Raw genomic sequence first — 62501 nt, 5'->3', positions numbered from 1 at the left:
CGTCGTCCGTCCCGCGTCGTCCGTCCCGCGTCGTCCGTCCCGCGTCGTCCGTCCCGCGTCGTCCGTCCCGCGTCGTCCGTCCCTCGTCGTCCCTCGTCGTCCCGCGTCGTCCCGCGTCGTCCCGCGTCGTCCGTCCCGCGTCGTCCGTCCCTCGTCGTCCGTCCCTCGTCGTCCGTCCCTCGTCGTCCCGCGTCGTCCCTCGTCGTCCCGCGTCGTCCCGCGTCGTCCCGCGTCGTCCTTTCCGCGTCGTCCCGCGTCGTCCGTCCCTCGTCGTCCCTCGTCGTCCCTCGTCGTCCGTCCCGCGTCGTCCGTCCCTCGTCGTCCGTCCCTCATGGTCCCTCGTCGACCCGCGTCGTTCTTCCCGCGTCGTTCTTCCCGCGTCGTCCCTCGTTGTGCCGCGTCGACCCGCGTCGTTCTTCTCGCCGCGTCCCTCGTCGCCCCTCGTCGTCCCGCGTCGACCCGCGTCGTTCTTCCCGCCTCATCCCTCGTCGTCCCTCGTCGACCCTCGTCGACCCGCGTTGTCCATCCCCCGTAGTCCTCCGTTGTTCCCCGGCTCCCGATCTGCATCGTCGGACGGCAAACCGGCGACTGAGTCGAGTACCGTCGCGTCGCCCCTTATATAGCCCCCGATCGTGGAAGATTGACGGAAATTTTCGAACTTTACCAATTGAATTTCTTATTACTTTTCCGCTTTAATAGTCAATAACTTATTAATTTTTTCACCTGTATTATAAGTATACATTGCGGACAATTTGATATTTATAATTTTAATTTGTTATTGACAATCGGTATAATAATATATAAACTTTTTGTAAATCATCGATACATTTTAACATATTTACGTTATGAATTCTTGTAATAACTAGTAATTTATTAATTTTTTCACTTTTGTTACAAATTTACGTTGTGAACAATTTGTTACTAATAATAAATTTGATAATTGATACATGTTTTATGAAGTAGAACTGCATTCGTACCTTCATAACGTGAATTTCCTTGCTACGTATATATATGTAAAAATATTTTTATTTCATTTGTAGTTTTGGTTAAAAATATATATTGCACGAAAGATAAAAACGTTTGAAAATTTATTACTTTCTTAAAAGACAGGTAGCTGTGCATTCGTTGACAACTTTATATTAAAAGGTCATTCGTATCTACGCACCGAATAACGAAAATGTTTCAAATTATATGTGATTTAAGGAAATTTTTTATAATTTTACGATTAGTATAAAACAGTACATGAAAACATATACATGTAACGTGTAACTATTAAAGTGAATATAAATCAAAACTCAGGACTGCATTTACTTTATATCTTTGTAGATTATTTCATTGTAATTTCACTTAATATATTCTAGTAATTTTTTCTTTTACGGTTAATAAAAATTTTATATTGTATACATCAATGATTTCTTATTTCTGTATATTATCCCTCCTTCCTTGCTGCATTAAAGAAGTCATAAAGACACCAAGAAATGAAATTAACATTAGAGTTTCAATTGACATTAGAAAAGGAGTGACAATAAATTATTCTTAGTGTAGTTAAAAGATTTAATGTAGTTTCATATAAAAATATGCACGATCCCAGTTATACAAGAAATGAAGGTCTTTATTTGAACAAAAATTCGCCTGTTACCGAATGAAGATCTTGATAATTCGAAACGTTAATTACAATGCTTCTCATTATCAAGGCAAATGAAACTATTCGTAAAAGAACAGAAGGTATTAAAAAGAAATTTACGAATTTTACAAATTTGAACGAGGATGAACAAAAATTTAAGTGACTTACAGAACAAAAGTATAAAGATTGGTAGAAATTTTATTCCATTAAACAAAAGAAAGAATGTACATTATATTACAATAACAAGATCAATATCTATTGCTGTAGTCAAAATTTTTTACACGTACTGTATGTACAAATTTTTGGCACATCCACAAAATCTCCTTTTTCGCATTTCCTCGTGAAAAAACGCTTCGTTATTCTTGCATGCGGATAAAGTTATAAAAATTTATTCGAGATTTACGTTGTAGGGAACATTTTGTTCATTGGCACGCGACTGAAAACGTCATTGCTGACTTTGGCGAAAATTAGACCGAAAGTTTCCTCATAAGGGCCTTGGAGTTCCTTGAAGATTAGATCAGAATTTTCATTGATGAAACGGTTCATTTGCTCTCCTATAGAAAAAAAAAGGAAGTAGATAAAACGGTAAATAAAACGTTAAAATATAATTATTATGTAACATTAAAATATAATTTGAAGTCAAAATATCGTACGTAGTAATAAAATCATAATTCAACTTTGACGAAGTTTGTTGGCAGATCATTGATTTTTCGAGGTTACATCAGTTTAAATTATAACCTCTTTATTCGTCGATTCTATTAATTCATTCAACGCGTACAACTATAATTTGCAGCATAAAATTAAAGTCGAAACCAGCTTAATTTAAATAACAAGTTATGATATAAAAAAAAATGATATATATAAAATTTAAGTCGACCTGTTATACATAGGTTAACGTAACCACACCTAACGTAGAATTAATCAGAATGTCGTAGATATATATTGTGGTCGACGTAGAATGGCGAAAACAAAGACGTTTGTATTACTACAGAATTTCTATGCAGCCGTGACTAATCTAACGTGAGATCGACGATATTTTACAAACGGGCAATGTTGCACAAACTAAACGTCACGCACGATGCATTATTCTTCTTTCATTCGAAACGATGACCTCGCTAGATAACCAAGATCATATTTCTTTCTTGCGAGTAGAATAACGATCATTCTTATTGAAGCTCGTTCCACAAATAACGATTCTAATGAGTGGATTTCTCGTACAATTTTACGCAAAAAAAAGGAAAAAAGAAACAAGTCACGATGCATTGAGAATGAAAATCGTGCATTAGAATTTTTCTAGAATATTACCATATTTTCTAACTTCGATAAATACGCATTTACCGATAGTTGGTATTATATAGTAATTTTTGATAAATACCTAGGATCTTGTCACCCTCGAAAAGATTGTCGAAGACCAAGTTTACTCGACCAGGGTCGAATTTTACCACATATTTCTTTGTTCTCAAGTAAGTTTCCCCATTCTTCTGGATTTTCTCGCACCTTATTTCGTTGTGCGAATTCAAGTTGTCTAAAATTAGTTGAATAAAATTACCTTTAGCTTATTAAGTTATAAATAAATAGATAAAGTGTAAATATATTCACATAAGGTGATATTTGATCGTCCAGATCCTCTAATAGGCAGAAGTAACACTTTTCCATCGAGTTTGTAATCGGCGACGAAGTCCACTTGAGGAGAGAATGTATCCGATGATATCAAGCACTTATCCCAGTCGATGCTAAAAGGCAATCATTAATATTAATCACACGTGTTTCTCGCACGTTTTCTTTCAATGTTCCAAATGTTTTCTGGCCTCTGATAGCTTTTCATTATTATTCCCCTTTATTATCTATTTCTTTCTTTCTTCCCATAAGAATTTTTATTACAATTTTTAGTATAAAAGATTCTTTTCCATGAAATGAGAAAATTAAATTTATGCTACCATCTATAAATTAAAATAGGGTTTGAGTTATGTTTCAGACAATAGCATATTTTCCTTGCCACTTCATTAAACATCGCGTTATTGTGCCCGCATTCGGCAAATTTTCATAACCCGAATATAACCTAATCGTGAATCAATTAAACGTTTCAACTTACTGGTAACTCTTGACTTTCAGATCCTTTGTAAGACCGTGTATCTTAATATTTTTATATTCCTGTCTCAAAGCGACCGATCCTTGCGATTCACCAATTTTCAAATTGTCCACAGCTAGTGGTTCAATCGGTAAAATCTTGAAGCTCTTTAGACCTACAGAGTAAATGCATCGTTAATATTCCTTACGAATGTTTAGCGAAATTCCTTTCGGTAAAGTACTTTCAAACGGTGTCCAAACCTGCCAAAGAACTAATTATAAGAAATGATTACATGAAAGTTCTTTCTGTTGCAGGTGTGAGCGATAGAAAAAACGTTTTACGTGTTGGAACGACACCTTTTCACTATTTCAAAGATTTCACAACATAGGTTAGAGGCGGAAACAGGAAACGAATATATCGACGGTCGCACGTTAAGAAATCGATCGGCAGTGGTTTGAAGGTGGAACTTTTATCGAGAGCTCGGAAAGCGAAGGGGCGACCAGATGAATCAAGGAGAACCTCTATAAATTGCAAGACATGATTTTATTGGAAAAATTAATTCCAGTTTCGAGGAAACACGTCGGGTATTGCTGCAGTGAAATCAATGGGAAATTGTTCGCTTTAGTTTGTGATCTAATCGAAAATTGTGTTAAAGTGGAAAAGGATAGAGAGGTTAGGATTTGTTTTGATCGATCTCCCTTTGTTGTGGAGAATGTTTTTATTGAGATTTCTTTGATCGAGATGGTAAAGTATGTTTTCTTATATTAAACAAAGAAAATTGGACGAAATGTATTTTCTTTGCGGGTTAAGAAGGAAATAACGATGTCTATTTTATCATACATTCTTTTAAGAAAAGATGGAACTGTTGTAAATTTTTAGAAAAATAAAGAAATAATAGTAAACGATGTCTCGTGTTGAAGTTGTTTTAAATGTTTGTTTAGGTGGAATTAATGGAAGATTACTTGCTGCTACTTGTAATTAATCATGAACAAAGAAGAAAGTAAAGAAACAGATAGAGAAATGATCTTCAATTTGTTAGAAGAATACTTGTGAATACTTGTTGGATTTTTTTTAGAACATGTAAATGTTACAGCATTAGGTATATATGATTATAAAGTGTGAAGAACATATGTTTAGTGACAAAGGTCTCTCTTCTTGACTTAATAACATATTTTAACACATTAAAGAATCTGCAATCTCATAATACTGCATTTTTTACCAAGAAATAGGTAGAGAATTGAGTATAAAATAATGCTATTTAAAATAAATGATAGAAAAATAAATATGTACACATATAACTAATAATTTCTTGAAAAGAATAATGTTTATTAATTATTTTACGACGTTGTAATTTTGCAGGACTAAAAAGACAGAATACAAAAAATGTAGTGGAAATACCAGAAGAAAATGATTGTTTAATAATAAATGCACTACGAATACGGGTTTCTTAATGAAAATTCGCGGCGGAGTAGGGAGATTGGAATCGGTCAGGTGCAATAGTTATATAATCGGGTAAATAATGTCAACTATTCAGCGGTAACTTTATGGCCTCATGGTAATAGTGATAATTCGAGTGGTCAGTCAGGATTTTAGAATGTTCGTCAAGTAATATCTCCACTTACGATTCTTGTTGAAAATGATTTTCAGTGGGTTATATCACCTCGCGAAAAGATTTTTTCTTTTTCTAATACGTTTTATTTACGTAAATTGTTTCTTACGCTGATGATCGAGATTGATTCAACGACATGGAATAATTAATTTCGAATAATAAAATTTATTATATATGTACTATATAATTGAAAACTCTTTTTATTTTTCATGATAATAATTACATAGCAGAAGTAAACGCTTGATACAAGAACATGCATCAATATATTCATTATTCTAAATGTAACAACTGCATTACTTTAACAAAAACATAATAATTTAAACTCGAGAATTTGTAGTCCACATTATTTTCACAATATCTACAAGTTTTACCAATTAAATTTTTTAATTAATACAAGAAAATTTCACTAATAAAATTCTTATGGCCACTGATAGAATTAAATTTAAATATTAAAAACTACAAAACCTGAATAATGTTTGTTTATAAAATTACAACTAAATAATGATAAATTTGAAATTGAAATTAATAAATAATTTGTGCCTTTTTAATGAAAAATATCATTCTCACCTCTAGCCAATGAAACCACGGCATCCTGAGCAGCTTCGGCGATACAATTGTAGTATGCATCATCCGGTAGCGATCTGTCACATGTTCTCCAATTGTTTGCTACAAGCAAAAAAAAAAAAAAAAAAATTAAATTTAAAAAGGAAATGAAATGAAAAAAAATGTCGCATGCAGACATTACGTAAACGATTGCTGCATTGCAGTGGATCCAATAAAGTGCAGCACCAGTTACGAAGCCGAACTGAAGCTTGGAATTGACTTTCTCTTTCAGACCATGCTTCAATGGTCTGTAATGGTTTTTCATCTATCGATTCGCGGAAATCTCACTGTTTTTACGACGTCATCCTTGTTTACTGACGTCACAAATTTTTCCTTCATCGACATTAACCTTAATATCGACGCTTCATTGAATCCATATGCAATTGTATGTACATGCCACATAATTACCATTTAAAAAAAAAAAAATATGTATATTAACAGCAATATGCCCTATTTAAGTAATGTTAGATTCAATTTTGATGCAAATATTTCTAACACGTAGTGTCTCTTTTTGGTATCAGGTGCATGCTGGGAGCAAGTACTCACGTGGAAGCTAGACGAAAAAGGAGGTTTTAAGATGGACATTTAGTAATTTATTTTTAAAGGAAAAGGTGAATGGATCGCCTGATGTATTGTCTTTGTAACTTAAAAGTCTACGATCACGATTAACCACGTACAATTTAACTCATCGATAATGAAGAAGGATCATCAGTAACCAGATGTCGATTGAACAATAAGTATCAAGACTACTTACGCAGATCCATGGCAAAGGCCACAGCCAATATCGTTGCCAGGACGAAAAATCCAGCTGTTGATAATTTGCCCATGTTCAATGTTTTCGACGAGCAGCCCACAAGTGGTCTTTTCTCCGGATGAAAATTTCTTCGTACAGCTGAATGTGAACTGGAAGAAACGGTCATTGATGCAGTCTATTTAAGCAGCAGGATCGCCCCACTACTTGGCCAGCCAGGTACGCGTGCCTCTTCCCGCAAGATTATGCAAAAAAAAGGATCTTTTGAATAATATGTCAGGGCACAGGGACGGTGACACACGGGCTCAAGACGCTGCAGATGATTCACTGCGCTATCATGGAGACGATGATGGAAAATCTTGCATTTAAATCACGGTTTACGTGCCCTCGTTCACGAAATGGGATTCTGGATGTGAATTGTAATTCCTTCTATCCCTCCTCTTATGCATCTCTTTCATGCTCCTTCCTTCACATTCTTTCCTTCATTTTTATTGATGGAGAATTCCAATGTAAACTATCTTTTTTATTTCTCTTCTAAATTATTGTTTTTATTTTTTATTGCCATTTTATATTGATTTATTTTTTATGATATTCTTGCACGTACGTTATTTAAATATCTTAGATATTTTACTTAAGATAGTTTATTTTCTTATTGTTGTTTTCTATAATTTTTTTTTTTTTCTTTTTGGTTTGTTATAGGAACTAGATGTTTAAAGGATGATGTTGATAATGTTTGGAGTAGAGAGATGGAAAGTTGCTTGTTTCTCGGCCGAATGCAGTCAGAGTAGTTGCTATATCCACACGTTGGAAGCGTTTACTCTGAAAGTAAAAGTATTTTGCATATGCACGTTTGTCCCTTGTTTCTTCTGCACTCTCTTTTTTTTGCATTTAGGGGAACAACTGGCTTCATGAGAGCTTTAGTTGGGGACGAGTCCTTTGTGTCCTTTATAGCGCTCTATTGGCTTTATTCATTTACTTGTTGATCTATTTTAACTACCAATATTTGCAATGAATCGATGAATGTTTGTCTAATGTCCAAAGGAGTTACAAAAGAATTATATTTATGATAAATAATATATTAATTAGGATAAATTAATGTAACAACTTTTTATAGGATTTTATGGTAAAATGAATTTGTTATAGTCAAATATCACAATCTTGCATTAAGACTGAAGTACTGTAGATAAGATAATTTATTTTTAAAGTTGTTGAATATTTATATAGGATTTCTAAGGATTTATTTATATCGTTTTTTCATTAAACTTCTATTTATAAAGCATAAATACATTAGGCAGAAGTTAATGCATTTATCTGCATCTAACTTAATAGAAACTTTGCTTTACAAGATGTTATTCCGTGAGTTATACAGAAAATATTATATCACATCCTTTGTAAGGCCGTGTATCATAATATTCTTATATTCCTACCTATGGATTATGTTCCTTTTAGATGTTACTCGTATATTGAAAAAAGAAAAAGTCAGTATAAATTTACTAAAATATTCAAAACACTTGGCTTGTATTTTCGACAAAAGAATTTATTACCTATTGTCAGCAAAATATTATAGAGCCATATGTAACTATACTCTAGTAATGTTTATTATATTTTAGCTCGATGTTCGGCAAAATTTTATGAAAAGCAGTGCCAATATATTGGATGAAAGACAAAATTTTCCCATTCGTCTGCATTTTAAATACGAAACTCGAGTCAAAAGTCTCGCAGATGGCCGAGACGGAATTGTTCGAAGTGAACAGCGGCCATTTAGGAGAACAAAGGGAACAACAAGGGGATTCTGAAAGACTCGTAACGCCATTAACAGTCATCCTGCATGCCTGGCTTCGAATCGGAGGAAAACAACCATAGACGACTATGGGTGTACATATGAAAAGACGTAACATTTGATGATGAGCACAATAGGAAATGTGTTTCTTAAGCATTATGAAAATTGTCCTTTAAAGACAGCTTCAGATCGTGGCTGTAAATTATGTCTGGATGAAAAAAGACCGACTGAAGTCTCGTAAAAGCTCTCTTCATTAGCGAGTTACGTTAAAGAGGAAATATGTGAAGATCGATAACGAAGTGCTTCGTCTGGAAGATGGTATCGTTAAGTAGAAAGTGTTAGGGGTAGAAAGTTATTAATACCGGTTCAAAGTTTAAGAGATTTTAATAGAATTTTGATTTTAATTTCTTCTTAGAACGTATACCTTAATCATTTTAAACATTACTGTTCCATTTCTTAAATACAAATTTAAAATCAAATTGTCCTCTTAAATTATTGTTTTTTCGCCTCAATATCAATTCAAAGTTTAAGAGATTTTGATAGAACTTTAATTTTCCTTTTTCAAGGAATTCGAATTTTAATTTAATTCAAATTACCCTTATATTCCCAAGTTTTAAATCGTTATTTCTTCACTAGAAATCACTCTTCTATTACTTCCACTCCTTCCTTGCATTAATCTTTATTCATATAAAATTATGCTCTTAGTCATCAGTACCAAATTATGTCTGCATTGCCTAAAATTATTTGTTTACTCAGAAATTCTGTTGACAAACAATCCTAGCATCGTTCACAAATTCCAAACAATCTTGTCACTATGCTTGACATGTTCAACTTATTAATTATCTTTTTGTTATTCCCTTTCCTTATACACCAAAAATTTTATTCACGATAAAAAATTTGTGCATTATGAATACTCATCCGATCATTCATAAATTATACTTTTTCATCGTTTAGTATCAACATTTTTCTTTTGACATGATTAATGTCAAAATGATACTCGATGTTACTGATCTAAACACAAGTTGACTGTTTCAGAGCATGAAGGAGATTTAAAGCAGAACGATCAGTCTTGTCTTGTGACCGTCTTGTGATCGTCTTGCAATCACGATCAAATGATCGAGGAACACATTCATACGGCACAACCTTCATATAATGTGAATGGTCGATTACATATGCACATGGCTTTCTCGAAGACGACTAAGGTTACACGTTCATGGTCGTCGAGGGCTGCTTCGTGGTTCACTGATCTCCAAACACGTACAATTTCAAATTATGTCTATTACTGACTTAAAGTTCGAAATTATCATGCCTTTCATACGAGCTAGAAATATAAAAATTTGAAAAAGGCTGAGAATTTTGTTGCCTTGGAAGATCTTCTGGTACAAACCCTGCGTATAAGATGAAGATTGTTATTGATAATTGTAACACTAGTTTTAAATTAATTATAAAACCAGCAGTAGATATGGTACGAATACCAGTGGGAAGGTGATCCTGTTGGACACAAGGTCTAAGGAATATTTAAGAAGTTATTAAACAACTTTGGAAAGCGATATATTTCACATTTCGAAGGTAAGATATTTGTAATTCTACAGAATTACATTATTTTTAAATATCAAATCACGTTTTAAATTAGTCTCACAAAATGGCCCCAGAATGAAGATTATACGTCTTCCACTTCGAGGTCAGTTGAGAATTTTATTTATAATTAGGATCAGGGAGACGTAATTATAAAATATCATGAATAATTATATTATAGAATTAAGAAAGAAATATTTATAATATTTATAATAAAATTATCCTATTATAACATTTATTTCAAATATACGAACCTATCTATTAAGTGATTAGTCTAAAATATGAGGTGATGCAATAAATTTTTTCCTCGCTAATTGAATCAATAAATATCCAATATTTTTGATGGATGTAGATGAAAAAGCTTCGCAATAAATCTTCAGAGTTGAATAATGTGATCAACGTGAACGATCGCTGCTTAGCGAAGATCGATTTTTCCAGCCGAGGATCTTGATTAATTCGTATCAAATCGATTGTTCGAACGTTTTCCAGAATAGATTTTAATCCAGTTCTTCCGTGTCGTGGAACGAATGATAATTTTAAATCAAACGATGAATCTTCGTGTCACGAATATCGACGATACTCGAGAAGGCTTTAACGCAGTTGAACCGCGTTGAAATAAACGAAAAGGAAAAAATGACGGGAAACAGGAATGGCCAAAATACGTCATTAGCTTTTGCAATTAGTAGTAGCTATAAACTCTCAAACGGCGTTTAACACGTTCCACGGGTTATTTAAATAATTGCAGAATCGACAAAGCAGTCCGACAATTGCTCATGGTTGACGAATTTGAAATTTAAATGAAATTTACAATCGTCCGAGACAGGCGAACAGATCCATAACTTTTACGACCGCCATATTTAAATCCCGATTGAATGTGCCTTGATGAATAAATGCAAGTTTTATTACACAGTGATTTCAATGGCAATTAATACAAAAAAATAAAGGTGAAATACGGTAAATTTAATTTATCGTTGCTCGTTGAACATTTGCTACTCTGATTCACTTTATCGTCAATTACATGCGGGAATGACGTGAAAGAAAATTCAGAAGTATTATGTAATAATTATAGGAATTAGAAATCATTATTGGCGAATTTGCGCTGCGAGACGTAATGCCATTTATTTGCTATTCCAATGAGGATAATCGGTTTGCGTTGAGTCAGATATCCTTTGATCTTTCCTAGTTCTTTACATCCGAATAATGACACAATTTACATCTGTTTCAGCCGAATGTTCATGTAAATAATATTTTCAGATGATATCACAATGGTAGTTAATACATCGTTCCAGCTTGGAATGAAGATGTCAAAGTCAAAGGATGTAAGAAGGAAACAAGAGTAACGACAGAAAATTGCTTTATCCATTCGTGACCAATTTACAGGAAAGAAATCTGCGATTTAGAAGCACCGTATGCTTGAACCCAATTAACGAATAACGACGATCGACGTTACCATTACAGTGTACACAGTTTGCGCATTGAGGAGGAAAAAGAAACTGAACAAGAAATTCAAAGTCGAATGGCTAATTTAATGTTTCTGCTTGATAAAAATCTTCATGGACAACCCGAAGGTCGGCCATTTTATTTCACTCGTTCGTTGCTCTCTTTTGCCTTGCCATCGTTCATAGCCCTTAGGCCCCGAACTTTCGTTTAAGTCTAGCGTTCACGTTTATTCTAAAATCATAAATCTCTCGATGCCATCTCTTAATTAATTTCTCACGTTTCAGCGAATGAAAATGAGCGTGGAAACTAGCTACGGCGAAGCTACAGTTATTCACGAAGATACCATCATTAAGGGACATCATCAAAATGGCACCCCAAAGACAAAATTTAAATTCCTGTAGAGTCGGATGCTGGTCGTGTGTGCGTATGTTTGCTCTGATTTTTTGGAGGAAAAGAAAGGAGATGTTTGCGAAAGATTTATAAGGAACGAAAGAGATATTTGGGGTCCTTTGAGATGGAAAAATGGCTTCAATGATACCCACAAGGGCGACGAGTCTCGAGTGCACTTCTCGTTTCATGTTTCGCTGTCGTTTAACGAGATAAAACGATCGTTGAAGTATTCACGATGAGATGAATCACGAGGAAGTAAATACGAACATTCTATCGTCAATTTATGCAACAATGCTGGTTGCTTTTTACAATGGCACCTCTTGAAAAAAAAGAAGGAAAATAAAGGGAAGGAAGCTACGAAGATTCCCAACAGGAAATAACGAATCTCTCTTCTTTTTGGCGAAGTCTTCCGTGCATCAATAGTAGCAAACGTTAAAAATTCGAAATACAGAAATAAACTGGAAAATTTAAGATTTAAGATACAACGATTCGTAGAATATCAAATTTTTTGGACGAGAGCAAATTGGGTTTTAGAATTCGAAGTTTGTATTACGAATAGGTTCGTGAGCACAAATCGACGAATATATTTTCCTTTCGGTCGAAAATTTTTGGGACAAGCAACTCATTATTTCTCAACTTTTCGCCAGTTGGGAAATCGAGAAACCAGTTTCACGAACGTCAGGTATTTCTTCGTTGGAGTTAATTCTTTTCTGGAATCGATATTTAATGAGTCTACCGACTTGCGGAGCTTGACAGGTTCAATGCTCCTTAAACGAATATTTAATTACCATTGCAGATGCTTTCGATTAGTATCTGTCAGCACTCCATTATGTTCTATTATCTATAAGTGTACATTCAAGTGTCCGATTTAATTTCTAATTAATCTCGGACTGGATAAATATTTATAACAACAGCAGTAGTCGGAATAGGTAACACGCAACCGTTTAAATTAATCGCAAAAATTTCTCTAGCAACTTAATTATTCAGTGAAGTAATTTCTTCATTATTTATCAGAATTTTTATTCAAATTATTTGAAATTTAAGTAACGTGTAATACACTTCCTACTCTGAAGTTGAAAAAGAAATTCTGTGAAATTATGAGAGATTACTCAGTTACAGCAATTAAGTTGTTACTGCGATTCTGTAATTACCTTAAGTAGACGCATGCAAATTAATTATATCGTCATTAAAGGAGTCTGTAATTCAAATTGAAACTTGTCGTTTCTAATTCGTCAGATTCTAGACATTTTCTAGCCTTTTTTGTATTTGAGTTCATAAGTAAAATGTTTTTGTTAAAGTTTTTCGATTAATTCACGAAATTAAGAAAAGATCAATTTATATAAAAAAATTTCGTAACATGATGAAAACAGGATGAAGAGCGCGAAAGGTACATGCACCAGTTAGATCTGTCGGCCATGGTCATAACGTGTTCGTAAGAGACCACAATTTTATGACTTCTTTCTCAGACGTCATCTGAATATATAATGGAATAAGAAATGACATTTTTCTTCTCGGATTGTTAACGCAATAGCTGATATATATTGAAATGCCTTGAACAGATTGTTACCTGTCATATAGGCCATTGTATATATATAAATAAATAAAATTTTATTGGTCCACTTTAAAGATTACAGTCACAGTAAAATAATATTACAAATAAATATTTTTACAATTGTACACGATTTAGAATTGTATAATAGAAAACTTCGTCGAACAGTCTTACTTGGTTACATTCAAAAAACTTCACAGTTTCACATCGTTTGCTCAATGGAAATTTGCATTCAGCAAACTTCAACTCGCTAGAGGTCGACGGTTCATCATGGCCGTGGAAAGTGCTGAATTATACGAGACGTACTGCTCGTGAACGAGATCACGTAGCTCACCATGTATATATATATCCTTTTATGCGTTATCCTTTCTTTCTTTCCTCTTGCTTAAATCAGTATATGACTTCCCTAATGTTTCATTCAATTGGGGATAGATTAGTAGAAGTCAAGTCACATCAATAACTATGATTTGCTGCAAAGTACGCTTTTTCGTGATGCTAACATGTTCGGAGACACGTTGTTAAAAATTTTTACAGAGAAAACTTTGTCTCGATTTTACAATTAAAATTTGTATTGTAAAGTGTATAAAAAGATTAAAAAGTTGGAATAAAGTAAACGAAACTGAGTCGTAAAAATTCCTTGTATTAATGCTAAAAAGTACAAAATGTCTAAAATCAAGTTAGTGATCAAAATTTTCATTTACTTTATTCCTCCTTAGACACGTATATTTATTCATTGTAATAAAAAGTTAGTTAGAATTAAGGTAATCGTTTTTGATACTTAAGGGCTAAGCTGTTTAATGGCGGTCTTATTTTTGTAACACCAAGATCAATCGCGTGGCCAGTCAGAGGACACGTTTGACAGCGTTTCTTTTTGTAATTCACGTTGAGATTATTTTTCTCTTGGCGAACAATATATCTAGGGAAATAATGCATCCGTTTTAGTTGTGTAGTTACACAAGGTGGCATTGTTACGACTAGGTCTTTTTTATGAATTCGTTTTGTTGGCTCAGCAAATAGTCTGTCATTTAATAAATATTGTTCTAGAGAGCCAGAAGATTTAGATGATAAGGTATGACTGGATCCATGGGTATCAAAATAGTTTTGCTCGCGAAATTTCTTTAATTCTCTCATTTCTCTATCAAAGACATGTTCTCTGCCAATTTCGTTTTCTAATTTGTTTATACAAACTGAATCTTTATACTTCTCTGAATCCTCTTCCTCTGAAACAGCTTTGGATTGCTGTGGCATATTTTTATGGCAACACTGGCATTCTTTGCTAGATACTGGTTTTTTACTCTTAGTTAATACTTTTGAACTAGATTTAGTCTTTTTAATGTCAGGTACAGATGCTTTAGAAGAAAGGGTTCTTCTAACTACTTTTGGTTTTGAGTGCTTTTTCAAAGATACTTGAATTCCTTTGCTACATTTTTCTACACTTTCATTTCCAGAACTTGAATATTTTTCACTGATTTTTGACTTTGTGAGAGTAGATGTTGCTGAATGATGATTAGCTTCTAACCTTTTATCAACTTTCAACTGATGTATAGAACCAACATCATGTACATTCTTTTTGGCCATCATTTCATGATAACATTGTGATCTGAAACATGTGTCTGGACAGTCACCTGTTGCTGCTTGCAGCAAAGAAACTCTGCTTGTAACATTGCGCAAAAATTGAGATTTGGGTGCATAATCTATCTTTTGAACTCTTCTTAAAGTTTCACAACTAATAGGTGAACTTAAAGTTGACTTTTCAAAATTATCTTCTATTGTTATGGCAGGAAAATTGATATGACTTCTACATTTTTTACAAGGAGAACGTGGTCTATGTTGTGTTCTTGTTGATTTATGTTGTGCTTTTCTAATTTCAGTATTACAGTAACATTCTTTCACTGGTTTTCTGTAAATGTTTTCCAAAGAAGACTGATTTTCAAAATGCTTTTTGGAAGATGTTAATATCTTCTTTGCTGTTGATGTATTAGACATTGATGCAGATGTCTGATTAGGACTGTTACAAAAACAATCTGAACGCAAGGCTCCACCAACTCCAGATGAATCATTTCGTAATTTCCATGACTTGTTATCCTTCTTTATTAATGAATGTGGTAAATTTATTTTACCATGATTTCTAGAATTTTCTTTTAATATCCTAGATATAAAAATCAAAATATGTAAGTTTATAAAGTGCTGTTATATGAAATATAATATTAAATACTTACAAATTTTGGGAATTAAACTTTTTAAATTCGTCTTTCACTTTTTTAGAATTCTTATCTATTTGTGCTAATAAAAGTTTGCTTCGTTTACGTAAATTATCTATCCGTTCGTTTAAGCTGTCACCCATAAGATCACATGTTTACCTATTAATTAAATGAAAATTTTATGTCTTGAGATATAAAGAAGTTTTACTTAAAATACAAATAAAATACATATTATTCTTTAAGGTTTATTTTATATTTAATAATGAATTTTGTTTGTAATATTTTCAAGTGCAAACTATTAAATAATGGTAAATTAAGAAAATTAATTTCTATTATTGACGTTGCTTGACTACGTACACCTGTGTTCTGTTTAAACCATTAACTATTTTTCTTTAAATCAACTTTCCTAAATCATTAATACATAAACTTCCAACTATAAAATATCACAACAAAATGTTTATTTTTATTTTATCATTTGAAGTCTGCCAAGCGTCTACTGTAAACAGAAAGACGTAGTTCAGGCTTACCATGATAATAAAAATCATTTTTTTCTTCAAAAATTTTTTTAAGATTAAATAAATATAATTTATTGATAAGTTTTAACTTTTTAAATGATACAAATTTTATTAAACTATGCAAGAAAGAGTATGTCTTAAATATATTTTCAAAGAATTACTTCCATTTTTCTTACGAATACAATGAAATTTTGAAAATAGTACTTTAATACAGCCATGTTGGAGCGACGCGTAGGACGCGGCGTACGTTACAATGTACCGTCGCTCGAGAAGTATTTTTTAATTTAATTAGCCGTCTCGTGTTTTCCGTCGATGTTTCGTCTCGATATTAGTTTACTTTTCCACGCGCCGTGAGAAATATGAAACTAAAAACGTAGTTACGATTAATTTGCTCGTTCGTTACGCGTGCATTATATTATAGGTTATAAACGCTCGCATGTTTTAATTACAAACGCGCGTACCTTTTACGTCTACTTGCGGCAAAATGGATTTTTCCGGGAATAATACGATTCAAGGTTCTCTTCCGCAATTTTCGGAATTAACATCTCGATCGAACGTAGTTTCGACGTCAAAATTTACTAGTGGCGATAATACTCAAGTAGAGCAAACGACTGTTTATACAACCGCTGTTGGATCAAATCAGACGAAACAAAGTTTGCTGGTAAGATTTACTACTACGTTATATTTGTTTCGGATATACTTTATTTATTTAATTGTTTATATTCTTTCAGGTGAATACGACTAACAAGTACACAGGGCCAATATTAGCATGGCCAGATCCAAACACATTGATGCAGCTTTGTGAGAAGCAAGGCATTCAGACTATTAACATTCCTAATTACAATCAAAATAGCCCAATACTCAGTGTTCAGTCAAATAGTTTACCAGTAAGAATTATACCTAATATGTATTTGCCATCAACCTCGCAGTCAGAGAACATAAAACCAGAGTTAGAAACAAGGACTGAGAATGAGAAACAAATGTCTACAATGGTATGGAATTTTTCTTCTAGTAAACTATATATCTATTGAGAAATTTACATAGTTTTATGTAACAAAAAGTTGATATTCCAGCAAGATTCACACGTTCAACTTCAACAACAAAGTGCCATGGCAGAGTATTTTCAAAAGTTGCAAGCTACAACTCTACCATTAACTTTACAACAATTGATTAAACTGCAGACAGAGCAGGTGAAAAAAGAAAAGACTGAAGAGGAAAAAGTGGAGCACGCACAGAACAACATTCTTAACATTCCTAGTGTTCCAGTATTCAGAAATACTCAATTACAGAATGGAAACAATACTTTCATGAATACGGATCAATTGTTAGTGTCCATAAATCCAAATGATCTAAATGTTCAAATAGAAAATCCACAAGAAAATGAGAATACAGTACAGACTGTTAAAGTTGAGCAACAAATACAAACAGATTCGCCAAAGACCGAGAAAAAAATGAAATTCCGAGCGAAAACCGGCGAGATAAAAATTAGCGTCGCTCTGGATGGTTCAACGCTTTACTGCTGTCCAGAATGCAATTTAGCGTTCCCGGATAAGACGGAAATTGAACAACATATACAAGCTCACATACAGGTACGTATTACTCTCTTCTCTAATATGTTCTAATATGTTCAATTTTGAAAATAAATATATTAAACTGATATAAACTTCATCTTACAGGAACGCAAGTATCAATGCAAAGAGTGTGGCGCTATGTTGAAACGAAAGGAGCATCTCGATCAACACATGCGTGGTCATTCAGATGAGAGGCCATTTAAATGTCCAGTGTGCCAAAAAGCGTTCAAAAGAAACGAACACTTGACAAGGCATTACGTTATTCATTCTGGCGATAAGAATTTTTCGTGTTCGGTATGTCAGAAAGCCTTCTCTAGGAAGGATCACTTAAACAAACATACTCAAACGCATCTAGGAATTAGAAGGAATAGGACAAAGAAAGATTCATTTTTCGTGGAGCAAAAAGAATCTTTCGAAAAGGCTCCCGAGGTTCCTGCAATGCCTAAACAAGAAGTGAGTTTCGTGTTGAAAGATGGAGGCTTCATGAAGCAAGAGCCTAATTTCCTGCAGTACATCCAGAATCTCCAGAAGGATCAGAATCTGATCCACACATTCTCCTCGTTCAAGGAGCAAGCGATGAAGGAGGCGAACGTGCTGCAGCAGCAGGCAGTGAACATGAACGAGATTCTGCCTCAGAATACAAGGTACTTAATGCCGTCTTAGTCGTAAATAAGCTCGTCTAAATCCAAAGCAATAAAGGCTGTTCACGTGGGAGCGTCGGGGTTAGCACAAAATAGAAAATTGATTAGGCGTACGTTAGGAATTGGAACGTATTGTAGAATTAAAATTAAAATCATTGGAGAAGGAAGGTAGCACTAGGAGACTGAGGTGCAATTTACAAATGAATTTCCATTAATGATGGATAAATAAATTTTCATGATAACCGGCGGTGATCGAGTCATTAAACATCCATTAATTTCTGAAGGAACTTGAAACTTGAAGCTATTTTTTTTTCTATTTTATAGAAGAATGTTGTTAGTGTTCAATGAGCAGTACCTTATATTTTTAGCGAGCATACTATGAACCATAGTTAAATTCCATTATTTGCATGAAATAGTAATATCTAACAACGGTCCGCCAGCCTGAGTGAGTCTAATAATAAGATAAATGAAAATGAAAAGTATCAACATGCTAACTTGAAACGAAAAGGGCAACTTGTGTAAGAGTACATCATCTGTCTTATTTAAACTAACTTTAAAGGAAATAGTTTGTTTACGGATTCTAGTCTACGATCACGAAAGAAAGCCGACTGTAGGTCACTGAACTCGAGTTTCTCATTGTGGCTCTCAATGAAAGATTCTGTTTCCTTCTTTTTCTCCACAAGTTCGAGTTCCGTGTGCATGTTTGTCACTTAGAATGGGGTATGTTTAGACGATAATAAGTAATCAGTAGTGTTGAAGGACACAATGCCAATCTGCCGTTACGATAAATTCAGAGCGAGTACCAGTAGCAAGTAATAGCATACTGCCAATAAATATGGTTATGAAAATTTGTAGAATAATTCTGTATATAAGTGCTAACAAATTTTACCTGATGGAGATTCAGTAGGTACGTTGTTTCAAACTTGATCTCTGATTCGTCCGTGTTCATCATTAATGAGTACATGTAGTATGTATTTTAAGTAAGCATTCATCTTCATTAACTATAATTCATATTCTTTTTTTTCCTCTCCATTTTAATTTTATCATGCACGAATTGGACAGACATATTTTTTATACGTATAATTTTTTAAATATTTTCAATGAGAGATATTTTTATTATACTATTCCTTTTACTTTTTTTTTCTCTCTCTCTTTTACGTGATATTTTTAAGGCAAAAGCAATAGGAATTTTTGCATTGAAAAGTGGAACTATATTTTTTTACAAATCTTTTCAGTAATGTAGTCTGTACTGTTATGACTGTGTATTATTTCGTGTAACAGTTTAAGAAGTGATATTAGAGGAAAGATTACTTTGCTCAATGTTTCAAGGTGACTCGAAGGTCTTTTGTTTGTGTACCAAAGAATAATCGTTTGCATAGCACTCTCGAACGAAAATTATATTATTATTTCAGTAACAACTTTTGATAGACCTTTTATGTTTTTTTTTATTTTAGATTCGGAGAAGTTCCCATTACTTTTGACTCACTCGTGACTCACTTTTACTGAGACTCACACCATTATGCGTGAAAGCGTAAACCATACTGTTCATTTCGTCTAAATAAATTTCCAAAATCGATTTTACATCGCACCGCGCGTTTCTTATATTTAATCTGGCAGTTCTTAAGTATGAAATAAAAACGGTAAAAATTGCTCAAAAATCCATCGTGAATTTGAAACGGTGGATTGTCAAAAAATTTGAACGAGTGAACATTTGCGAAGCCATCCTTTTTCTATTGCCGATGAAAAAGAGGAGAAAAATTTCCATGACAATTTCTTTCTCTTTTAATTTTCCTTCTTTTTTCTTCGTTATTTGCTGAAGAGTCTCGAGCATATTTTGACAGCGATTTTTTGACAATCTGCCGGACTTCTACCGTGGAATAATGCTTCTAAATGCTACCACGTGCTGTAGATTTTGGAACTTGTGATTAGATTTAATTATGACTAACACCTTTGGAATGTCTGCTAGACGTACACGAGATTAGAGTGGATAACTGCGGATGGCACTAAAGATAAGACTCATACCGCGTTATAATAGAACCAAAGACTTTTGAATATTCGTGAGAATAGCAGTATTTTGTCTCTTCCTCCTGAACTTCTTTCAACTTCCTGCCTCTCTTGACCCCGGTGCAGTGGCAATCGAATGGTCCCCTAAGCTCTGCTGGATTTCTACCTGCTAAAATGATTCGTAAGAAAACTGATCCACTGAGAAACCTGTCCATAGAATTGCACCACTGACCTGGGTTAAGGAAGCAGCGCTGATCTTTCCAGTAAAGTTTAATTAAGTAGTATGTAAGGTATCCATGTTCACGCTTGTGGCCATTTCCGTGGGCATGATACGCAAGACGATAAACAATGATGAAGTATTTTAACAATAGACACGCATTTGCAACAAGGTGTTACTCGACGAGCGATTGTTATGTATAATACAATGATTGCCAAAAAAAGAAAAAAGAAAAAAACAAAAATAAGAAAGAAATAATAAGAAGAAGAATGGATAAGAGGTAACACATGTATTTTTCAGACCAAGATATTTTTGAATAAAATAAGTGTAAAGAAAACCATCGTTCACTCGTACTGTCTGTATACATATCTACCACAGTTGATTCCCGATTATTCACTTCTTTTCGATTAAATATGCTCCTTATTGTATAGTGCGTTCGGGTAAAGAAGGCATAACGTGTTTATATTCTCAGAGCTAGCTGATTAATTCCGCTGTCACCCTCATCATCATAGGCAGTGACTGCTATATCTGAAGATGGTTGCACATTGGTCACCGTTTTCAGTAAATAGCGACCACTGCCTGTGATTAAAGCAGTATCAGCGGGGTTAATCAGTCAGTCAGTGAGGATGTAAACACGCTGTGCCTTCTTTCCTCGAACGCACAATACGCATTTAAAATTATTTAAATGGTCTTCCTTTTGCCAACTTGTTCCCTGTTCATTCTAAATTTTGTACGTAATTATTCATACCTTAATTAAAGTACTTATCCGTATTTTTATTGGATTGATCATAGTGATTGGTTATAATGGAGTCATCTGTATTCCACTTCCTTGCTTGTTTACCCTTATTTTATTTTCTTATCTAATACATAAAAAAGTATCCAAATATAGTAGAAAAGCCATTTGCCATAATCATTTAACACGTATTGCAGTGTGATTGGTATTAACAATTCTGGACAGCTTGGAGTACACGCCATAAGTGATCCCCAGGAGCGATCCGATCCAATCGACAAGATGGCGGCTGAGGGTGACCGGAAACTGGAAGGTGGTCCTCGGTGTAATGATCTCCACGTCTCGATCCTTGTCAACTTCCACCTCGTCTTCCAGTTCCAACGGTTCCAAAGGCTCCAAACGCTCTAAGGGCTGAACATCGTTCACCCAGTCATCCTGTACCTTTAAATAGGTTCCCTTGGGTTGCGACTTCTTCGACGCTTCCCTGTCCACCAAGCTCTGCTGCATTCGATTGGACCAGATCAGTTTAAGCGCCTCCACGTCTGGGTCGGGCTTGTCCTTGGCCAAAATTTTCTCCACGTTGCTCGTGTTCTCCGGCTTTCGAAACACGAAGTTGTACGTGGCTCGCAATTTTCCCAGCAGCCTGTCCAGAGGCTTCGCCTCGCTGCTGGCCTCTTCTGGAGGATTGCTCGTTTCTTCTGGGATTGGGAACAGCTTCGTGGTCTGTGGCTTCGATTGCACTCTCGACATGGAGAGCTGAAATATATATCCGATGCTATATTTTGTAGTAATAATGATAGTAATAATAATAATAGATGTATATAATATGTATTACACAATGTTTTGGGTACACACATTGCTTGTATGTATAATACGTATGTTATTATTATTATTATTAATATTTGTGTTTATATTAGCGTGTATTGGTATTTATTGTACATACGAGTATGTACCAAGCTTGGTATTTATGGGTACTGGAGAAATTCGTGGGTGATTCTACGTGTTTGTAATGTGACTCTATGTTGTATTTTATTTATAATTTCTTCGTGTAGTCGTAATTCTTTGATGCGTTTCTTCAATGTGTTTAGGGCTATTGTTGTTGCACATATGATAATTGGATATTATTATATGTATTCTTATTATCACTATTAATAGACAGATTTTTATATTTCTTTTTTTCTTTTATATTATGGGAGAAACTGAAATATAAATATACATGTCGGTAATTATGAATGTGGGCGAACTTTAAAGTCTAATTTTATGTTGTATAAATTTACATTAAAGCGGTGTAAAATTATTTTTGCAAAGTAGCAGAAAATCCAGTTAGATTAATAATTTTTCAGTTCATCTAAACAGAGAATTTGTAATACTACGAAATTGAGTATTTTCTTAAGAGTAGGTATATATATATATTTTTTTTTTGAGTTTTGGAAGATTGACAAAATTTAGTATACTTATATGGTATTCACAGAAGTATAATTATAATAGATTATTAAAAGCCGAAGCTCGGGGGAATTTTTTCAAGGGATTATTGGCGAAGTTAGGGAACTTTTGAAAATTGCCGATAACGTCCGAAAGTTTGGAAAATTTCAACTCGACGAAGTTCCTCGGAGGGATTACACAGACTGCCGAGTAAAAATATAAATAAGAACTTCGTCGTGACGCAAGTAAGGAAGACGCGGTGATTAAACGAAGGGTGGGCTGCAACAGTTTGTCACCCCCTCGTTTTTCCCTTTGAACTCCTTCCACCACTTTCGTTACTTTAATCGAGCGCACCGTCCGGAAATTAAATCCTTGTCGAAATCAGCGGAACAATTACAGGTCTCTTCGATGAAACGAAACCTTCGGACTTGGTAACTTCCAAAACGAAAAAAAGAGAAAATCCCGGTCTCTTTCATCCCTGCAACATTCCACCCTTTGAATTTCACGCTCGATTAAATCCAACAAATTCCAATTCGTTTGCTCTAATTTCAAATTAATTCTACACGAATATTACTCTTCTCGTTTTTCCTTTTTTAACAAATTTCTACTCACGCAAACAAGGCAAAATCCGAAGAGTAGAATCTTCATGGTGTTCTGAAGCGGATCACTGGTTCCCTTTCGACGATTCCTTTCGTCGAAGGCGAGGCAACGACTGAAGGACCATTGATTTCAAAATCCATTTATACCAGCGTGCAATGCAGCGGCGTAGCGTCTCGATGCGTCTAATTCGATCGTACCAGCGACCCTATTGTCTTCTGTCCGCGCCTCTGCCTCCGGGACAAACCATTGACACTGTGTTGCCCAACGGAGATCGCTATTCGACGCACGTATCTCCGCTTCGCGGGCACTGCCAGCTCATATTGTTCGAGCAATAAACAATATCGTGCCGCGGGTCAAGGCTTGGATTGGAAAAATTTGCGGTGTCTTCTTGGTGATGAATGGTATTGAAAGGTGAAGCGTTGAACAGTTAAGAGTAACTAGGTTCGGGATTTATGTGGATTTGAATTTTAATAATGATTGTGTTTGATTGGAGAATGTTTGAGATCGGTTGACCTGAATTAAGATTGTGTTGTAATTTGGTTTAGCGTGTGTGTGTATTTTGTGATTGAAAATCACTGTGTGTTTCGAATACTAAAGTGTGGACTTGGATATACTTAGGTTTAAATTTTATATGAATTTGAATTTTAATAATGAATGTATTTGGTTGGGGGATATATGTAGAGATTGGTTGACCTGAATTAGGATTATGTTGTAATTTAGTTTAGTGTGTGTGTGTATTTTGTGATTGAAAATCACCGTGTGTTTCGAATACTAGAATGTGGACTTGGATATACTTAGGTTTAAATTTTATATGAATTTGAATTTTTTTTATATTGGTTGTATTTGATTGGAGAACATTGTCTGAGATTGGTTGGCCTGAATTAGGATTGTGTTGCAATTTAATTTAGAGTGTATATATATTTTGTGATTGAAAATCACTGTGTTTCGAATATTAGAATGTGGATTTGCATATACTTAGGTTTAAAATTTATATGAATTTGAGTTTTAATAATGGTTGTATTTGGTTGGAGAATATATGTGGAGATTGGCTGGCCTGAATTAGGATTGTGTTGTAATTTAATTTATCCTGTATGTGTATTTTGTGATTGAAAATCACTGTGTGTTTCGAATATTAGAATGTGAGTTGAGGTGTGCCTTGGTTTAGGTTCCATGTGGATTTGAATTTTAATAATGGTTGTGTTTGATTGCAGAATGTTTGAAATTAGTTGGCCTGAATTAGGATTGTGTTGTAATTTAGTTTATCGTATATGTGTATTTTGTGATTGAAAATCACTGAGTGTTCTGAATATTAGAATGTGAGTTGAGGTGTGCCTTGGTTTAGGTTCCATGTGGATTTAAATTTTAATAATGGTTGTGTTTGATTGGAGAACATTGTTTGAGATTGATTGGCCTGAATTAGGATTGTGTTGTAATTTAATTTAGAGTGTATATGTAGTTTGTGATTTAAAATTATATAATATTCTTTCTTATTTATAGAAAGTGATTTTAGAAGTATCTAGTATTTAAATTTAGTTTTATTAATTTAATTGAAATTTTAGATGGATCTGAATTTTATTATAGTTTTGTTTGATTGGAGTATATTGTTTGAAATTGGATTTGTGTGTTGATTTCGTGTTTCTGTATATCTTGTGATTGAAAATAGGGTGTGTTTTGATGATTTAGATTCGTCGAGCCTGTTATTTGTAGTCTATAAACATTTTTATAAATTTTATATAAGTTTTGATCTTGATGTTGAGTCGTGTATTAGATCGAATTTGGTTTCAAGCTTAGTATTACTATGAAAACGAATGACTCAATGTCGAACATTACCAAAAAGTCGGGAATGAATCAACTTCATTGTATTCAGAATTATTGACTCATCGCACAGGATCCTGTGGTTCTCTGTTAGACCTCCAAACGAGCGATAAACCACCGAAATCACAATTATTTGAAAATTATTTTAAAGTATTCGAAAGCTTTCTAAGGCACCATAGGAAGGTCACATGATAGTCATTCGATAGTCACACAAGGTCACTCGAAGGTACTGTAATTAAAAGGGCACTCAAGGTTATTTCGAAGATTTTTGAAAGTCATTTTAAAAATTTCTTAAGGTTATTATACAAGGTTATTTAATGATCATTCAAGGTGGTCACTCGAAGGTACTGTAATTAAAAGGGCACTCAAGGTTATTTCGAAGATTTTTGAAAGTCATTTTAAAAATTTCTTAAAGTTATTATATAAGGTTATTTAATGATCATTCAAGGTGGTCACTCGAAGGTACCATAATTAAAAGGGCACTCAAGGTTATTTCGAAGATTTTTGAAAGTCATTTTAAAAATTTCTTAAGGTTATTATACAAGGTTATTTAATGATCATTCAAGGTGGTCACTCGAAGGTACCATAATTAAAAGGGCACTCAAGGTTATTTCGAAGATTTTTGAAAGTCATTTTAAAAATTTCTTAAGGTTATTATACAAGGTTATTTAATGATCATTCAAGGTGGTCACTCGAAGGTACCATAATTAAAAGGGCACTCAAGGTTATTTCGAAGATTTTTGAAAGTCATTTTAAAAATTTCTTAAGGTTATTATACAAGGTTATTTAATGATCATTCAAGGTGGTCACTCGAAGGTACCATAATTAAAAGGGCACTCAAGGTTATTTCGAAGATTTTTGAAAGTCATTTTAAAAATTTCTTAAGGTTATTATACAAGGTTATTTAATGATCATTCAAGGTGGTCACTCGAAGGTACCATAATTAAAAGGGCACTCAAGGTTATTTCGAAGATTTTTGAAAGTCATTTTAAAAATTTCTTAAGGTTATTATACAAGGTTATTTAATGATCATTCAAGGTGGTCACTCGAAGGTACCATAATTAAAAGGGCACTCAAGGTTATTTCGAAGATTTTTGAAAGTCATTTTAAAAATTTCTTAAGGTTATTATACAAGGTTATTTAATGATCATTCAAGGTGGTCACTCGAAGGTACCATAATTAAAAGGGCACTCAAGGTTATTTCGAAGATTTTTGAAAGTCATTTTAAAAATTTCTTAAGGTTATTATACAAGGTTATTTAATGATCATTCAAGGTGGTCACTCGAAGGTACCATAATTAAAAGGGCACTCAAGGTTATTTCGAAGATTTTTGAAAGTCATTTTAAAAATTTCTTAAGGTTATTATACAAGGTTATTTAATGATCATTCAAGGTGGTCACTCGAAGGTACCATAATTAAAAGGGCACTCAAGGTTATTTCGAAGATTTTTGAAAGTCATTTTAAAAATTTCTTAAGGTTATTATACAAGGTTATTTAATGATCATTCAAGGTGGTCACTCGAAGGTACCATAATTAAAAGGGCACTCAAGGTTATTTCGAAGATTTTTGAAAGTCATTTTAAAAATTTCTTAAGGTTATTATACAAGGTTATTTAATGATCATTCAAGGTGGTCACTCGAAGGTACCATAATTAAAAGGGCACTCAAGGTTATTTCGAAGATTTTTGAAAGTCATTTTAAAAATTTCTTAAGGTTATTATACAAGGTTATTTAATGATCATTCAAGGTGGTCACTCGAAGGTACCATAATTAAAAGGGCACTCAAGGTTATTTCGAAGATTTTTGAAAGTCATTTTAAAAATTTCTTAAGGTTATTATACAAGGTTATTTAATGATCATTCAAGGTGGTCACTCGAAGGTACCATAATTAAAAGGGCACTCAAGGTTATTTCGAAGATTTTTGAAAGTCATTTTAAAAATTTCTTAAGGTTATTATACAAGGTTATTTAATGATCATTCAAGGTGGTCACTCGAAGGTACCATAATTAAAAGGGCACTCAAGGTTATTTCGAAGATTTTTGAAAGTCATTTTAAAAATTTCTTAAGGTTATTATACAAGGTTATTTAATGATCATTCAAGGTGGTCACTCGAAGGTACCATAATTAAAAGGGCACTCAAGGTTATTTCGAAGATTTTTGAAAGTCATTTTAAAAATTTCTTAAGGTTATTATACAAGGTTATTTAATGATCATTCAAGGTGGTCACTCGAAGGTACCATAATTAAAAGGGCACTCAAGGTTATTTCGAAGATTTTTGAAAGTCATTTTAAAAATTTCTTAAGGTTATTATACAAGGTTATTTAATGATCATTCAAGGTGGTCACTCGAAGGTACCATAATTAAAAGGGCACTCAAGGTTATTTCGAAGATTTTTGAAAGTCATTTTAAAAATTTCTTAAGGTTATTATACAAGGTTATTTAATGATCATTCAAGGTGGTCACTCGAAGGTACCATAATTAAAAGGGCACTCAAGGTTATTTCGAAGATTTTTGAAAGTCATTTTAAAAATTTCTTAAGGTTATTATACAAGATTATTTAATAATCATTCAAGGTTAGTTGAAAGCTTCGCAAGGTCATTGAAGGACTATTGAACGTTGTAAAAAATTTTATTCGGCATTAGGTATGCAGAGACAATTTTAATTATATCGTTTGACGTCAATGCTTTAACGGGGAATAATTCAAATTTCAGTACGAAATTCAGCTAACGTTTCCAAACTGATTTACATATCAAAACACGCAAGAATTTCCAATTTCAGCCGCTCACAGTCGAATGCGAGCCCATAGGAACTACATCATATTTATCAACGGTTTATACAAGAGAAACAACAAATTCAAATGAACCCTCCGTAACATAATTCAAAACTTACATTATTATTTTTTTATATTTCTAAATCTTTTTTCTATGCATAGTTGAAGCTATTCAAAATGATTATCGATTCCCCGATTTTTAATTAAAATAGAACCTCGAATAAAATTACGTACAATTACTGACAGAAATAAAAATACAATTTGCAAATGTTCATATATTCTTTATCTCCCAAGATACGCAGATTAAAATTAAAATTAGACCCCATACAAGATATTCTAAAAATACTTGTTTCTTGATATATCAAAAATTACCCTTTCACCCAATTTTTAATTTCAATATACAGGATGTCTCAGTAAGGGTAGTACAACTGTGGTGGCGGTTCTACCCCCCTCCCCCCATTAATAATTCGTAAGAAAAGGAATAAAATTCAAAGTCGATTTTCTCGAAAACCAAAATTCTTCGAATCAAAAAATGTTATTCCTTTTTCTCGATTCGTTTCTGCATATCCCTATTGTACTACTGTTACTGGGACACCCTGTATGCATAAAAGGAAATAGAAGATAGGTATAATTATTTTCTTTCCCAACATTTCTCAGCAAGCCCATACACGACCCATATACAAACCAAATTCACCAACCCCAGTTCTTCAATTTTTCAAAATCCCAGCACCATAGTATTCGTACAACGCCTAATTTCCCATATTCAAAACAAATTTCTTAAATTTTATCTCTAAAGCTACTTTTAATTTTTTTATTAAGAATAATTAAATAATCGATTCGTTTCTGCATATCCCGATTGTACTACTGTTTCTGGGACACCCTGTATATATAAAAGGAAATAGAAGATAGGTATAATTATTTTCTTTCACAACGTTTCTCAGCAAGCCCATACACGACCCATATACAAACCAAATTCACCAACCCCAGTTTTTCAATTTTTCAAAATCCCAGCACCATAGTATTCGTACAATGCCTAATTTCCCATATTCAAAACAAATTTCTTAAATTTTATTTCTAAAGCTACTTTTCATTTTATTATTAACACATTGTTGACCGGTGACGAGTTAACTCGTCCTTTCCTGTCCAAACGTTGTTGACCAACGACGAGTTAACTCGTCATTGCACTTGCATTACCTATTTCAATTTATGAAACCCAGGGCGACATAGAATATCGCGTGTGAAAGCGATTTTGAAGATTGGATTACGAAATAATAGCCGGTGACATGACATAGTTTCTGTGTAAAATTGCCGGTGAACAAAGTGTTAAGGATAATTTCTACTTCGTTAAGAAATTTCTTAGAAACCTCTGACAGATCGTAACGTTTACTCCGATTGTCACGTACCAAGTGGTATTCCAGTTACAGAGGGTTAACTGCACGTATGGGGACGATTAATCACCCATAGACACAGCGACATGTTGCCTCGACACCCAGGGTTACGGGGAGTATCGCAGAGGCAACAGGGGTCTCAGTTCCTTGCTGAGGATGCTCGAAGGGTTGTCCAGGTCTCGAACAGTTTGCGAAGTCCTCGTTCTCGCGTCATCCCTCGTCAGCTCGTTGCGTTCCAGCACCTTGGACAGGATCTTCTTCAGCTGCGGTCCAATCCCACCCTCGGCCGAACTTTCCAGGGTGTCCAGGACTTCGTTCGAGTAGCCGGTGTACTTGCCGAACCCCTGCTTCCTCGCGTCCTTGCTCAACGAGTCGTACAGGTTCGCCAGCTGCTGAAGAGTGGCATTCGGTGGCACCTTCGATCGTCTGAGGTAACTGGTTAGGCTTGGCCTTGGCACTTGCGTCACTCTCTCGCCTAAACGAGTGAATCTGCACAGGAATCGTGGAAAAATTAGAAAGTCCACTAGATTAGGCGAATTTTGGTAACGTATCTTCTTCGTGAACTCGCTTTTTACTTTTTCGTTCCAATATCTTTTGAACGAAACTTCAAACTTGACTGACGTCATGACTGAAGTACAAATTAAGGGTTAAATTGAATTAAGGGTTAGATTCTTTCCCCTTGTTGGAAAAATCGAATTTATTTTCCGATCCGACGTTTGAATTTTTGCTAACCAATTTAATTAAACTCCTTCTCCATATTTTAGCCTGAAGTCAAGAAGTTCTGGCACTCTTGAGATACCATCGAAGTTTGGGAGAGCAAAGGGAGCAGTAAATTGCTTAATCGGATTATTTAGTGGAAGTTTTGGAGATATCAGGATAAATTGAATTTACATTTTCCATTTAGGATAGATCTTTTACTCTCATAACCAGTAGCATTTGTACTAGAGGTAACTAGGGTTGTATTGTACGTGTCTACGTTCGGTTAGGCAAAGTTCCCAGGCCAGGCTCGAATCGATTCCTCGAACCTAATGCCGAAGAGTGATATCCTTGTTGCGGCTGGCGCATTAAACTCTGTTTATTCTGCAGAAAGTTTGCCAGAGCGAACTTTAAACCCGAATGGGTACTTATCGAATCTATAAACACAATCCCGGATACAACACGCAGCTTCACGTTCCTCGGTATATACTAATTTCCATAGCGATTTTTAAATCGGAATTCGAATGTTCAAGGTACTCTTCAAAAATTGTCAACGCAATCTTGGGAATTTTGGCAATGGTGGATGGTTTGGATAGTTGCAAAAACATTTTTTTTGCATTTCGTCCATTTTTTTAAGTTTAATTTCTGGACAAATTAAATTAAATTTAAGTTAAATATTAAATTAAATTTTATTCTGCATTGTTTTAAAATTTGCAAACTTGTGACAAATTTTGGGAATCCATGTTGACCATGTTAAAATAGATCCTCTATTTTCACCCAAGTTATGATACCATTGCAAAGATAAATTTTTTTACTTTAATATCCGATATTAAGATAAAAATTTCCATAATTTTTAATTATATAAGAAACATTAAGATGACGAAGATCAATATTTGTCATCCTAATATTTGACATTAAAATATTAATTTTCACTGTGGTACTTATTTTCGATGGTCATGTACAAATATTAAATAAATAATAAGAAGAAATCTACGAATAAAATCAAAATTTTCCCAATGAATGTTAAATTCGGAACATTCGAGACACCCTGTGTGAGATAACGTCACATTCAGACCGGTGGAGTAATTTTTCAAACTACATCTTTCTAACAGCCCGTAAGCAGAAACAACCCCATCAAACAAACCCTCGAGAAACCCTCGGCAAATCCTCGAGGATGATCACCCTCTTCATCCAACGGCCTGCTAAAGGAAAAAATCAACTTTCCAACAGAGAGACTTCACCTAGTTTCGTCCTGTTCCTCTTCCACGCTCTCCGTTTTCTCCGCGGAGTCTCCCATGACGCTTTTCATCTCCTCCAGAATCTCCGCGCCCTCGTCCACGAATTTCGAGGGTGTGGGTTTCAGGATCTGGTAGACACCTTGGACCACGCTATCGACAGTCGGCTCTTTCCTCCTGTCAGGGTAGTCCACGATCGATCCATGACTGGTGGACGGATGCAGAGGATTATCGGACGCTGTGGTCTCCGTCAGAGTCGAGAAGACCCATTCGTGATTCTCTTCCGGGACTTCTTCGTTCGTTTCTTGCACCGCGTGCACGGCTTCCGGTTCCTCGTAATTCGTCTCAGGTGTCGCGTAGTTCGTTTCTGGCATCTCTTCGTTCACCTCTGGCGACTCTTGTTGCATGGAGACATGCTGGATCGATCCTTGGTCAATCCCGGGTACCTGTGCATCAGCCAGGGTAACCTGTGCATTGTCTAACGAGGATTCTTCAAGCTCGAACTCCTCTTCTTGCTGTTGGATCGGTTCTTGTGGCTTCGATTCGTCTAGGTTGCTGATGGAGGACACGTCTGTGTAGGTTTGGTCTGGTTGGTTGCTCGGTGTGGTGTCTAGGTTGGATGGTTCTTCGAATTTCCAGTCTTCTCCCTTGTTCTCTGACGATTCTTGCGAGTTGGACTGGTCTACTTTGTTGACAGGTTCTTCGTCTAGCTTTGACTGGTCTGCTTGATTGCTCGGTGTCGTTTGGAGTTTGGACTCTTCAGTTTTGTCGACAGGTGTACTGGGCAGAGTCGTTTCGTCTGATTGGCTGGTCACTTCGACTCTGGATTCCTCTGATTCCTCTGTTTTGTTATTGGAGGTTTCTGATGGTGCTGGTACCTCTGTTTGGGTTGATAGGTTTCCTGGTGTGGATGTTTCTTCTTTAACTGTGGACTCCTCTGAGAGTATGACTACTGTCGAAGATCCTGGAGTAGTTGGTTGTTGATTCTGAGGTGTGATGGGTGATGTTGGTGCGTTGGCTATAGTCGTGGAGCTCGAGGTAGATTCTTCTGATTGGAGAAGTTTCAGCTGCTCGACGGCGTGGAAAATCACCTGGTGGTTTAGAAAAATATTTTTTTGATTCGGTGATCGTGGATTTTTGACGTTAGCAGGATAAATTTGCTCGCTTTCATACATTTTATTTTGAATAGTGCTATTAGAAGGCTGATTTTCTTATGCAAAATCGTTTTGTTTAACAAACTAAAAAAATTTGGGAGATGATTGCAGTAGATTCTGTCTTGTCATTATCACTGACTAAGCATAAAAATTATGGTCAAAGTGAAAGTTAAAGTCAAAGTGAAAGTACGAATCTCGTGGAAATGTATTAATTTAGTTTCACATTAGTATGCAAATGAGTAACTATATTCCTGTTTTATAGAAATCTGTTTTATTGAAATTTTCTTGGTGGTATAATTATTAATCATGCACGTACCTGCATGGCTGCTGGGAGATACGAGTCCAAGTAAACTGGCTTCGAAAAGGCTGGTGGGTTTCTAATTATCCCACAGATAGCCTGCAGCAACGAATTATAATTGTCGTAAGTTGTCATAGCCGTGTATTCTGATCTTAAAATTTCTTTGATATTCTTGAAACATTTTGTGCATAAAATTATAATTCTATATAATTTTGCTCGTGAATTTTTCTCAAATTTCACTAGGAATTTTCGCAGTAATTCAATATTGTTCGATATTGCCATAACCGTGATTAATAAAAATAAAAATTAAAGTAAAATTAAGCATCGTAATATGAAAGCAATGAAACTTCAAGGATTAAAAATAAATAAATAAATAAATAGTAAGATTAAAAATAATAAATAAATAAATTGCAAGATATATATGTACTGCAAAAGTACAGTAAAAGGCAAAGAACGTACGATTATATACATTTGTGCCATTAAGCTCCAAGTTCCACAAAGGATTAATAGGAATCTTGGACAGCCAAATGACTCGTCCTTTAATGATCACAGAAACTCGCGAAAATGTATCTGCAAACGATGTCTCGAACGGAACTGACGTCTCCATGGTTACTTAGTGGGATAATTAAGGGAGAGAATACCGAGAGAAGTTCCGGCGCCAGAAAATCGTCAGACACGATTCTTGGGAACAGAGAAACGACACGAGGTGCAGCTTAAGCTCCGGTGCAACTTCTGCGGGAGTTAATTAAAACTCGACCTTTTATCTGCGTCCAAATAAATAACTTTCTTTTTCCCTTTCTTACCGGACCTGGAGAGTTAGTTTTTGGAAAATGGAAAATGGCGCAGTATCTAATGGAATAGCCAATGATGATCCAAAGGGAGGTAAAGAGAAAGCTTTTGATATTAACTGTGGGAGTATTTAAATTTTAACCGATGGGTAGGAGTTTTATTTAAAAATGGAAATTTAATATTAGCAACAAAATTAATTAAATTAACATAAAAATCCTTGATCATATTCTATCTGATTTCTTACTTTAGAAAAAGTGACTCTTACGTTATCGGGCCCACATAACCTCAACCTCCGTTGCAAACGCTTCTCCCCAACCTGTGAGGCCCTTAAGTACCCCTAGTTCCTCTTCCATCATCGCACCAAACACTGTTCCCTTGGTGCACACACTAACACCCTGTTCATAGACTACAACAACAAAGATCTCACCTGTCGAGACAGTAGAACTACCAACAAGCACCAAACAGCTTTCATCCTGACCCAAACTCTCAAGCTCTAAGTCCACGAAGCTCAGTCCACTCTAAGCAAGCTTCCAAAAAATTCTCCTCCTCGTTCCAAGACAAAGATTCTTCTCCTCAAACCTCGACCAAGGTTCTTGGATTCCAAAGAACGAATTTCGAAGGAAGTCACTGCGATGACGTGTCTCAGGGTAGCATCTCGTCGTGTCTCGTTTCGGCGAGGAAAGCGACTAGTCCGCGTGAGATCGTGGCCGAATCGCGACTGGAGGATCGAACCGGTCCAGGCTGGAGCTTAGTCGTCCGGTTCGTCGATTTTCCTCGCGTGGATCAAGGTTCCCTGCCGAGTGTCGCCGTGGGACTGGTCTCGAAAAGGCTGGTAACGGTTCCAGCGTCGCACACGTACATTCTAAGCTGGCAAACGAGCCGAGGTGTTAATCAAGGAGGAAGAAACGAGAGGTCCCAGGCTCGTTCGCGAAAGCGGACGCGTGACACTTGAATTAAGTTGCGATCGGTATGCGGCGAGTGTCCGTGAACCGAGTTCAGTTTTCCGCTATGCAGCGGCGGGGAGCGATCGCTTATTTCCGGTTTATGGCGAACGATGACTCGCGCTGGGCGGCACCTGTGAGCCTTGGGTGTGTTCCAATTGTTATGCGAGTTTTGTTCTAATTTCTTTGTTCCCCGGCGATACGTTCGTTTTATTGTGTGTCTTATGATTTATTTAGCTTCATTGCGATTTATAGGATTTTTCTTTCCTGTTTTGTTTGTACTGGGGTAGATTGAGTGTGTCCTAATTGCTATGTGTCTTCTGTTCTAATTTTTGTTTTGTTATGCTTTGGGTTATGTGAGGTTAGGAAATGCATATTGTTCAGTATCTAGTATTTTTCTCTTCTATACTAAAATATATTTAAAAAATATATTCTTTTTTTTTTATAACAGCCTTCTGTAGGACTCTTCATTGTGTCAAATTAGATATTACACCCTATACATTAAAAAATAGAAAATTGAGCTGAAAACTACAGCTACAAACCTTACATTGCAATTCCCTGGGAAGCTCGGAAGGTGGTGGGGGGAGCGGCCTTAAGCACCAACTAATTCTATCCAGGCTATAGCCTCACAGATACCTCCTTTTCAAGTTCCATTACTAGTTCTAAAAATTCGTTTATTAAAAAAATAAAATAAAAATAATTTCTCCTTCCGAGGCTTGATGTCCTTGATCGCGTACACTTTCCACGACCTTGAGTACTCGAAGCTTAATTTTTTCCCCCTTTCTCGATACTCGACGACTTATCTCGACGACTTATCTCGACACCCTCCAGGTGCCCATAGAACGTGTTCGAGCGAAAGTGAATCACGGAGAACAATCCAATGATCGGGACTTTCATTCTCGGAAGGTTGCGACCTTGCACAAGGCCGTCGTGACGATTTCACGGAGAAGTAGGGAAAAAGGAACGAGAACCGGCGGACCCTGTTCGATGACTGCGTTTTCAAGGTGATTCGGTTATGGATCTCGATTGATCGCAATCGGAAAAAGGCCGACCGGTTCTCGACACGTGTTTTTCTCGGTATCCCTTCTGGAAACCCTGAATAGACTGTGGTCGAAGAATTTCTAGAATTTTTATTTAAATATCGCCGTGCAAACAACGCAAATAACTAATAAAATTAATTTCTTTCTTCTATTAGAAATTTTGCAGTATCACTCATAAATCATTCTTCATGTCAAATCGTATGGGAATAATAAGCTATATTTAAATAACAAATAATTTTTATAATAAGAAGAAATTGATGAAACTCTTCTTCAAATTTTCATGATAAAATTTCGAATTATTTTCCTGTAGAAATTATATCCTGATTGGCTTTAGGTTTTCGCAGCTTCTTACTGATCCGTATTTAATGTTGAGGTAGTCGCTATCGTGCTTAAGAATGCTTGGGAATATTAATTAGTCGAGGAAGAAATACCAGGCTAGCTTTGAGATAAATCACACCACCCACGTTTGGAGGATCACGCGGATTGCTATTCTTGGAATTTATCTCAACGAACTTTTACCAAGCACCCAAATTTTCACTTCACTAAATATTCATCCGATTCAGGGAATTACGGTTCGCTCCAGTGAATGAAGCTCGTTTGGCAACGAGGAAGAGATGTAACAAGTCGAATCGTGTATTACGAAAGGGAGGAGGAAGTTGAGTTTCACTTTTTGATTACAAACGCTCCTCAGCTACTGGGTACTGTACAGATAACAAAAGACGAGTTAAGTAAATGTCGACCTAATCCCATTTCTCATACAGATATAGCAGCAAAATTGGACCAAAAATCATACTTTAATCAAATAAATTTAAATCCGAGCAGATTTGAGTGGACTATAATTGTAATTAAGGTTGGAAGTAGCAAATTCATAAAAATAAAGGATTTTGTAATTAATGAAAATATATAGGTATCTCTGGCAGAATTAGTGAAGGAATTTTTCATTTCCAGGCCATGCCAAAAATTTCCTTTTCGTAACATCCTCCTTTGCCGAGAGTACCGTCATTTGTGGAATAAAATTTTATTTTTGTCAGGCTAATTTTTATTTTATAATTATGTATGATAGGAATATGAAGCACGGAATTGTGCATAAAATCGTTTGCAAAAATTCCTCTTGTCTAGGATTTTTCGAACGACGGATTAACTCGTGTCTAAAATATTAAAACACGATGGGAAAGACTGTTCGAAGTTTCCAGTGTGTGAACCAGGTATAATTTAGTAATCGTGCTGTTATCTGGGAGTTATAAGGGTACCTCCATTCGATAAGGGGAATCCTGTGTACGGAAAGCGCTATATATTGGGACTCAGAGTGGCGACAACGCTTCACGTAGTTGCATTTCGATTATTGCGCTTCGTGGAAACTCGCCTGAGTTTCTGGGTCGTATTTTCCCTTGACGGAAGTTCAGGCTGTCCAAGAAACCTATTCTCCTGGAAACGATGTCGTCCATTTTGGTCTTAATCTTGCTGGTAAGATATTCCGATGATTTTTCTATTTATTATTCGTCTAATCATTGTATTTATTTATTTATTTATATTTTTTGGGTACATTTAAATATTAAATTTCTATACTTTACATATTTTATTACATTAAGAAAAATCTGTTATTAGAATTTAATTTGATAAATCTATCTTTGTTATCCAATTCTTATTCTTACAATTTTATAATTTCTATAATTTTTACAATATTTATAGTTTGACATGGTACTTTTATTTATTTTATTTATTACTAGTTTTATAGTAGGTTTATTAAGTATTAATTTTTTAATATTCTAATATAGTGGTATTAGATTAGTGTCATCTGTATTATTGCTCGAGTTAAGTATTATTAATAATGCTAATTTAATATTTTGTTACATATGTATATATTGTTTTGTATTATTCTCGTACTTATTTTCTATATATTTTCAGGTAGCTGGGGCATGTGCAAAGCCCCTAAATGAAACCTCTGATTCGCCAAGCAAAATCAAGCAAGGAGAACTGACGGAAGTAGAAATTATTGATGAGGGTTCCATTGTCACGTCAACCTTAAAAGACGTAACTCAGAGTGTAAGTACAGAAGGTAATAATTGGTCGTACGAGGATTATAGATTTAAGGACGGAACGTGGTGAATTATCGGAAGACCGAGCAACTATACTTGACAAAGCACTCGGCTTTACAACCCCTTGTACGCAATAATAAAGCAAAATACATCCTGAAGTACTATAAATCGCGTTTTATGCTCTATATAACGTGGACTATAAAACGAGTCTAACAGAAGTTCTTTATGAGCTTCTCGAGATTTACGGTGGATATCTTAACTTTTTCTAGGTCTGACAGACCTAATTCGAAAGCCAAAACCCCCAAAGACATAAAGTTCCTCCATAATCAGATTTCTTATTCCACATGAGCGTACAATTTATTTTCAATCCAAAATTGTAAGAGAAAATCAAAGAATCTTTATTAAAATCAATCGAAATTAAATTTAAATTTTTCTTGCAAACGATTAGTTGAGTAATAATTTTCCTATTATAATTAGTAGTGGTAACGAGCATGAATTCTTTGGTGTAAAAATTGAAATATAAATATAAGTAGTTTAATATTCCAATGCTCTAATCTGTCTGCCCTAATCAGAAATACTAATTCAACACGTTTTCTTCAGAAAACTTCAACATACTCTTCAATCTCTGTATCCATTATACTCCAAATGGTTGTACCCTATTTTAAGTTCCTTCTAATTACTATATTCCGTCGTTCCAATCAACAAACCACTTCAAACCCTGAACAATTTTCAGTCTGACACGGCCACCACGTCAAAACCAAGCCTACTCACCTGGTTCATCACGCCATTGGCCCAGAATCTTCAGCTCAACCCCCAGACCATCCAGAACCGTGTCACCCAGCTCAAGCAAGCACTGAAGAGTCTCGGTTTCAGGAATTACGACTCGACTTCGAAGGCAAAGCAACTGAGCAGCGCGAATAATTTGCTACAAATTGCGGACGTGAACGATTCAGGGTTCTTCACGAACAGGCTGGAACCAGCTGGGTTTTTCGGTGGAAACGGCTGGCTGGCGAACAAGGGTGGGATCCTGGGTGGTCCTGGAGCTATTCTCTCCACAGGCAGCATCCTCACGGACTACCCTACAGCGTACAGGCGGAAGTAGAAGCACTTCCGGAAGGCGAATTGATTTCAAGAACCAACTTCGACGACGAATTAGTGAATCTGTTATCCTACGAGAAAGAAGGGTGGCTCTTCATTAGGGATGGTAGCTTTAGGTTTCTCTCTAGATCGAGGAAGATGCTAGGTTGTTGAGATAACTTCACTGTATCTATGAGATCTTTGGGACTTTTAGAAAAGACGATTTCTTTTTTGAAATTTTGAGAATAAGGATGAAGGTATTAAAGGTTCGTGTGTTTCTCAGGTTGGTGACTGGAAAAATCGCGTGCTTTATTCCTGGATTTTTGCGAAAAGGATTTGATACAGTTGTGAACGCAGGATTGTCGATTTTTGTGACAATCGATCGCGTCATTTTTGGAAAACACGAATCATTTATTTGCGTTAAAAGTTCGTTGGTTAAGTATTTTACCAAGTTTTCTTGTCTTTGGATCTTTTGTTATTTTTCGATTCACGTTCGTTATTTCCATTTATTTCCAGCGTTCTTTCGTTAGGTAAATACTCAGGCTCGAATTTAAAGGGAAAGATCGTTCGATTTCGCGAATAAAAGCTATGAACGTTCGATATCAGATGAGGTTAACTGAAATTTCTCTATCACCGAAATGTCGGGAAAACGAAACTAGGGGAATAAAGGAGGAGGGTATTGAGAGCAAATAAAGTAAGTAGATAATTCTCGTGAAACGTGCGCGAGAAAGAAGTGGAAATTCTTCTTCTGGCTCGTGCCTCTTAGGGTTCGAGATCGAGGAGGAAGCTTTCGATAAATAAGCAGCTTTCGAGGAAGGAAGAAATTCTTTCGGAAGCAGCATCCCTTCGATGACATCCAATTCTTTCTGTATACCTTTCACGTGATGCTCTAATGGGCCAATAATCTTTCAGCTTTTCTATCGAAATAATAAGCAATAAATTCTGATTTTTAAAATCCGTCGAGATAGTTTATGATCTTCTGTTTCCGTTGTATATTTTAGATATATTTTTTAGACTTTATGTAAGGCAGGATTAGGTCCCAGTATAGACCTAGATTTTTATGAAGCTTTGTACAATAGATTTAAAATTCACGTTTTTGAGATAATTTGAAAAATAGTTATTATCGTTTGAAAAGAGATACTCAAAGTATTAATGTTACCACTAAATCACTAATATATAAATAATATTCGTTGTCAAACAATTAATCAGTAATATAAAATTAGCATTAACGATGTACTATTAATTTTGCACTATAATAATTAATCGCAATGCATATAATTTTCATATATTCCACGAGTATCCCTAATTTCTGATTTTTAATTAACCCTATATTGTTTTTTATCATAATCATATTCTACTTCTTGACAAGTAATTCGAATATTTTAACATAAATGTGCAAATTATTAATTTCATTATTAATAACAAATTTCTCAACGCATGAATTTATAACGAAGGTGAAAAAGTTAATAAATCAGTGGCACTTTGGTTCCAGGAAAGCAATTATTAGCGAATGGTTTTTCAGTTTCCTGGAAAATGATAAATTTTTGAAACCAGGAAAATTTATTTCACATCAAAGAATTAATTATCACGCTGTACCGTATAATTTAAGAACGGGGGGACAAATTTCAATTGATATTTCCGTTGGTTTAAGAGGAAAAGGCTATTGTAATACGTACCCTGTACACATGATCATTGTTTTGCAAAGTTATGGCAAACGTAACCGCATTAAAGTCGTTTCACAGAGCAGAACGATTCGACACGAAAGTTTTAACGAGCCGTCTGCGGTTTCAAAGTGCGACATCCGCGAATGCGTCGCATAAATGTGCACGCGCCCATGGATTTCCTGCGGAATGGATCGTTATCGACCGCAGAGCATGACGAGAGCACGAATGGCGACGAAGAAATCGCTCGATCATCGAAAAACCGTCGGATGTCGCTCGTTTCGGCTAATATTCGGCAATTTGCGGGATTGTTTCCGCGAATGACGGTATCCAAAGAAACGTCGTTTCTGCCAAATCGAAACTCGATTTCGTTAATGGAAGCACGCTCCCCTTCATTGTAATCGTGATTGACTATTGATCAATTTTTCATTCAACTTCGTCACAGGTTGCGTTTGACATATTAATCGAAACTGACTTAGATTTTTAATATTTCATATAGATCTTTAAATTCTGGTCCAGACATTTTGTCATTAATCATGTCAAGTAGCTAAATATTTTATATTAGTTTTAATTCTGCTCCACTTGTACGTAGAAAACTTGAGATAACACTAAACGCACCATAATTGTTCAAATTATAGGTAAATGAAGAAAACGAAAGAAACAGACCCTAAAAAGAATGGAATAATTGAAAAATTAATTGTATATGTATTAAAAAAAAAACTCACCATGTCAATATGACCAAAGTAGTATTAATTAAAAATTTAGTAGTACATTTTCAGTTTTTTAATATTAAAATTTTTAGATTAGGGGTATTTTATTCCCTCTACATTTAAAAACTACTTATATTCGTAATCGGAATTGATTCTGTCGCGTAGATAATTAATTCTGCGTGAGAATGATTTTTTGACAAATACGTGACCCAGTTACGCAGTGATTGACACTGCAATTATTTTATTTTCCGTACTGCAATTTTGTTCGTCATTTTTCCTCCCGTCGTGTATTTCTATTGTTTATGTTTGTTTAAAGAAAGTAGGACATTCTAACTTCTGATATATTTATTTCGTAGTATTCCACGAAAGGTTTAATTTGTATTCGTTTTATTTATCCTTCTACGTAAATACGTAGGATGAGATGAATTTATTAAACAGTTTCGAGAGGTTAAATAATTCTCGATTCGTTTATGAAGTTTCACAAAATTCAACAATACTTTCTACAATTGTTGGAAAAAATAATGTTATTATATGTACAATAGAAAGGAGTTGCTTATAGTCGTTTTTTTCACCCCAGAGATACGAAGGGATAGGTAGATTCAGTGAAGCTACAGTTGAAGAGCGTGTAAGTGGGGATGGCGTAAAGCGATCCTCGCAGCAGGGCGGCAGTCGAGGCTCGTCAGTCGACCAAGTGACAAGTGTTGTGTAGACCGTAGGTTTAAGCGCGCGATAAACAACGTGTGCGTGTATAAACACGAACCAAAAGGAGGAACGTGAGATTCTATTGCGCGACGATCCGTGAAAAGTAATATTTCTCGTTCGAAGTTTCTCGTAGTTTCGGTCGCGTGTGTTCCTTCTGTTTTCTTTATTTCGTGTGGTGGCCTGTTCGAATCGAGACTCCTGCTGATCGACCGCGTTGCTCGGACACGATCCCTTTCCCTTTCGACCAGAGAAGAAGGGACTCGGCTGTTTGGTCTAGTGGGAAAAAGGATGAGAAAGGAGCAACGCGTGTGACGTCGCAGTATTTTGTAACGGGTAAGTGAGCACGTTCCACTCTATCGTTTGCTTCCCAATACCATGCTTGTTATTGTTCCTACCGGAACGAAGACCACGTGCGTAGGATATGCAAAGCGTGTTACTTTATTTTGAAACCACGACATTGTGCGAATGACGAACGGTTAAACGAAAGGCGTTGTCCGGTTTAAAAATTAAACATGGCGGTTGGCAAAAGCGCGCGATTGTCAAAGATTTGAAAGTTAAGGCGTGATCCGCCAGGGGGCTACTTTTATTGCTATTTTCACTACGTGCGTCATGTAAACCTGTTAATTTTCTATAATACGAATCCATTTGCTAATTAGTGGGAAATATAATGCATCGTTATATTATTTCATTTTAATTTAATATACGGGAATTAATTGAAAATAAATGATTCGGTGATAATATAATAGTATACGAATAAAGTATAATAGCGTAATAGATAACAGGAAAAATAAAATATATTTCTTTTGACTCGCGTGGTGTTGGTTAGGCGGGAAACGTTAATAATATTGCAATATACGATGTATTATTTTGAAGAATAAAAATTCGCGTTGGTATTTGATAAAACTTCCTGCAGTATGAGTATGAAATAAAATAGGTTATAGATTACAAATAACGTTTTGATATGCGTGAGGCGAATAGATAGTTATTAAGAGAAATTATGAAATTGAATTACGTAGCATGAATCCATTATTATTCGTCGACGTATCTGTTGCTATATTTTATGCTATATCAATGGCGTCGACAGTTATGCATAATTTATGAAATGTAATATATAACATATATTATATATTGCATATTATATAATGTCATATAAATTATTTTTATAGATAATTTAGACATTTAATAAATTTCAACGGCAGTTGATACATTTATGCGTAGAATTTTCTTGCATATCGAATATTTATCATATCCGCAACGGTCGTATAGCTCCCAGGAAATGGTTGCAGCTTCCTGAAGTTCACGCTGCGGATTATAATTTTACATTTTAGGTTAGGATTCGCAGTTTTCTCGTTTTTTATCCCAACTGAGAAACGAATGTCCCATTTTTCAAGATATTTTTGTCTCCTAATTCCAATAAAAATTCCTTCAACTAAAATCGGAAATGTAATAAAATCGTTAACGAAATTCCAGAATGGTGAAATCCTGAGAACTACGAGATCCTTTTCGCAATAGCCACGTCAAAGCATATAAGCGTAAAAATTCATCAAAGTTTTTTCGCCGGAATGTTCTGGAATTTTTTTATTCTTTTCACCGCGATATTGGAAATTTTTTCTGCGCAAATCGCAAAGCCAGCAAGTTTCGCGTACGGATACAACGCACAGAATTCCAGGATTTCTCTTAAGACACAAAGCCATGGTTAATGGGAATAGGGTCGTGAAGAATTATAAGAAGCACCGTGTCTCGGTATAAAGACCAACGTTACCCCGATATTCCCCTTAAAGAAAATTAATTGCCTTCAGAATGACAATTATATAAATCCACAGAATGAATCTCTTGAAATGATTTGCATATTCAAAAATAAGATTTTAAATCTGATTTATAAAAATAAAAGATATATGTTATATTATATATATTATATAATATATTATATTGTATATCACATTATGTAGTATGTTATATTACATATATTATATTGCAAATTATATTATATAGTATATGTTACATTACATATATTATATTGCATGTCATATTATATACATAATGTTGCATTCCATGTTGTATATATGATATTGCATATTATGTTATATACATTATGTTGCATATCATATTATATAATATAGAACGTTACATATCATGTTATATATATTATATTGCATATCATATTATTTATATTATATTGCATATTATATTATATATTGTATTGTATATTACAGTTACAATATTACATATATATTATATAGTATATATAAACATATTATATATAAACATATTATATAAATAATCGAAATTAAAAATAAAATAAATGAATTGCAGAATCTGTGGAAGGTTTCGAATAATTACAAATGAATAAATACGAATAATTATGAAAATTTCCAATAGAAAATTAACATGTTAGTGTCTCCTCGTGATTTTCACGTCGCCAAGCGTTGATCCCCGATTTGTCAGCGACCCTTGTTCGCAGCCCTATCGCAAAGCCTTGTAATATCGGTTCTAACAAGTTTTCCCTTGTGTCCAAGAATGTAACACCCGCGTACCCGTTGCAAGACACCCTCCACCTACGTTCCAGGGTTTCCTGTGCGCAAACAGAATCTGTACAAGAATACATAGGTGGCTACCGACTATCCGTAGGGTATTTAGCCTACGTGTGTATGGAGACAGCATGTTTAATACGGCTTTATCGTGAAATGCGATGATAGTATTCGTCGAATCGACCTTCTGACTCGAAACGCGATCTTCACAGGGATTCCGAAATAATTCGCTTGTCCGTTTAAATAATTAGATTTAAGGGTGATCGTGTACTACAACGGAGCGTGTATTCTGTGATACAAGAGTCTCTAGTGCTTGCACTATTCACTTCGTATCAGACAATTTTTTCTTCAAGAATTAGTGATTTTTCCCAATTTCGGTCCATTTCTTTGCAATTTATTTCCTCACACGTATTATTTTATTTTTTCGAACACAGTTTGGGATTAATCGTGGACTACAAAGTGTTGTGTAATTTGTTACCGCGTGTTTCTTCTTTGAACACTTCCTGTTAGAAATACTTGTGTGCGACAGATATCTTGAAGAATTAGCAATTTTTCGCAATTCCAAACTCTTGCATTGCAATTCCAATAATGTCCAAACATACAATTGAATTCTTCCTTGTTTCTGTATTTCTTGAAGCAGTGAATAACATTAAAATGAATATTTTCTTGTTCAAATAATTAGTTCTTTGTACACACGTGTAGGTACATCTTTTTCATATATGTATATATTTTATATACGTTAAATGCACTTTATCATAGATTTGTACATCTATATTAGGAATAAATAAATAAAATGTACAAAATATATAATATTTATACTACTTAAAAAAAAATATTATAGCTTTAACTTTTAAATAAATATAATATTTAGTACAATACGATATTTAACATATATAAAAATATAAGTATAATAACAGGATATGTGTATAATATCGAATACAAAGGAGATATGATATATCCTCACTCGTATGTACGTATTGCATGTGCGTGTGTCTCAAAATGAAAGGTACAATACCAGTACTTGGAAAAGAAAGTTCATGACACACTGCACTCGACATTTCGATAAAAGGGGCGAGTCACAGATCCGTTCGTTATTAAAATTCGCCGGGGAATATTTTTTCGCAATAATTCAATGACGGTATTTCACAGCGCAGAATTCTGGGCATGTTCGCTCGGTCAAAGAAACGTTTTCCGAATTTCCAATTAAATATGGACCGGCTGTATATTAAGGCGCGACGAAGGTAAAATAAATTTTGCCAGTTTTCGCAGCTGAAAATTCCCATTCAACCTGCGATATTTCCACGTTTCGCGACACGTTACGATGCACGAAGTGCCAAATGAAACAAGCGTTCGTTTATCCGATACACGCGTTCCGACGTGGCGATCTATCAATTATTTCGCTTATTTCGAACAGCGATGAAACGAGAATATACCTGAATCTATCGATTTTCCATTCGATCCTCGCCAGAGATCGAAGAAACGCGTATGAATTTCATTTCAATCAACGAACATTGGAAATCTAATGGAAGATCGAGGAAAATGAGATAAATTTTCGTTTTACCCGTCAGAATTTCTCATAAAATTTTTCTGTTTTTACTTCCCATTGATTCTCCTCGTTGAAAAGAATAATCCTGACTTTTGGGAACCATTTTGTCCAACCTTTTCTATTATCATTCATTTCTTTATTTAACTTCTTATTAATTATATTTTATTCGACTCTATAGCTGAATCGAATTATTCAACATCTACGTTTGCTTATTTCCGTCCTATTTTTATTCTTGCCTCGCACTTCAAAAGGAAACTCCAGGATATTTCATTTCCTAAATGAATTTCCTATATTTATAACAAGATCTCTTTTATACCAGAAGATATTAATATTTTCCGATATTTCACAATTTTTATTACGACGTAATATCATTCTGATTTCTTTTCCTGAATTTTTCAAGAATTCTGTGTAGTTGATAACGTTAATAATACGTGGATACTTTAGGGAAATGAAAGATATATTAGAGGGACACACTATATCGATGAAGGACAAGAATATAAGAAAGGTAATCGTACGAAAAATATATAAATTGGAGGAAATGTGTGAAAGGAAAATAGATGAAGAATGAAATGCACCAAGACCAGTAACGAAGATATTGACCCAAATGAAACAAACTTCTTCCCTGACCTAATAAAATACGAAGAGAGATCCGAGCGAGTAACCATCGACATCGAGCACGAAAAATTAAACACTCATCGACGTCTCCTCGTTCCCATCGATTCCCCCATATCCGATCCCATGAACTTCGGGCCACGTTTCGAAGCTATCCACGAGCTTCCAGTTTCCAAGTTTCTTCGAAAACAAACTTTCGTAACGCGTTATACGCGCAGATAGACCGGACTAGCTGATTAAAAATGCATAAAACACGGTTTGTTTTCATGCAAGAGTTACTTGCAGGTAGGTTCGTAGGCGTGCGCATGATCTTCCGCTCGACGCGCCATCTATCTCGAGGACACCGTGGGTAGCCGCGTGTCTCTGTTCCTTTGGAGTTTTCCTTTGGGTTGCTTACACTTTTTCGTTACACCCTTCTCGCTGTTACTTTACGAGAGCAGTTGTGTTTGGAGGGGTGGTTCGAGAGGGTGAGTCGAAGGTGGGGGTTGATTTATAGGCAAATGGTCGAAGAAATGGGTAATTTGGAGGAAAAGAAGGTTCTTTTTATCGGTTGGAATACTTTACAGGGGTATAATAAAAATAATATAAATAAACTATCGAAATTAGTAATTTTCGATGTATTTATTTATCACGGGGTAAATAATTTATATTGATTGAAGTATTTATTGTTATTTAAAATTGGATCGAGAGATGGGGTTGTATGGTTTCTTTCTTAGTATCTTGTATTAGAATTTCACTTTTAAAATTCGTGCATCGAGCAAGTGTATTTAACTTTAATTAGACATTGTACATTTGTGTCGTTCGCGACGAGATTATGAAATATTTAACTACACGTGCATCGGAGGAGTATTTAATTTTGATTGTTCACCGTGTATTTATTTCGTTCATAACGAAACTGTGAAAATTCTGGATTGTCGTATATCGTGTGTGTATAGCGTGTCGATTTTTCATTTATTTTACTTAGAATGGGAATAAAAGTTGTTCGAGGAAATTAAATCAGCGTTTACTTAATTCTTTTTACGTATTTTTACTGATGTTTTAAAATTGCATTTTGTTAAATTGAGTAATCGATTACTTCCATATTAACAGACATATCTAACGATGAGAAATGGTAGGAAAGATGGTAGATCACTCATCGATCGGTGCTTCCATACCCTTTGTTATTTAATTCTCATACTTCTACAGCGTTCGTGGTCATCCACAGTCATTTAAATCGAATTTCAAAGAAATATTTTTACAATTTTCAAAATGGAAAATAATTGATCTATTATTTATTAAAATAATTAATAAATAGATCAATTCCTACTCGTATCTCAAACAATTATTTCCGATCCCCGTGTTCTCTGAATTTCGAAAAATTGTTTCAATGAGACCTTGATATGCAAATATCAAAGTTCACGCAGCGATGGAGATAGCTCACACGGTTAGTGATCACGATTCTCATATTGTCAATCATCGTTTGTTTCTCTGTAACCCACGTCACTATCTCCATCACTCTCAAAACCCAACGAGGTATTTATTTCATAAAAATTCCAATGCTCGATGTTCTCCCATAATTGAACCTGCAATTAACTTTCTCATAATAATTCTCCCTCAGAAAAAAAGAAAAAAAAAATCACCGCATTTTATTCAACCCCTGGCCAGTGAACCCCAGCTGAATGACATCTGAACTCGACCAAGGCCCTTCTATCTTACAGATTAAAAATTCGGATTAACCAAAAATAGACGACGATGTTAGAGTTAACGACTGAACGTAAAATACCGAGCTGAAATACGGTTAAAGAAGAAAAATGGTTTCTCGCCAGGCTAGATGGAAATCTCGGTGGCTCGAAGGTTATCGCGCTGGAGAACCGGAAGTGGCGCGTGAGCCACAGGTATCCACTAGCAGCGCCGCCTATCGCCAACGCATGGCGTAAAAGCGGATAAGTTAACGGGAAGCTTTTGCCTTTTTCTTTTTATCAATTTACGGTGAATTAAGTTCGGCCCTCGAATTATTTTTATCTGCACATCGCGTGACTCCGGGGAATAAGTCGCAAAAGGAGCGGCGTTTCGCGATCCTCGAATTATCGTTCGTTGAAAAGACTTTTTTTCTTAGGCACGCTATTTATGCGTCTAGATAACGAGTGGACTCGTGTCGTGGCGAAAGATTAGGCACCGGTGGTCGTTCAAATATCGAGGATCGAGGACGAAACAGAGGTATCTTGATCGTGATCCGTTTAATAATAGCTCCTTTGCATTGTTGGGTAAATGAAATTGATTGACTGGTATACTTAAACGACGTTTTATTTTATGAATTGTTAAGGGAGGAGGGAGGAACAAAATGGTGACAGCATTTGTAATATTTTAATACTAGAATTACTGTAATTAACCCTTGAGGGACGCCTTGAGGTTCGAAGTTGGGTCATTTCTGACCCATCGAGCATAGACAGATTTCAAGATATTTGTAATATTTACCCTTGGATTTTATGAATAGGTTTATTATAAAAAATTTATAAATTATTATAACGAAATAGGTTTATTGTAGAGTAAAGAAGAACCAGAATATTTAGAAGGTAAATAATATTGATTGAGATTAATGAAAACATAATTTATAATATATAATATATGTATGGGGTGTTCTTAAATTCATGCAAGAAGTAATTTTGATAGAAAACACAGGTTTTTAATTAAAAATCATTAATATTGCCTGACAAGAAAGACACGTTCTTTCGTGTAGCATAGACAAATTCCAAGCTGTAATTTCTTCCCTCGGATTTTATGAATAGGTTTATTATAAAAAGTTTATAAATTATTATAACGAAATAGGTTTATTGTAGAGTAAAGAAGAACCAGAATATTTAGTAGGTAAATAATATTGATTGAGATTAATTGAAACATAATTTATAATATATAATCTGTATATATGTGGTGTCCCAAAATTCATGCAAGAAGTAATTGTGATGGAAAACACAGGTTTCTAATTAAAAATTAAGAATTATTGCTCGACAACAAATTCACGTTGTTCTTTCGTATAGTCCTCCATTTTTAATAACCCTAAATTGTCAGCTGTCACGTTGTCTTTCCTCTTCGTTGGCAACACTTATCACATATATGGCGCGAGATTCAAATCTTGCGTGATTTTTGGGACATACTATATCATAGCACTTCCTGGTATTTTATAATAAATAAAAAAGGGCAGATGAAATTTATTTTCTTTGAATTTGACTCGATATTCTGCTTCATTCGATTCCTCCTAAATTTCTATACACAAAAATATAATTTCATATCTGTTTTATTTTAATTTGAGAAAAACATGTTAATATAATAGATACGCTTTTGATCAGACAGGTATAAAAATAGAACGAAATTTTGACAATTTGAAATTTGCAAGTTTTCCAGTAGGCTTTCTGCTGTAAATTAATTAGGATAGAGTTTCGAATATCATTTGACCCGTAAATGTTAAAACGAATATCGTGTACCTGTTTTTTATGGATTCGTTAGTCGATAGTAATTAGTGATATCGATTGGTGTTATTTGGAGTTTGGTGGTATAGTTTTAATTAGTTCGAAAGTTTTGGACTGTTATTTCAAATTGTTAATTCATATTTTCTCGGTTATTTGATTTTGGAATACAGTGAATGGAACATTCTTTCTTTCAAATTGTTTGAAGTTGAATGAATGGAACGTCTACGTGGGTGTTTTCGAAATTCAAGGCATTGGATGGTATTTTCAAAAAACAGAAACGTTATTTAAAAAGCGGCTTTTATCTTTTGATAAATTTTTAGATTTCGTGGCTGATAGATTTTAATTGATCTTCCTTTCATAGTATATTATTCTCTTTAAATATCTTCTATGCCAATATCTTGGATAATATTTTTTCTATCCCCGTCATTTAATCCAGTTTATTCGTGGACATTTCGGATTAAAACAGAGTTTTCGAACTTCTAATTTGAATAGGCTCGCAGAGACTGTTTTTCTGCACCAGATGTATGAATATTAAACTCATCCTTTAATCAGACTCTGCTTATACGTAATTACTATTTTCCTGGCTAATGAACGCTTTCAAGAAGCTGCGAGAGCTTCAGGATATTGTCGAAGAAAATATTAAAATGCCTCGAAAAATACGAGGAGATTTGTATGTTAATTCGGAATCAAAATGGTTCCCAGATCTCCTTTAATTAAGATCCATGAAAGGTTGCAGTGGTGAAATATCTTTAGCGAATTCAGGAATTCATTATTAAACCAAAGATAAGGCTTATGTATTATTTCGTAAAAATTGGAGGCTTCTTTGTAGCGAAAAGTTGAATTTGTCTACTCATGAATATTGAGAATTTTTGCAGAAAATATTAAAATACCTGAAAGAACATGAACGAATTTATATGTTAATCCGGAACCAAAGTGGTTTCGAAATTGCCTTGAATTAGGATCAGCGAAAAATTGCATTTGTAAAATATCTTTATCAGGAAACTAATAGCAGAATATTTCTCAAAAAATATTTTCCCTCGAAAGATCAAGAAAATGGTAGAAACATATTAAATTTCTTTTTGCACAAATAAAAAGAATACTATATTTCTACTATATATACAAACAATTAGGAATCTTTGTGATCCCTTTAAATTCTCAAATTAAAAATTTGTTATAAAAATGAAAATTAATTGTCGAAAATAGATTAGTCTTTTATTATTCATTCTGTTAGAAGTTAATTGTTTATGTATTGCACTTATTGGAACACGTGCAATGCATCATAGGCTTCCATCAACTGACTCTTGTGATTCGAGAACAATCCTCGTTCGATCGGACGAAAAATAAGACGGCGAATGGGGAAGCGTGATCCTCAATGTTCTTATGACGCTCTACAGGGGGCAGTGGATCGAATCCCGTTCAATTATCAATGAACTACGTCACTCGTCGCTTATTTGCCGATGGCAAATGTCAAAACACAGGGTACGTGTTTGACCGTTGTTTGACGCAAGCATCCAGTGTCGTGCACGCTTTGTATAATCACGTTCCGAGGGTGACTGTACCCCGTTGGTCCAGAGAAGAATATAGGGCTCAGTGTCTTGGAGGATCCTCGAGCTTAGTGGCTTGATCCATGCAAGGTCGACTGCGGCTCGATAAGCATCCGTTGGATATATCGTGGGCGATAGTCGAGTGTTTGGAACTCCCTTTTCTAATTAGATGTACTACGCTCCTGATATAATTCATGTAATCAATTTTTAACAGTACAGGAAATTAATTAATGCTTCATAAATAAATTTGAGACATATGTCCGAAAATTCTTTCTTAAAAAGATATAAGCTTTTAAAAATATTTATGATTTTTTGTGAGTCATAAGAAATCTAGGAAAATTTAAAAAAAAAAAGAAAAAAATTCTTTATTGGGAATTTATAATGAGGCTTTCCGATAAAGGACATAATTTATGTGAATTTTTTTATCTATTTTATCTCAGTATCTCGTAGTCTCAGTTTGGTCCCAACCTTTTTGGACACCCTGTACATATGTGCATACGTCAGGAGTCATACCATATTTTCATACAACTTGCATATGTACATATGGTTATCCTGCTTTTCATCTTTTAGTATGATATATGCAAATTAAATTCGAAATTAAATTCCTACAAATTTAATAATCGAACAATTTTATAAAAGGACAGTTTTCCAAAAATAATAAAAATCAGGGAACACGCGTTTTGTCGAAAGGAGAGCAAGTCAGAAACAACAGAGAAGAGGGAGCCTTCGGAAGGATAAAATGTTTGGATAGTTGTAAATGGAGCCTCGGATGACAGCAATTCCGCAGTATCGAATTTCCATCCTGGAAGCTCCATCTATTGCTTAACTTCCCGGCAGAACTTTCGCGAAACGGATGTTTTTCTCCGGTGCCAGGAGAGTAGCTGTATTATCAGAGTGTCGCGCACGACTAGGAGAAAGTGGAGAGGTGTAAAACTCGCTCAGAAATTCCATCCACGCGTCTGTCTTTTTGCGTTTCGCCGCGACTCGTGGTCTCTGCGGATGCAGATGGCGCAACTGATTTATGCGCCCAGAAACGTGTGCCCTCTGACGTCCAGTCCAATTCGAGTTCAACCACTCTTTGGATGCCGTTTGTGGCATTTTATTCTTCTTCGAGGGATCCAGTCATCTACTCTGAAGTTTCTCAGGAATTCCCTTTGGTACCGATTCTTTTTGCTGTTTTCTACTCTATCTGGAGGCTGACGCAGGCGAGCCTGTTCTCCCGGCCATATCTCGAACGATTCGCCATGAATTAAAATGAGTTGGAGAACGTCGATCGCTGTTCTCAGCTTGTAGGGGTGTAGGGTATGAATTTAAAATTCGTGGAGAATTATCTTTGGCATGGATTCCTTTGTCTTTTCCTTCGTCGGAGTTCTCTGTGGATATTTAATCTTCTATGCAGATGATATTAATTTTTGGTTATGTTTCGCGAGTTTTCGGTGAATTTGGATATATCGATGCTCGACAGTTAGTATAATTTAGGGTAATAGGTTTATTTAGGATTTTCATTGCAACGAAATTCTGTTCACAGCTTTCTTTTTACGATGGACCTGTTTATCGCACGATTAATTTTTGTCACGTGGCCATTTTTCGCGTGTTTATGCGCTATATTGAATTAAAACGTCCAACATGGTCGGAAATGGGCGATTTACTCGAAGAGCTGGCAGTATTCCAAGCTTTATTGCTACCGTCGAGCAAACGTATTCACGAATAGTATTTACGCACATGTGCATATGTTTAAATTAAAAACTTACAGAAATGGTGTATAGTAGTTCAAACAGTGTACTATGAAATGGTACATCAAAGAAGACGAAGTATCTAACTAGATCGCTTACAAAGGAACAGGCAGAAGCCATTCTACCTTTTATGTTATGTCTCAGACCTTCTACGTTTCGAAATTAGTTTCCTAGGGAATTACGGTTTCCAGTTACAGGATATTTTTTAATTCCACCACTAACATAAACAACGATATTGGTATTTATAGTAGTACGATATTACATTAGTATGTTGCTACAGAAGTACAACACTGTACTCGCAGGTACCTGGTTCTTCTCATAAACCATAACGGATATGGCCGTCATTTATTCAGGAGATGAAGTTGATCTACAAGGATAATGGAATTATGGTGATGCGATAATTAGAAGTTAATCCAAAGTTATGGTAATCACTGATGCCGCAGAGATGCAAATTTTGCTACCTCGTAGTCCAAGGTATTACTGCATGTGCTTTGTCTCCCGGGTGCAGATGTCGCTAGTTGTTGCATAGTTGTAGTCCTCGTAGCATAACCCAAAAATACAGCCATCTGTCTCTGATCACTAATTCTAACCTGCGTTTCTGAATTTCGTATTCCTTCGCGCTAATTTTTCCTTTTTTAATATATAGGGTATCCCAAAATTCGTGCAAGCAGTAATTTTGATAGGAAACACAGGTTTTTAATTAAAAATTGTGAATATTACTGAACAATTAAGCCGTGTTGTTCTTTCGTGTAACACTCCATTTTTAATAACCCTGAACTGTCAACTGTCACGCTGTCTTTTCTTTTTCGTTGGTAATACTGTGTCACGCAAATGGCGTGAATCTTGGGACACCCGTTACATACCAAAGAGTCTCCTTACTCGTAGACAAAGGAAGTGCCAAAGGCTTCCTTCCCAAACTTCTGATTTACCTTATAAGGGGAAGAAAAGTTACCATTTCATCTTCTCCACGAGTGACTATTGCTAGAGTGGGAAAGAGGAGACGATCCTCTAATCATTCTCAGCGACGCGTTATCCAAAGAACCATAGCCAAAGGGTGTCTTGGCAGGAAGAGATTCGCTGCCCTTGGCTAAAGCCCGGGTCTATCGATTTTCTTAAGGTATCCCGGATGAATCGCGAGATTTTTCCCACAGACACGAGAACTTTTCTCTTTAGTCGGCACAGTTCGCTTTTGTTGACTGCAGAGGGTGATGCTGCAGCCGGAAGCGAGTCTATGAGAACGGAAGCCGAAGTGAAGTAACAGTTTGCCTTCCGGTCGAACGTCAGGCTGTTGGGGTATATTTACGAAAGGTGTCGTGAGCCATTCGTGCAAGGGTGAGATAACGTCGAGAGATAATAGCGGCACAGAAGTGTTCTCTTCTTTCTTTTGAGGTGCTTGACTGTGACCAGAATTTAAATTAGAATTCGAGATAACAACGTGGATAATGGAGGAGTAGAAAAGGATTTTTTGAAAGTGCACTAATAGAAGTGTATGATTATTATAAATTAATATTTTTTTAAATTTTGACTAAGGATTTTGGTACATTATAAAAATTAAAATATCGTTGAAGAGAAGGAAATTTGTTATTGTGTCACTAAAGAAAATTGTTATTAATGCAACACTAGTGTTAAACCAGTAGGTACTGTAATTAGTATAATAATTTAACTAGAGGTCCCAAAATGATATTTTATAATAAATTAAGTAGACGTTCCAAAATGGTACTTTATGATAAATTAGGTAAGCCCTGAAAAATGGTACTTTATAATAAATTGGATAGACTCTGAAAAATGGTACTATATTATAAGGACCTTCAAATATGGTACTTTATAATAAATTAACTAGACGTTCCAAAATGGTACTTTATTATAAATTGGGTATGCCCTGAAGAATGGTACTTTATAATAAATTTTATTCCAATCACAGTCGATTGGTACAAACTTCTATGACTGTAAATCAGGATAAATCAGACGACTGGTGGCATGCAATATAGCCGATAATTTGCGTGGAAATTTGCGTTAATTGTTCGAGTGTTTGTCCCTGTTTAACTCGTTTAGCGAATAGCCTGTGAACCGGTCGCGGTCAATTTTATTCGCAACTCGTCTGGCATCTATTTACGATTCGTACCACCGACTCGCTATTTTAATAGCATTTCATTGGCGTTTATCAACCTTGTTCAGCAAATATTAGGCGAATGTCATTACATAAGTTGCCGTTTTCGCCGTTTCGCGAAGCCGTAGCGCAGAACGTCCCATGGGATGGCAAGTCGCTATTGGAGGCTCGTTAATCCGAGAAATTATAAAGACACGCGAATCGCGTATTTACGACTGATACACGTGTGTCTACAATGTGTGAATTACACCATACACGAATCGCTTAAAAATATCGCAGTTAAAATAGCGTCTTCGTCATAAAAAGAGAAACAAATTCTTCCATTACAAGAAGAAGATCGAAAGAAAAATAGGAAAAGGTAGACACAAACTGTTTGAAAAATCTTGGAACCCGAACTCATTGAATATCGACTTAACTAAGATATAAAAAAAAAGAAACATGATGAAACAAAATAGCAAACATTTGTATAAAATAATCCTTTTAGAATCCCCACATACCATCTCTTCGTCGAAATACAAATAAAGAAATTGCAGACCCGAACTATCTCACGTTTAGGACCCACTGATTCCAGCTCTTGCCAAAATAAATACTCCGTTTCCAGCCATCGCTGCATAAAATACCCATAATTCCGCCGACTGACGCACTATCCCATCGCCATGTTTTCCTTGGCCAAAGAAAACACGCGATTCTCTCGCGGGAAAAAATCGGTGGAAAAAGCTCCGGGATACCCGTTGGCGTTACGCAAACACATCATTCAGAGCGGAACAGCCGTTTAGCGTTTCGTCCTGGTGGAAACAGCGATCGCCGGGTGTTTCTGTGGAGAAAGAAGGCGGACAGACAGCTCCTTGCTGGGCAGGATTGCTCCCGGTAACCGGTCCGATTTGCAGAGCTAAGCAGTATTAAAATTCATGAAAATCTCTCGAGTCTACGCATCCCGTTGCTTGCCTTTGCGCGAAAACGACGAAGGAAATTCAAACAAACGGTCCCCGTGGCGAAGTGGCGTACACTTGGTTCTGCCTGTAAATTTTCGTGCTGCCTTTTACGATTTTACGCGAAAACAACCGGCAAAGCGACCGTTTTCTGGCCGTATTTTTAGCTTTTCCGCCTGGCTCAGCAACGCTCGCGAGGAAACACGCGCGCGAGACGTTTGGGGGAACCGAATTGGATGGGACTTTGTTTAACCCCTTCTTCATGGCGACAGTTGACCGATGATGTGCTATTGTTCGACGAAACGTTAGGGTTCGTGCTCGTGCGAACATAATCCTAGTTGGCCTGGTTCGTGAGATACAAAGATCTTCGCGTTAGCTGATTACGTTTGTGGAGGATAGTAACAATGACCAGCTGTGAAGATGTCTTTCAATCGATTTGGCTACCAGTAGTCGCTAGTGTCACTTCTGAATTTGTCAGAAGACCTAGTTCTATACTGTGTTTATGGTGGTTCGATATATTCGATGTTATGGAACACCCTGTACACAGTCTCGAAGCTCTTCATCCCCAAGCTCAAAAGGGTCACCCAGACACGAAAGATCAAGTAAATCCCTAATACGATTTACGAATCGGAGTCAAAAGGAACCATAATCCCGAAAACAAATTTCATATCCGACCCTGAGAACCCTGGTTTTCGCTACAGAACGAGAAAATCTCCTGGCCATCCTGGGAAGAAGAAATTCCAGAGGAAGATTATCATTCCGTTCCCACTCCCGCAGTTCGCCCCTGAACCTTTTACGGTTTCGATTCTCTTTCCTCACTGCCTTCCTTAATTTAATATTTCTCACAGCTGGCTCCTTTAAACTATAGGAAAAAAGCAATTTCGAGCCGGCTAGGATAGATGCCGCCGGAGTCTCCGTCTCGAATCAGAAAAACAAAAGCTTCTGACTCCAGATGTAGCACTTACACTCGTGTATAAGAGTGCTCAGATGCCTACATTCGCTACGTGAAACAACTGAAATATTAAACCGAGGTGTTCAAAGTAATATGGCACACGTAGTAAAAAGGAAATTCCAAGATTGTATCAGTAAAATTGGAAAATAATTGAATTTACGGGAGATATCCATTTACTGGAGATATCGACCGTGGTGGCGCTAGTGAGTTAAGTGGAAAACCGTCTTAAAGCTGTCATACGCAACGAACGATGAATCAACGTTATATTCGAACTTCTTGTCTCTTAATTAATGATGATTTCAACTCAAATTATTACACTCTAATTACAAATTGCTTTTGAATATTTACCGTGACCAACCAATGGTACACGCTTGTAATAAATATATCGAAAATTCTATACAAATTATTTTCTAATTTTACTAATACAATCTCGACACTTTCTGCTTGCCATATACGCCAAGCACGTTATTGCTTCAAATATTTCAGCTTGATATCCATGTACCATCTTTTAAAAGCTGCATATGTAAACTTTCGTGTACGAGTGTACATCAGCGCTAGACTCGCTTTCCTTCTTTTATGCGTCACAATTTTTCTTCTTTCGTTTCCTTCCTTTCCATCTTTGTTTCCAAATGTCTCTCTTTCATCCCCCGTCTCAGCCCTCTTCTGTCCTCAGCTGCTTCATCCCTTTCCTACGTTTCTCTTCCATCTCTCTCTGTTCGACTGGTTTCTTATGCGCGCAGCTCCCTCCTTATCCGGACTGGTCTAACCCCTCGTATCCTTTTCGCCGCGTACAATACAGCGAAACGTAAGGAATAGCAACGAGGTCGGGGTTCAAGGCCACGCCTTTTCAACCACACGTCCACGTGTGTCGCGAACTTTTTCCTCGCTACCTCGCGACTTCCATCCTGGGCTCTTTCTTCCCTTTCACGCCGGTCATTGTGTTCTCTGTCAGCCGACCAAGGGAACGAGTCCCAGTTTTCGGGGTTCCGCGGATTAGAAGTGGGTTAAGTGAAATTCCTCCACCAGTGGAGGATTTCTTTGCTTGGCAACGTCTTGCTGAGAAAAGAATCTCCATAACGCGAAGGATTCTCTCTTCTCGAGCACACTCTCGCTGAAATATGCTACTTGCTGGGGAAATTTTATTCTTACTCCTGTTTTGATTTATGCTACCTCTTCTGCGAGCAACTAGGCTTCTCGTAGATGTTACATCTGGTGTTATGTTATATATTCGTTTGTGGAGAAAAATTGACGTGTCCTCTGAAGACCAACTTTGCGTATTAGGAATCTTATGGCGTTATTGATCATGCGTTTTGGATTTTTGATACGATTTAGGTGAAGTGAGTTAGCAAGTTTGGCAGGCACAAGCCACACGTGTTCCCTGTAACTGGTTATAGAGATGTCCAGGTAAATCGGTTTTATTAACGTTCATTTCTTTCTGACAATGGACAACAGAGCACACGATTCTTTACCGATGTCGATTTGATTTCCGTTTCCCTCTGTGTGTGCCCCGGCAGAGACAAGTTCAATTATATCAGTTTTGCAGCCACGAGAGAGAAAAAGGCACACAACTCCGTTGTATTAATGTCAAGGGTCAGCGTTTCGAGATTGCTTGATTGGAATAGCAGTATTGTTATGGATCATCGGATTTTTTCTTGGACTTTTATTAAGGCAGCGAGGGAAAACAGCATTTCGAGCGAATAAGAGGAAGAAGAGAGTTTGGTGTCGTGAATGTAGTTAGAAAGAGACTTTTGGTCAAGGTTAGGCCTGGACTTGGGACCAGGTTGATTCTTTGCATTAAAATTTATTCGTTCAGGTATGATATTTAATTTTTTGGAAGCCTAGTTTAAGGGTAATTAAATTTAGTGATCATTGTGAATTACGAAAGGACTATAGTGCTCACTGTAGTCAATTTCTACTAGAGGTTTTGCAGAATTAGCAATTTTTAAATATTTTTTAACTCGAAACATTGAAATTTATTTAATTTTTCTCACCACGTGTAATATATGTATAATGTTGTTACATAATTTGATACGTGGTGTATTTTTCTGAAGTTTGAGGAACCTGTTTTTTTAGCTGTGTTTTTCATTAAATATTTAATTGTTCGGGTAATTTTATGATAATCAGGGTTTATTTGATTTTCACAGCAGCTTCATGATCGTACACATCGATCGTACATACCTCGAAATGTAACGTATTAATTAATTAGTCAGCGTATTGGAATTATTTTATGCGTTACATCCCCAAACACGGAGGATTAATTGTCTGACATTTATCACGCAGTGAAGACATTCGATGATTTATACCCAAAATTACGCACCCATTCGGTACACTGACTCGTAAAATACGGAATTGCAAATTAAATCACGAATATACACATTTTTTCCTTTGTAACTACATCTCATGCCCAGTGATCCTTGACCATTGACAGCCCTTAGGCACCAGCAACCAAGACCCAGTAAAATCATCCCTCTAGTCCCAAGGGAAACCTACAAAAGAGTTCCTAGGTGATCCCACGATCTATATTCAACTAAAGATCTATCGAAGATCGATAGAGCCACGATCGTTCTCAATTTCGTCAATAATGACATGTCATCTATGATAACCAAGAATTTCTCGATTTTTCCGTTTTCATTATAAATTTATGCTTCGAGCAATTTGTCATCAACAATTTTAATTTGTTATTACCAATAAATTTGATAATTTATATATTTTTTATTAACCACAACTGCATTCCATGTCAAATTTTCGCATGACAAATTTCCATGATACGTGAATCTAATTTCATTTATAAAATAATTTGTCAAATTCATCGAATTTATTTAGATTTCGAATCCTGGAGCCCTTGATAGAAAGTAGGAATTCATATCCTGAAACATCTTGCAGCCCTAACGGGAATCGTTAGAGGATATAACGAGTGTTCTTTGAGAGGTATCAGGCCAGGTTTAACGTGCACGAGCCACGTTAGATGCTTCGCTTATCAGGATTTACTTCACGACTCGAAAGCTTTTCCAATTTTACACGGTACGCCCCGTTCGTTGAAATATACACGGAATACTGAAATGTCACGACAAATACCGCTGTTCCATCTTCACCGCTTACTCCACGGAAACGCGATTTGTAAATGCTTCTTCGTGCCACCGACTTATTGTTAGACGGCTTTTGCCGTCCCACGTGGCCAAATGATGAGATACAGCGGGAATGTAGGTGGTTTTAGAGCAAAGCCTCGTCCCCGATGGAAGATTTGATAGACTGGCCTCGTGAGGAGTACTCAAAGTAGTCGTTTGTTTCCGACATGATACAATTGTCCTGTAGTAACGTACAGAAGGGAGGAAGCTTTGACACTCCAACTACCAATGCTTAATAGCCTTGCTTAATAGTACCTAGATAGAGCATTTGTAGATAACAGTAATTTTATTGACACGGTAAATATATTAATTATATCTCGATGTAATCTTAGCTGTCCTGGATCATAGGTCTCTATGAGTCAATTGTGTGACCTAATTGTTTTGAAAGCAGGTATGTGTGTCAGAATTGAGGAGGTAGAGTCACAAACTTGGAATTGAATCTATCATTACTGGGAAGCAAATTAGTGGCTAACAAGATGGCCATTTGTAAGATAGATGGCCAAGAGGACATCTCAAGTCAGAGTTATTAAGCAAGACGAGCGAAGTGACGTTGCAAGTAGATTTTAGCAAATCCTGGTAAATCTCAGGGTAGCCTAGGGTGTCGAGACTGTTTGCTCGAGATCATCGTGCGAGCGAAGTTAGGTGAACGTGTCTGAATATTCCCAAAGATTCTTAGCATCCGATGAAAAAGATGGAAACTCAAACAGTGCTGTAAATAAATGTGCGAGAAATAGAAAAAATAATGGAAAGAGCGATATAAAAAGGCATATTCGGTATAAAAAGGTCTCAACTGCTCGTACAGTAAGAAGTTTAATCCCAATAAGCTAAACTCGTGATAAGTGGGTGGTGTGTCCTTATGTTTTGCTTTTTATGTTGTCTCTGAAGGTAATGCATTCCCTGCCTACGTTCTTTTAATACCTCATTCCATTTACGTCTCTCAATCCTTAACCTCAAATCCTCTTAATGCTTAAACTCTCACTCTTCGACTTACTTAGCTGGAGCTACCAAACCAGTCAAAATGGCTGTTCCATTACTCACTCTTTCAGCTACTGAAGGAGTACAGCTAATTTTCATAAAACTGACGTTGTCTTTTGCTGAGATGGTAATCGTATGTGCCCATTGTCATCGTGAATCTGTATTATATCTAGGTCTATATTGTAACTCAGTGGTTCTAACGTTAAATGCTACTTTTTCTCAAGTCCAGGTGGTTAGTGACTCGTCACGAGTCTTGTTCAGACGCACTAACGTCACGTCTGTCAAGCAGTGAGGAGACAAGTCTGGGCTGATGGTGACCTCGCTATCAACAGTTGTTCTGGTAAACGTAACATCTGTGGATCACATTCTGGGCTTTCCCAAGTCCTCAGTCATTAATCTTTTGTAGACTCATGACAAGCTGGATTTCATTTCATTTTATTTTCACTGATTTATTTTGGGTACAATGTATAAAACTTCTGTGTTACGATGCAATTTAATTTGCTAGAATTGTGTCAACGTAGGTACATAGCTGTAGGATAACTCAAACTTTGAATACCGATTCGAGGTATGTTCTTGACTATGAATTAGCCAGGATATCCATATGTATGAATGTGATTGTTAGAAGAGGTCGGGTGACGGTCGATCGTAGGTGAATTGATCGGTAGGTTGACCTAATCACGCGTACACGAATTATTCTAATTCATCAGATACTCGAGAGATGTCCTGCTTGACACCCTCTAGACTGCTTACAGTATTCTATTCACAATTGTATTATCAAAGTTACTTCTTTCTCTTTTAGATCTTATATTCGATATTTCCACAACACCAGAGCCGATCTATTGGTTATTTGGCTTCCTATAATACTCTATACACAATCCATGATCAAAGAGAATCCCTGAGCAGTAGCTAGAGAAAACATAGTGTGTCCAGATCACTAGTAGCATCACTTTTACAGTTATTGCTTTCCTTTTTTAAATCTCACATTTGACATTTCACGTTACTAGAACCAATCTATTGGCTACTTAGCTCCGTATGATACTCTATTCACAATTGATGATCAAAGAGAATCACTGAGAGCGATAGGTAGAGAAGACATGGTCCAGATCATTAGTGCCACCACTTTTATAGTTATTCCTTTTGTTTTTAACTCTCACGTTTGACTTTGCCATATCACCAGACCCGATATGTTCACTACTTAGCACCCTATAACGCTCTAATCACAATCGATGATCAAAGAGAATCACTGAGAGCGATAGGTAGAGAAGACATGGTCCAGATCACTAGTGCCACCACTTTTATAGTTATTCCTTTTGTTTTTAAATCTCGCGTTTGATATTTCCACGTCACCAGACCCGATATGTTCACTACTTAGCACCCTATAACGCTCTAATCACAATCGATGATCA

The 62501-nt window shown here is 35.8% G+C and overlaps 6 protein-coding genes across 6 annotated transcripts; 2 read left to right on the top strand and 4 right to left on the bottom strand.

Annotated features, from left to right (window-relative positions):
• Positions 1 to 1826: 1826 nt before the first annotated feature.
• JHBP-1 (take-out-like carrier protein) lies at positions 1827 to 6791 on the bottom strand. The gene is made up of 6 exons (XM_017907581.1): positions 6659 to 6791; positions 5869 to 5967; positions 3717 to 3867; positions 3224 to 3357; positions 3000 to 3149; positions 1827 to 2178 (listed from the first exon to the last, which is right to left on the bottom strand). Exons 1-6 carry the CDS (start codon positions 6729 to 6731, stop codon positions 2024 to 2026), a joined length of 762 nt encoding a protein of 253 aa, XP_017763070.1. The 5' UTR covers positions 6732 to 6791; the 3' UTR covers positions 1827 to 2023.
• Positions 6792 to 14145: 7354 nt separating this feature from the next.
• LOC108552906 (uncharacterized) lies at positions 14146 to 15733 on the bottom strand. The gene is made up of 2 exons (XM_017907589.1): positions 15609 to 15733; positions 14146 to 15538 (listed from the first exon to the last, which is right to left on the bottom strand). The coding sequence occupies exons 1-2, from the start codon at positions 15731 to 15733 to the stop codon at positions 14146 to 14148; spliced, it is 1518 nt and encodes a 505-aa protein (XP_017763078.1).
• Positions 15734 to 16589: 856 nt separating this feature from the next.
• LOC108552905 (zinc finger protein with KRAB and SCAN domains 5) lies at positions 16590 to 19903 on the top strand. Its single transcript, XM_017907588.1, has 5 exons — positions 16590 to 16766; positions 16837 to 17097; positions 17179 to 17694; positions 17782 to 18320; positions 19772 to 19903. The coding sequence occupies exons 1-5, from the start codon at positions 16590 to 16592 to the stop codon at positions 19821 to 19823; spliced, it is 1545 nt and encodes a 514-aa protein (XP_017763077.1). The 3' UTR covers positions 19824 to 19903.
• Positions 19904 to 21448: 1545 nt separating this feature from the next.
• Positions 21449 to 23338, bottom strand: LOC108552883 (uncharacterized). Its single transcript, XM_017907564.1, has 2 exons — positions 23303 to 23338; positions 21449 to 22024 (listed from the first exon to the last, which is right to left on the bottom strand). Exons 1-2 carry the CDS (start codon positions 23336 to 23338, stop codon positions 21449 to 21451), a joined length of 612 nt encoding a protein of 203 aa, XP_017763053.1.
• Positions 23339 to 29369: 6031 nt separating this feature from the next.
• Positions 29370 to 33906, bottom strand: ImpE3 (Ecdysone-inducible gene E3). Its single transcript, XM_017907563.1, has 4 exons — positions 33862 to 33906; positions 32664 to 32744; positions 31200 to 32284; positions 29370 to 29751 (listed from the first exon to the last, which is right to left on the bottom strand). Exons 1-4 carry the CDS (start codon positions 33904 to 33906, stop codon positions 29370 to 29372), a joined length of 1593 nt encoding a protein of 530 aa, XP_017763052.1.
• Positions 33907 to 36849: 2943 nt separating this feature from the next.
• LOC108552881 (uncharacterized) lies at positions 36850 to 38553 on the top strand. Its single transcript, XM_017907562.1, has 3 exons — positions 36850 to 36879; positions 37321 to 37458; positions 38149 to 38553. Exons 1-3 carry the CDS (start codon positions 36850 to 36852, stop codon positions 38551 to 38553), a joined length of 573 nt encoding a protein of 190 aa, XP_017763051.1.
• The last annotated feature ends 23948 nt before the right edge of the window (positions 38554 to 62501 follow it).

This window comes from Eufriesea mexicana, unplaced genomic scaffold (assembly GCF_001483705.2).
Source record: "Eufriesea mexicana isolate 0111107269 unplaced genomic scaffold, ASM148370v2 scaffold8420, whole genome shotgun sequence".
Taxonomy (NCBI): Eukaryota; Metazoa; Arthropoda; class Insecta; order Hymenoptera; family Apidae; genus Eufriesea; species Eufriesea mexicana.
Note: the sequence above shows the minus strand (reverse complement) of the source record. Positions and strands in the feature narration are given on the sequence as shown.

What these genes read in the sequence shown, in the direction of transcription:
- JHBP-1 (XM_017907581.1), bottom strand. Translation starts at nt 6,731, where the DNA reads ATGGGCAAATTATCAACAGCTGGATTTTTCGTCCTGGCAACGATATTG. An exon ending in GGCCTTTGCCATGGATCTGC is followed by an intron (nt 5,968 to 6,658) that starts GTAAGTAGTCTT and finishes TTTTGCTTGTAG; the next exon opens with CAAACAATTGGAGAACATGT. An exon ending in CTGAAAGTCAAGAGTTACCA is followed by an intron (nt 3,358 to 3,716) that starts GTAAGTTGAAAC and finishes ATTGCCTTTTAG; the next exon opens with CATCGACTGGGATAAGTGCT.
- LOC108552906 (XM_017907589.1), bottom strand. Translation starts at nt 15,733, where the DNA reads ATGGGTGACAGCTTAAACGAACGGATAGATAATTTACGTAAACGAAGC. An exon ending in AAGTTTAATTCCCAAAATTT is followed by an intron (nt 15,539 to 15,608) that starts GTAAGTATTTAA and finishes TTTTATATCTAG; the next exon opens with GATATTAAAAGAAAATTCTA.
- LOC108552905 (XM_017907588.1), top strand. Translation starts at nt 16,590, where the DNA reads ATGGATTTTTCCGGGAATAATACGATTCAAGGTTCTCTTCCGCAATTT. An exon ending in ATATACAAGCTCACATACAG is followed by an intron (nt 17,695 to 17,781) that starts GTACGTATTACT and finishes TTCATCTTACAG; the next exon opens with GAACGCAAGTATCAATGCAA. An exon ending in ATTCTGCCTCAGAATACAAG is followed by an intron (nt 18,321 to 19,771) that starts GTACTTAATGCC and finishes TTTTTATTTTAG; the next exon opens with ATTCGGAGAAGTTCCCATTA.
- LOC108552883 (XM_017907564.1), bottom strand. Translation starts at nt 23,338, where the DNA reads ATGAAGATTCTACTCTTCGGATTTTGCCTTGTTTGC. An exon ending in TCGGATTTTGCCTTGTTTGC is followed by an intron (nt 22,025 to 23,302) that starts GTGAGTAGAAAT and finishes TATATATTTCAG; the next exon opens with CTCTCCATGTCGAGAGTGCA.
- ImpE3 (XM_017907563.1), bottom strand. Translation starts at nt 33,906, where the DNA reads ATGAAAGCTGTTTGGTGCTTGTTGGTAGTTCTACTGTCTCGACAG. An exon ending in TAGTTCTACTGTCTCGACAG is followed by an intron (nt 32,745 to 33,861) that starts GTGAGATCTTTG and finishes TCGTTGCTGCAG; the next exon opens with GCTATCTGTGGGATAATTAG. An exon ending in GAGGAACAGGACGAAACTAG is followed by an intron (nt 29,752 to 31,199) that starts GTGAAGTCTCTC and finishes ATTCCTGTGCAG; the next exon opens with ATTCACTCGTTTAGGCGAGA.
- LOC108552881 (XM_017907562.1), top strand. Translation starts at nt 36,850, where the DNA reads ATGTCGTCCATTTTGGTCTTAATCTTGCTG. An exon ending in TTTTGGTCTTAATCTTGCTG is followed by an intron (nt 36,880 to 37,320) that starts GTAAGATATTCC and finishes ATATATTTTCAG; the next exon opens with GTAGCTGGGGCATGTGCAAA. An exon ending in TAAAAGACGTAACTCAGAGT is followed by an intron (nt 37,459 to 38,148) that starts GTAAGTACAGAA and finishes TCCGTCGTTCCA; the next exon opens with ATCAACAAACCACTTCAAAC.